Here is a 70,503-nt window from a genome sequence, read left to right as displayed (position 1 = left end):
ACTTCCTTCTAGACTTGTAACTCATAAGAAATAAAGTTCTAAAACCAACCTAGTACTAGTGAATTTTCCGAGTTATGAACCAGAAGTATCGTAGATTGGCGAGTAAGTTTATTTACTTGACTATTACATGGCCAGATATCACCTTTTTCGTGATTCGTGAGTGTACTTAGACAATTTATGAAATCTCCTCGAATGCCACATTGAAATATGGTCATTCATATCTTGAGATATCTGAAAGAAAAACTTGGCCGAGGAATTTTGTACAATTCAAATGGTTATCTACAACTGGAAAGATACATAGATGTTAATTGGGCAGGTTCTCCTACAGATAGAAGATCTACTACATACTACTATACTTTTTTGGGAGGAAATCTTGTTATGTGGAAAAGTAAGAAGCTAAATATTTCGACGGTCAAGTGCAGAAGCAGAGTATAGGGCTATAGCCCATATTACTAGTGAGCTGGTTTAGCTATGTTCCTTTTAAGGAAATGGGTTAAGTCTCCACGGAAGATATATTGTGACAATCAAGTAGCTTAACATATTGCAAATTATCATATTTTTCATGAGTGAATGAAGCACATCGAGATTAATTGTCATTTTGTGTGAGACAAGGTGATGAACAAAGGGGTGATTCCCTTTGTTCATTCCCAAAATCAGTTAGCATATTCTTTGACTCAAGCTGTAAGTCTCAATATGTTGCATTTCATTTGTTCCAAGCGGAGCATCCATGTTGTTTATGCTCCAGGCCGAGGGGGATTATTAAAGTCATCTTTATGTAAATAAAGGTAGTTAAGCATCCATGATGCTCCAGGCATATGGGTATTGTTAAAGTCATCTTTATGTAACTAAGGGTAGTTTAGGAGTTTATAAATCTCACATAATAAATAGGGAGGGGAGATCATGAAACACAACTGATGTTCTCTCTTCTCCCCGTTCTCCCCTACGAATTTTCTCCTCCTCATTTTCTTTTCTTCCTTTTTTCCCTAAATAGTAGCATAAAACTGAACTTACTGTCCTTAAATTTTATTGATTCATTTCATATATTAGTTTTTTATTTGCAGTATCAAATTGTATCCTCATATCTTTTGATTGCCACATTTAAATTGTATGCTGCAAATTAGTCATTAATCATCTTTATCCAAGTTTCTATCCCTTAGACTTCATTATTTTTTCATACCAAGTACGGTAAGATGTGGTTCATTAGTTATCTATAAATGAAATTAATGGAGAGAGATGGAGAGGAATTTACCAACCTCCCTGTTAAAATTATTTATGGAACTCATGTTAAAATCGTGAAGTCATATGATAAACCTAATGCCAGGGAAAAGCGCAAGGACTTGTTGCTGGTGTACAGTCTGTTGCAAGCTTCATATCACCACTCGCGATGAGTCCATTGACATGTAAGTTGGTTTGGAACACTTTTTGAATTCAAGGCCTTTAGCTCATCCAAATTATTACCATTCAGTCAAAATGCAACACCAGTAACAGATGTCTGTGTGGCCTGACACACACACACACACACGAGAGAGAGAGAGAGAGAGAGAGAGAGAGAGAGAGAGAGAGAGAGAGAGAGAGAGATCATATTTCTCTCCAGTATAATCCTTTAGGCTTTCACAAGTACTTAACAATCTCAGACAAGTACCCGGAAATTGTCGGAAATAATTCTATGTGTAGCATGGTATGAAACACTCATAATCAAGCCCACTAAGGTGATGCCAGCATGACTCAGACACGTTCATTTTGTTGGCTCTGTTATCTATATGTCATAGCTTTAAATCTCATAAACCTGGTGATCCTAAATGTATGACTGCCTGACTGGTGATCCACAAGTGGGATGGTTAAGAGAATTGAGCAATGGCCCGCATTGAAAGTCCTCGAATCAAATAGTTAGGATTGTCCTTTGTCTGATAATTAAGTTATGGTATCTGTAGAATGGTGCTCCCCAGATGAATGGTCTGGATCATAGTTAGCAAAACACGGTTAGGCAATAAAACGGGACGGCAAAGATTCGAGTTTAATACAGTTTTGGTTAAAAAAACGTAGTAAATAACGGAAACACAAAAAAATGCATTTAAAATTTTGTAATTTACAAAATATAGTCAGGTTAAAGTTGGCCAAAAAAAACTTCTTTAATATGTTTAAAAAAGCATTTTCCTAAAAAATGGTGTAAAAGTTTTAAACGGCACTTTTTGAAAAAAAAAAAAAAAAAAACACCGTTTTTCTAACTATGGTTTGCTGAGATAATTGTGGGAGGACTCACACACAGGTTATCCTATGAATGTTTCTTAGACTCTTACAGGTTCATCATACAGTATCATTTCCCTTAATTGTAATCTAGGTTCCTTTGGAATTTCTTGCTTACCCTCTGAAGTTTTTCAGCTCTGTTCCTGTCAACCAACGCACCATTCCATTGCAAAGGTTTCAGTATCGTGTGTGCATCTATTTCCATGGTACTCTCTCTCTCTCTCTCTCTCTCTCTCTCATCTGATCTTGATGTTGAATGCTTGACACTTGATCTTGATTGGATCCTCTCGGTCTGCAATTCAATATGTGCAGGTGATCTCCTTGTACCATGCCTGGCTACTAAAACCAGAACAGCTCTCAAACTATGATCCGCAAGAAGATGAACACATCGAAGCTCCCCTCCTCTCATGACCCTGACCAAGCTCCATGCCAACAGCTGACAATGGTCCTACTGGCCATGATTGGGCATCAAATTGACACCACCATTGTTGCAGATCCATGTATCTTTCTTGGTGAGTATCCCTATGTCAAATTATTCTACTACTACAGCCTTTTTTGTAATTGTATAGGACATTGAATGTAGAGGAGAATCATGTTCTTCAAATCATGTTCTCATTTCAAAGATCAAGATATAAAAGGTAGCAAAACGTCCAAATAAATTTGGATGTATATTGTATGGGACAGTACATTGATTGGCACCTTAACTTAAAATGATTTAAAGTATTTTCTAACGAGTCCCTCAATGCTTCTTGTTTTCACTGTCATATCAAATTCAGGGAAACAGAACATGAAAAATAGAAAGGAGGGGCAGTCAAGAGAGCACATGCAGCATACAGTCATGTGTTCACTGATTTGGGGCAATTAATGAGTTTGGCCCATTGCTACTCTTCTCACAATGATCAAGCGTTCTTAGCACCTTATATCAAGGTTAATAACGGCACTATGTTTAACCATTGATTATTTGCAGGCCTTAATCTCTGTATGAAATTTCAGTTTAGCGTGGACCCAGGCAGACACTTGCGTGGTGCCATGTATACTGTGGGCTATGATGGTCCATTTCTCAAGTAATACACAATCTCTCTTTTGGATTTAGGCTTGCAAACATTTTTCCACTTTACCAAATGCTTCACCCTCTACCCTTTCTTCCTCTTCCTTCCTCTTCCTTATAGGAACTCACATTGAAGCTCGTTATGCTTGGCCTCCGTTACTCCATCTTGAATAAAGACATGAAGTAGGATGGATGATGAAATCCCCACTCCTTTCGAGAACCCTTTAATTTGCCCAATCTCTTTGGCTCCTGTAATGATCTACTGAAAGATTCCAGTGTGAAGAGGAAGGGCATAATGAGTCAGCTTGTCTTAAGCCCCTCGAGCTCTTACAGAAGCTTGTGACTTTTTTCATTGATCAAGATAGAGACATAAGAAGATGAAATTCAACCCATCGTCCACTATTTCCAACGGTTTTCAAAACTCATTCTACCCACCAAATAATCCACTAAAGCATACGCCTTCTTCTTATCCACCTTGCAAATTACACGACCTCTCTTTTCCTAAAGTCAAGGCACTCATTTGCAATAAGGACCACTCAGACGTACTCAAACCTACACATAGGCACCTTGTTCGGTGACACAACTTCAACCACAACCCCTATCCATCTTGACAAGTTCCTTCTCGGGGACAAAAGAACTCCTAGAGCATAATAAGGACACTATCTTTCACCCTTTCCCAATTCTCTCAAAACTAAGGGGCAGTTTCGATATGCAGATTTTAGAATCTTGGATTTCCTCAAAATTCTGGATGGAAGAGGAAAGGATACCATCAGTCGTTTTCTTGGATTTCCTCAAAATTCTGGATGGAAGAGAAAAGGATACCATCAGTCGTTTTCTGAATTCTCGCCCATCTTTCCGTCGAGCAAGAGAGTAGGAGATTGACGTGTTTCCAAGTTTTAGAATTCTCAGGATGAGGGAGAGATCTGAGATTTCTAAAACCTGAATTTCTTGCTCAAAATCCGAGGACGTCCGTCGTTTTCTGCCCCTCTTTTACACAGATTTCAAACTAAAACCTGGATTCCAAAATCCACATATCGAAACAACCCATAAGGCAATGTAAAAAAGCCAGCCCATACACCACTTCTTCTACCTCTAGGCAAGAGGCATTCTTATCCCCTTGAGCAAATTGCGACAAAATTGCTCCAGAAAGTCGTCTCCAAGTTATTTCTTCCCATATCAGCACCTCTTCATACTCTTTCTTTAGTTCTGCCCTCTTTCCCGTTCCTCTTTCAACAATCTTACTCCAGCTTCTCTATCAGCCACAATTTGCGAAGCAACACTCCCGACTGCATTTTTTCTCCATTGATTTTGATCCTCTAAGTCTTGAATATTCAAGAAAGGCTCCCATCCTCCCTCTGGTTACCAATTGGAGAAAAGAAAAGGAAACTTGTTCTTAAATTACTTGGGCCCTGTCTGTTTTGGACTCGCAATCTATCCACAAAATTCAAATACAAACAAGGCCTCAAGAGGCCCGATTCTAAGGCCCTGCTCATTTTGGATTTTGATAATCAATTTTGTCCAAAACTGGTTACTGAAGTCAAAATTGCATTGAATTTTCAGTCCAATAATTAGTTTTAAACTCAAAAAAGAACAGGCCCTAAGGATGGTTTCGGATAAAAAGCATATGCTCAACTATTCTTTCACTGAGATAACAGCAGAGGAAATTGCATTCCTCTCTCTCTCTCTCTCTCTCTCTCTCTGTGCTGCATTCCTCAGGAATGTCTTGCCAGATCGGTCTGTTAGAATTAATTTTTGCCCATCTGATTTCAAAGGCTGTATTTTATAGAATAGTCGTTATTCACAAAGTCCAAAGTGTGAAGTGGCTAGAGCATAGCAACAGCATGAGAAACAAATGCAGAATTCAGCGAGTTATGGGGCCCTAAAGTTGCTACTGGGATGTTAAGCATCTATTTTCATTGCAACTAACATCTCCCTCAATGTGATCAGAAGGACAAGGTGAAGACTGAGATTCCCAGAGCTCTCAGTGCTGAAATTCCCAGAACAACCATATATTGCGCTTCATGGGATGATGAGGATAAGAAAATGAAAGTGTGTGAAGGTATTAGAATGATCTTTACCAACAAGATGGTTTGACTGAGCAATAGTGCCAGGCTTGAAAGAAATTTGATTTGTAAGAGATGGTGAAACTGGTATCTCATTATCCTCAGCAATCACTTTGCAACAGCTACAACATATGCATTCCATGCATCTTGTTGTTCGAAAGATGAAACCTCCTCGTATTTAACATCACGACCGACATCAAATTCCTCTGAGTTTTCGCTTTCTCGTGTATCCGGCATCTCTCGAATCCAAAAATGCACAGATCGGAATCCAGCCTCTTCCAAGCAATCCTTGATTTCTGGCAATGACCACCTTCATATGCAAAATTTGACTAAGGTTCAGATTCCACAATGACTAAGATTCAGATTCCACAACAGTATTTGTAAAGCAAGGAACATGTTATTTCAACCAGTGGACAAGTCTAAATGAAGAGAATAGAATTTATTTATCACTTTTGAGATACTGGGATTTCAATTTGTAGGAATAGGGAAAGAAACTAGCTAATTCCGCCCCAACTCAGTATGTTGAATCCAACCAAAATATGAGTAGGCTGATCTCTTAGCTAACAGATAAGCAATAAAAATAAGACCTAAGACTCAATCAATCTTCGAACCAAGTAATGGTTTCACCAATTAAATTCAAACATGTAATAGATTTGGTGATGCTAAGAATGCCTTCAAAAGAAATAAGACTACTTACAGCCTCCAATTATAGGAAAACGCATGGCGAAGTGTCTGCTGCTTCTTTCCAAGATGAAAGTGGAGGCTAATTCTTGTTGTGCGATTTATAATATCAAACTCAGCTTGCTCCCAGACATACTGTAAATGAAAGCAGGCAGCTTGTTAGCTGGCAGAATTATAAAGCTTTGGATGACAAATACTTTTAGTTATTCTATAAAACTTGCAGCTTAAAAAAAGCAAGAAATTAACAAGGTCACATGAAAGATGTCGATTGCTCTACAGAGACCAATAGTTGGTGTTAAAACTCCTTACTGTGAAACAAAATTTAGGATGCCTTCCAGACGCTATTCAGGAATCAAGTAGTTCAATTAAAAAGAGAAGCATAAAGGCTAAATACTGCATTTTAAAATGCGTGGTAACACGTGCACACGCCAAGTTCAAAATTAGAGGTAGTCGTAGAAGCTCTTCCATTATTTATTAAGCCTTTGGTGTCTCTAAAAAGTGATTTAAGCTAATGCAATTCCCAGAGGCTACCTTAGACCATACTCCGACTGCTGAGATCAGGGCATATCTGAATTAGTAAATGAAAAATGACCCACTCTATTACCTAAATGGAGCCAGAGTAACTTACTGTAAAACTTGAAAATCTCCTTTTAAGCCTTAGCTTGCACTCTGATGACGTGCCTCCGTATAAGTCCATGACGAATATACCACCTTTTCTAGACAAGGTGCCAAGAGTATGCTTAAAATACAAGATCAGGTCCTTACGCCTTTGGAGGCAGCAACAGCTGTAATTGAAAGCACATACAATGTCTCTAGCTGGCAGTGAGCAGCTTTTTTTCTTAACCTCATAATCAATAGAATTGCCAGTGCTCGCTTGATTAGTAGATTGGGATTCAATAACCTCCTCAGCAGTCTCTGCGCACCCTTCATGTCCATTCAAACTTATGTTTTCAACGAGATCTTGAAGTTTGTATCTCACAAGGCTGGCCTCAAGAGGTTGCAAAACATTTCCATGGAACAGGGATATTCTAGAATACCCATCAGGCCCGATCTTATTCACATTGTTTTCCAGACACCACGTAAGGGCCTCGAGGTCCAAATCAACTCCTACAGCAGTTCTTCTCGGATCAGTACAGAGCCATTCTGTACTGGCAAACATACAGAGAAATTGTTGCATTAGTTCCCTCAAGTTGATAATCTACAAATCTACACATGAAAGAAAAAAGAACACAGCAAGAACCTGGACTATATTGATAATACTCTACATATTAATTTCATTTTCATAAAAACTAGTTACTGGATGTGGCAATAAACATGGCAGGGAGCAGCAACTGAAAGGACTTGAATCGTCTAGGAAGCAAGAGTCGCAACAAAGAGCACATGTGCTAGAAGTTTTGTGCAACTATAATTGAACTAGAGTTTTAACCAAAATAGGAGACTTGAACGGGCTAAACTTCATACTTATTGAAAGGAATAGGAATGAGTTTTTACATTCTTCCCAGGAATAATATATGGCAAACAGATCATCTTCCCTCCCTGTTTCTCATTCCCACTGCTTTCTGTATGCTATTAGCATTAACTGACATCTTTATAACTATTTCATCCCATTCTAAAAAGAGAGTAAGTAGTGACAGTGAAATGGGTGCCTTTTGGTTTCACAAAATGGGAGCAAGAACAGAGTGGAAAAGAAGCAATCCAAAAATTCAAAAAGCCGGAGCCAGAGTAGGTGTGGGCAAGCATCTGGTCTTATAAACTAACAGAGGAAGCAGTAGTGCCTAGAAAGCATATCCATAAATAATAAAAATAACTGAAAACATGCATTCGTATTTAACAAGATACAGAATGTAGATTATTTACTGATTATGTTTATAGAGAACTGGAATAGATAATTTCAGAAAATAACAACAAAAAAGAAGAAGCAAATGATACAAAATCAATGAAGATTTTTATAAACTATGACAGCAGAAACTAGGGTTTTGAGGGTGGGTCTAAAATGCTCAGACAGCCTGATACATGAGAGGATAAAATGGGTGATTTCCTCAACACTATTTGTAGTGCAATCAAATGATCAATTGATCCAATATGTTTAGAGGATGGCTGCTCATGAGTATTTTGGGCTTGATTTCAGGCTTTGGGATACAGAAGCTAAAGCTTGGATTGTGGAACTGCCTCGTCATTATATTTGAGACTAGGTACTAAAACTAGATACTGAACAATGTTACAATGTAGAGAAATATAGTTCCAATAGAACTAGCTCCAACGAATCGAAAAATACTAGCAAGTTTCACAAGAGCCTATGTCACAAATAGTTCCAATATTTTCAAAATATAGAGATTTTATCGTGATCTTTTGATAAAACGAGAAAATCCCAAAACAATCCCAGGAATTTTAAAAAAGGGATTTGCTAGCGTCCATCGCAGATGGTCTGTTGCATGTCAGACCAGCCACACAGGCTCACATTACAGCAGCTTTTGTCTTCAGTCATGAGGTGGCTCATCTGACATGCAACAGACCATCTGCGATAGACGCTATGCGATGGACGCTAGCAAATCCCTTTAAAAAATGTAGCGATATTTTCATTTATCGCAATAATATCACGATATTTTTAAGATATTTTTTATTTTTTTTCTCAATTTATATATTTTTAAATAATTTTATTCTATCGTTTTCCCGATATAAACCTGAATAAATAAAATAAAAATAAAAATATCCAGCCATTTCCCTTGCTGAGAAATTCTGAGTACGATATTTGTGACATACATTGTTTTGAAAATCTTACGATTTACGGTTCAATTTACGATTCGATTTACGATTCTTAGGCAAAACGATTTGAATCCCATGATGAATCTTAATTTGTGTGAATCTTTCAATTTTTTATTGAATCTTACGATTCGATCGTAAATCGTACGATTCATACGATTTATGTGATTTATCCAAATTAAGTTTTGTACAAAAGAAAATATGTCTTTCTTTCAAAAGACCTCATTTCCTTTCTACATTACAATAAGCCTTTGAAATCCCTCTCATTAGAAGGAAGACGACAGAGGAGGATTAGGACATCGAACAAATCGAACCAATCGAGCACAGAGCATTTGTTGAGGGCATTACTCACATCGAGGTGGGAGTCGATGTGGGAGACTACCATAATAAGGACAACATCGATTCCCGTCTTTTATGATTGATATTTCTCATTTGATGTTTGAGACTTTGAGAATTGATATGATCATGTGTCTTTTTATAAAGATTATTAACCAAGATTCATGGTTTTGGATGAGGCTTAGATGATTAGTATGTGTCAAGTTTGTCAGCAAACAATTTGTATTACGATATTGAATGCTTATCATGGTAGTTTCTGTTTGAATTAATGAATAATTGGCTATTTTTATTCTTTAATTTATTTATAATTTTTATTATACATATTTTTTTATATTTTTGAATGAATCTTACAATTTACGATACGATTTACCATCCGATACGATTCGATTCCGAATTTCAAAACATTGGTGACATATACAAGAGCTCCATTGTTGTGCACAATTCAAACTTTACAATGATCCAAAGAATGAAATGGAAATTACAATTTTCCCAGATTGTTTCATGCACACTAACTCTAACTCCAGTATTCAACGCATTCCCTGAATTTTCTCTTTCAAGAATTACATCTGACTAACTGATCTTAACAGATGCTAATAAGGAAAAAGAACACGAAACAAGTTAATCAAGCCAAAACCAAAGCTAACCTTAAAAGAGCAGTTCCACAGAAATCTTCTTGTAAATGAAGAGGCAATCTCCCGCCAACATACAATAGAAAGAACTTCTGCAAATAGCTAATGTCTCCTTTCGGCGACTGCAAATTCATAAATTTTTATTTCCAGTAAAAAAAATCTAATAAAACCCCAGAAATGGATTTCCGAAAAAAGAAAATCGAATCAAAGAGGAAGTTTACACAATCACCTAAACCCTGTCATTCCCCAAAAACCCTAGGAGCAGATAATCCGTTCCTAGGTTTAGATTCATCCTCTCCTTTCTCAAATTCACCAACTTTTATTTTCGAAAAAAAAAAAAATCTAATAAAACCCTAAGAAATGGATTTCCGGAAAAGGAAAACAATTCAAAGAGGAAGTTTACACAATCATCTAAACCCTGTCATCCCCTAAAAACCCTAGGAGCTGATAATCTGTTCCTAGGGTTTAGATGTATCCAAACGGATTTCTAGGGTTTAGATGCATCTTTTCCTTTCTCAAATTCATTCTACTAAAACCCTAGAAATTAATTTCCTGAAAAGGAAAACGAATCAAAGAGGAAGTTAACACAATCGCACTAAACCCTAAGATCCTAGAGTTTCTAGGGTTTAGAAGCATCCTATCCTTTCTCAAATTCATTCTAGAAACCCTAGGAACGAGTTTTTGAAGAAGTGGAAAAGGAATTAAAAAAAGGAAGAGTTTCCGCATTTAACCTGGACGGATTTCTGATAGAGGAGGAATTTGGAAGGAATTGAATCGATTGGAATCAACTGATTTTCAGGGGCATTGTCGTCTTCTTGCTCGCTTTTTTCTTCTTCTTCATCTTGTGTTGAGATTGGGAGATTATATGCAGAGGAAGGCAAGGCATCACCTTCGTCTTCTTCTTTATGAGGAGGTTGTCTTCGACTGTTATTACCATTTTGCCTCTGCTTCTTCCCATGCTTTCCCATTTTGCCCTTTTCTTCTCCCCAGCACCACCAATAGAACCCTGGCCAAGAGGCAAGGCCTTGTGTTTATATGGTGTAAGCCCATGTACTCTTAGCATTTTATAAATATACTGTACGGCTTACAGCATTGGATGATCCAAACCGTCCATTTGATGGATCATCATATGGTGTAAGGTGTACAGTACTTTTGAGAAAAATGCTAGAGTATATGGGCTTACACCATATAAAATATGGTATTAATTAAACTTAATCAAGGGCGGATCCACCGCCCAGATTGGAATACATGCAGGTACGCGCAGACACTGTGTAATTTCTATTGTAACAAAATCAATGGTCTCCATCATGTTTGGGACCCTAGTTGGATCTTATGGTATCCACAAATCAAATGGTCTCTGACATGTGAGGGACCCACCTTTGATTTTATGGGCAGGACCCGTGTTCGATCTTACCGTGGATGTTTCCATGTGTGGGACCCAAGTATTTTGATATTTTGGAACCCAGAAATTAACTATCTCCATGGTCTCCATCTTATGTGTGAGGCCCATGCTTGATAATATTGGACCCAAAAATCAAACATCTATATCATGTGCCATTGTATAAGACCCATAAATCAACGGTGATCATCACAACATAGAGTTGGGATTGATGTAGCTTCCCACCCGTGGGTAGGACTATCAATCGGGCCGAGCTTGGGTGGGCCTGAGGTGCTCAAGCTCAGCTCATGTCTATACAACGGGCTTCGGGCCGAGTTCGGGCTTGCCCATCACCTCTTATTTTCTGCACGAGAAAAGACTAAGGCACGCACAGAAAAGCCAATTTCATAGAAAGCCATTAAACTTGTTGGCTTTGGCATGTGAGAAAAGCTACACTGATTGATTTTTTGCCATATTTTGTCTTATTCATTTAATAAATCGAGGTCGAACTATAGCCTATAGGATATGATGATCCAAACCGTTCATATGGAGTGGGCTGAAGAGGGGCTCAATTTGTATACTTCAAAGGTTTAGATCATCATGTTAAGTGGGCTGAAGAGGGGCAAAATAAAGAGAAAAAAAACCTATTTAATGTCGAACTATAGCCTATAGGATATTAATGTTTAAGTAACCTATTTAATTAATATCTACTGATTTTTAAGGGTATAAAAAATCTTAAAAAATTATATAGTAAATATATTATCGGGTCCGGGCCTATAACGGGCTGGACAACCCTTGATCAAGCTCAGCCCAAATTAGAGTTCGGGCTTCAACTTTTGACCAAACTTGGTTTGGCTTGTTCTCATTTTAATTATGGGCGGGCTTTTAGCGGGCCGAATGGGCGGGCTTCGAGCTTACTCATCCCGATTGACAGTCCTACCCATGGGCCATGGATGGGGCCACTTTTAGATTATTGGAAAGGGAAATGATATATTTGTTCCTTTTTCTTCCTCAAGCCACTCTTTGTATTGTAGAAAGAGTAGGAGTAACCGAATAAATGCACCAGAGGGGGTGTCCCGGGGAAGAAAAAGGGTGGGAATATATCACGTCCCTATTTAAAATTCCGAAATTCTCACACTTTGTACAATTGGAGTGGACCATTTCAACCGTCCATCTGTTAGCTATTAGTGCTTAATTAGATATCAACAAGTAGTTGTAGAAGTGGAGATTAATGAGTGGGCTGCCAATATCAAAACAAGGGAGTGGAGATATCATCTCCCACACAAGAATTAATTGTCAAGTTCTAATATTGTTAAGGCCCTGCTTTTGGATTTTGACAACTTGTGAGTTTAAAACTGATTACTGGACTATAATTAAGGTACTGTTCCTTTTGTATTTTGACAACATTGTGAGTCCAAAACGGATTATTGGTCTCAGAATTAAATTTGATTCCAATAATCAGTTTTGGACTCCAAATGGAAACCGAGTGAGAAGCGAGCTCTTAATGGTTGATTTGGTTTCCAATGGACAACCTTTAATTACTATGATTCAATGTTTAACACCCATTTTAACCTTAACCGCCCATCTACAAGCCACTAATCGGGCCCACATGATCTTGAAGATTGAGATTTTTTCGATTGTGACCCATTTCCAACGGCCCCACTAGATGATCGGCTGCTATGGCCTTATTCTCGCCAAGTCTACGGTGGAGATTGGCACACTCTTATCAATTGTGCAGTACGAAAACTACTAAATAAGGGAGTCAATTTTGGCTCGGGATCGGAAGCTCGCTCGAGCTCGGCTCGTTAAGGCTCGTTAAGAATTTAATATATTTAAATATATACATTATATATTAATATATACACTAAAAGGGTTGTCCAGGGAGTAAAAGGGGGAGGCAAAATATGCCACTTCATTTTTGGAACCCCATTTGTTACTTGGACAACCCCCCATAGTGTAAAAAAAGTAGTCAAATTACACTAGATAGGGCTGTCCAGGGAAGATGAGGGGTGTGAACTTAATATAACCCGAGCTCGGTAAGGCTCGCGAGCAGCTTGCGAGCCTGACCGAGCCGAGCCGAGCTTTTGAGCTTAACGAGCCGAGCCGAGCCGAGCCTGGCCAAGCTCGGCTCGACTCGTTTACACCCCTACTACTAAACCTAGTCCCTTGTCTCTATTAGTTTATTTTAATTGAAGGATCAAAATTCTCCATCATCCTCCAACTAAACAAAAGAAGGATTCCGTGTCTCTAAATGAGGATAAAAGAGTGATGGGGCTTCCATGCCTTTCTTAGATGCTCATTCAAATTCTCCAATGTGGAGCATAACGATCCCTTGTATCAAATTGATGAGAAACAAAGAAAAATCTTATATCTAATCCCACCTTAGACTCTTTTCTCTTTATCGAAAGCATCCTGACTCTTGAAAATACCAAAGAGACCCAAGAAACTTAGATATTATTTACACAAGGAAAAAAAAAAACAGTAAAGCTTTTAAAAGCTAGTATACATTCTTTAGGTCATGTTTTGTGACCATAATTTTTTTTTTTCACCATGGAATATTGTCTATCATGTGGTAAAGGAGAGTTAAGGAGGGTGGGATAAGAAGAGACTTGAGAAGGCATCAATGAGGAGAGGGTGAAAAGTGGCTAAAAACAGGGAAAAATAAATCGTATTTTTGGTCGAGTTTAAAACCTAAAGTTATTGAAATACGAAGAACTTTTTCAAAGAAGGTTGTATTCATTGATGAAAATGGTGACCATAAGTCCAGCCAAATGTCATTGAGAACACCTTCATCGGATGATCCTAGGCCCTGATCGATCAAGACTCATTTAGGGTTTCACTGAGAAAATCTAGACCGTTGATTTTTGTAGTCCTTTATCTTAGATGTTCGCTCATGGTTTAAAATTTCGGTTTCGGTAACCGTTTCGGACCCCACCGAAAACCAAAATTTCGGCGGAATCCCAAATTTGGTAATTTAGTTCGAAATGCCGGACCGAATTTCGAAATTTCTGCCGAAATTTTGTAACACTTTTAAAAAAATAAAATAATGGCATTTAATCAAAATTTCGGACCGAAATCAGGAGGGCAAAAAATGAAATTTTGGAAAATTTCGGTTTCGGTCCCCACCGAAATTGGATTTCGGTCGAAATTTAAAACCATGGTCCCGCCTAGTATGGGACCAAGGCTATGTTGGTTGCTGAATGGTCAACTGTCTTGATTTAGATATATGTCCCCGGTGAGACCCAAAAATTGCCTTTTAAAGGGAATATTTAGTAAGCATGAAAAAAAAACTTTTCTAGGAAAAATTATTTGTTAATAATTAGAAAATATTTAGCGCTTTTCTAGCAAAAATCCACAATCCATTCAGATTCCTTATCGAATCCATTTCAAAGTGCTTGTCGGATCTTACCTTTTGAGTCTAGGCCATGTCGGAGAGTCCGAGTTCCTACTTACATATGTTGTAGACATTTAGGACATAGGGTTAGGAAAGATTAATAATGAGGAAAGGGGGAAGAAAATCAAGAGAGGGAGACGAGAATCATTATTTAAACTTAAAGCGTGAGAATGAAATGTTGTTTGTTATTTTGAGTAGAGCTTCTAGATATTTTTTTGGTAGGCAAGCTGGCATTGAACCTTGAACCTCCGGGTCAAAGAACAAAGCCTTGACTATGGAGCTAGAGGCTCAATCCTGGCGTTTTAATGTTACAAAAATACCATTATGAATAGACATCAGTGAATTTAAATATGAATGGCATTTTCATACATCGGCACCCTACACACTCCAATATATAGGGGTGCAACTTGGGTAGGGCTCAACCCGAACCCGACAGGTTCAACCCAATTTAGCGGAACCCGAAACCAACCCGACTCAACCCTACCCAAATTCGGGTAAGATGGGTTTGGTTAGGTTTGAGAGATATAGAGGCGGATTGAATGAGGGTTGACCATCCTCAACTTGAGGCTCAGGTTGGGTTAGGTTAGGGTTGAGGGAATGCTATCTTGGGTTGGGTTAGAGTTGGCCTCAATCCGATCCAACCCAACCCGAGTTGCACCCTTACGCTCCATTGGATTCTGTGGTTACTTCAGAGTCACAATCCAAATTAAATTTTGAACCTTAGGATATGGGTCCAAGTCACGATTGGATCGATTTGTTACCACCAAGTCCCGTTCGTTAACGTTCATATCCTTTGGATACATCAGGCCGCCTGTGTCCATTGGCACCCCTTTGTTTCTAGAAACACATTCCAAACGTCAAAGTTCAAACCCATACATCATACACAAGAAGAGGGCATTTTGATTATTAATTTTATACCATAAGAGGCGTGTCTTTATTAGCAACCAAAGGATAATTAAAGAAAAGAATCATATCAAAGATGCAATTCCAAAGGGATAAGCGAGACCAAAGTGGGGATATATACTATACTCGGCTACATACCCCCCTCTTGCAATTAAAAAGTTTGTATCTTATAAATCTCCCCTCTCTCCTTCTCTCTGCTCATCAAATACAAAGACAACATCACCACAAAGAGAACCCCATAAAACAAAAAAATGTCCTCCAAATCCTTAAACAGTAACAGGCAGACTATGGAGACAGCGCCGCCACGCATTATTAAGATCGAAAGGAGGCCGAGTTTCGAGAAAAGGCTGGAAACCATTCATGAGGAAGGCGATTTGGGACGCAATTTAAAGGAAAGACCCTCTAATTTGGAGAATTCTGCGGTTGAATTCGCAAAGAGACGCCCTTCTACAGTTGTTGGGTGAGAGGAGTACCAAGTTTCTTTTTTCTTCCATGGCCGCTGATAAAAGCGGTTTTCTGTATTTGATTGTCTACTATGGCAAATATTTCTGGTAATGACTGCCTATTGTAATAACTTGCAAAAAGACATGATAATAAGATGTTTAAAAGTTAGGACTTGGCAAGGTAAAATTGAGGGACTGAGTCTGGTGTAAGTGAGTCAATGATTGACTCGCCCTGAGAATTTGTCCTCACCTTTTGTGAAGGGCTGAGATGAATGATGAATCTCTTCAAACAGTATATTTTTTTGGGATTTGCTAGCCACTTTTGCAGAAAGCCATTTCACGCTCTGCTTTTGCATGTGATGAGAGCCATCTTAGGTGAATTAAATGAGTAAGACAAAATCTGGCAAAAAAATCAACATGTGCGGCTGTCATCACATACAAAAGCTGGGCACGAAATGGCTTTCAGCGAAAGTGGGTAGAAACTCCTTACATTTGTAGGGACTTGCTAGGCAATTTCGAGGAAAGCCATTTGGCGGCTGACTTTTGCACGAGAGTAAAGCCACCTCATATGAATTAAATTAATAAGACAAAATCTACTGAAAAATGAGCCTATGTGGCTGTTCTCTCATGCAAAAGTCAGCCGTGAAATGGCTTTATGGAAAATTGCCTTGCAAGTCCCTTTTTTTTAATGGCAGCCCTTCACAAAGTGAACGGCGGCCGTAACTATAACGGTCCTAAGGTAGCGAAATTCCTTGTCGGGGTCCGCTATCCCGATCATGATTTTCCTACCCCCATAGGTAAAGGAAAGGTCCTTCCCCCGACACCGTGGTTCGTAGCCACGTGCTCTAATCCTCTGAGCTACAGGAGTGCTATTGGAGTAGTTGGATTCCGTCATTTCACAAAGTTGAAAGGCCGATACTTTTTTTTTGACAGCCATGCTGGACCCTACCAGATACAGATACTAGATAAAAAAAAGAAGAACATTAAAACCACATACAGGGCTCCATTCGAGTCCAAATTCGGAGGAAAGGCTGATGCTTGAGCGGCACACTTGGTCACGATTGCGGTGTAACTATTGGGACAAAAGGCTGATGCTTGAGCGTCACACTTGGTCACGATTGCTGTGTAACTATTGGGACAAAAGGCTGTCCTAATAGTAACCAAAGACTTACTATTGGGACAATACTATTAGGGCAAAAGTTGTACAAATTAATTAAGATAAGCACGTCATCATTTTAATATCCATGATTTCCAAAAAAGCTAGGTTTAAAGAAAGATTGATTATTAAATCTTGGTAGCGGATTTTGTCAAAATTCATTTAGGGCCCGTTTGGATACCTCCCATTTTGTATTTGGATTTGGAATTGAATTTTGAATGCAAAATGAATAGATCTGGCAGCTCATGCAGAGGGAGACAGAGAGGGAAAGGGGGTACTTCCTAGTGGAGGCTAGGGGAGAGGTTGAGAAGCAAAGAGGGTGAAGGAAACTCCAATCCAAATTACAATGCATAAGGGGCTGCAAATGTGAGAAATCCAAATTAAAATCTTCTCGGCATCCAAACGGGCCCTTAAATCATTTGAGGTGTTTGTTCTCCTGCAAAAGTGAGTGATGAAATGGCTTTTTACGAAATTGCCTAGACAGTCCCTTCAATGGATAACATTGTGTGATCTAGATTATAAGCTAAAATTTGAATTTTATAAGCCAAAACATGGATTGTACATTTTTAAGATCGTAAAATCCAGGCATTAGCTTATTAAATCTAGGTTTTAGTCTGTAAAATCCAGGATTTTACAATGAGGATTATAATATACATGCATCCAAATGGTGGCTAATCTAATAATTGGTTGCACCAAGTGACATAATTAGCTTAAGTTCAAAAAGGTTTTAGCTTGAAAAATCCAGGATTTTACAATTCAGGATTATAAAACCCATGCATCCAAACCGTGGCTGATCTAATAATTGGTTGCACCAAGTGACATAATTAGCCTAAGTTCGAAAAAAAAGAAGTTTAAGTTCAAATCTAAACTAAGTTCCAATCCATTAAACCCTGTTTGAATTGTAGGGAAAAAAATTGTGGTATAAATTTTGTTTTCCTTGGAAAATTCTTCCTTTCCACTATTTAGAGGAAACTGATGTGGTAATGGTTTCTTTAGAGGGATATCTTCATAATTTGAGGGTGCATCTAAATAAAACCTGAACCAAGCTTGTTTGAGTTATCTTTATACATGACTAACCAAACAGTTGAAAATTTTGGAAAAAAAATTCCTTATGTTACTTTTTCATGTGTAATCAAATAATCGAGGAAATTCTAGAAAAGTTTTTCTTTTCTAAACCTTTTTAGAAGATTCTTGGGTATCCAGACAGGGTCCTACAAAAATCAATTGTTTAGTTTTTTTTTTTTTTCAGAACCCTAAATCGGGCTTAAGGATCAAGGGCTTAGAATCATTCGATCAAGATGCTTTCAGCGATATATTTGGCAAGAAATCTATTTGAATCAACGGATCCGATCACGTAAAAAGAATCAGAAGTAGGGTCCAATATATCAGTGAATTTCTTTTAAGTATTGTGCTTGAAGTCAAATATTTTTCGAAAAGTCAAGTGCGGCCCACTTCAAGAATGATCCAAACCTTTCATTTGTAGGGCCACAAAATAATAAGCCGTATACCATGCATAGATCATTTCCATAGGACGATCCAGACCCTCCGATCTAGAGAGGGACTGCACATTATAAAAACCTCTATTGATCAGAGGGCTATGGAGATGATCTAGGGGTACCTACTATATATCTACACTGTAGCCCAACAAATGAATGATTTGGTGTTACGTGCTTATTTGGGTCTCACTTTGGCTGAAATAAATCGGTTGAGATATTTGTTATTTTGAGATTTGCTTTGTAGTTATTTAGTTAGTTAGGACTCTTAGAGATAAGGCTTATTTAGGTTATGGATTTTTAATAAGTAACTCGTACTCGCATTTCTTTGTTGAATGAGAATTTTATCCCCAAAATAGTGTGTTCTGTGCACAAAGAAGGACGACCCTTCCCTCGGGGTTAAGAGGTTGATCTTCCCTCTAAGAAGATCAAATCCGTTACGAACAGATTTAGGTTTGTAACAATTGGCATCAAAGCAGCCGGTCCTGCGCAATGGATTCATCATTGGAGATTTTGGATTCCCTACGCGATGATTTTTAGAAGATTAAAGTATCTGTTTCAAGAATGATAGAAGAGGAACAACGATTTGCGAAAGGCCTCAACAAAATCAGCATGCTGATCAAGGAAATGCGCAAAGATGAAAGAAAGCGAATTGAAGAAAAGAAAGTTCCAAAAAAGAAACGGCGAAATAGAAAAAGAGGAGAAAAGAAGAATAAAGAAAGAAAGCAGATATTAGAAAAGATGAAGAAGACACAAAAGAGAGGTCATCAATGAAGAGTCCACCATTCATCTTCCCCTCAATCTATCCTACGTAATCGAAAAGACTCTCATCCATGGCCATTCGTGTGTTATCATCTAAATCATTCCAAGAAGACGCACCAAAGGATCTTTGATTAACGACACGATGAGATCGGTTGGAAGATGAAGTTATTTCAACCATTGATTTCAATTATATTTTTTGTGAAGATGATGCCCACTAAGATTTGTGACCCCGGCAGAAGAAATTACCTTCTCCAATGATCCAACCTTGAGGACAAGGTTGATTTCAAGGAGCGAGGAATGTTACGTGCTTATTTGGGTCCCACCTTGGCTGAAATAAATAGGTTGAGATATTTGTTATTTTGAGATTTGCTTTATAGTTATTTAGTTAGTTAGGAGTCTTAGAAATAAGGCTTATCTAGGTCAGGGATTTTTAATAAATAACGTGTACTGGCATTTATTTGTTCAATGAGAATTTTATCCCAAAAATAGTGTGTTTTTTGCACAGAGGATAACGACCCTTCCCTCGAAGTGGGTCAAGAGGCTGATCTTTCCTCTAAGAAGATCAAATTAACATTTGGAACATCCTGTAAAGTGGGCTCCACTGGATTTCAAAAAATAATGGACTTCACGGTGAACACAGCCCCTGGCCCCCTTAAAAAAAAAAAAAAAAAAAAGGATAAAAACAAATGAACGATATTTGTTGCCACCATTATCTCGCATCAAAATCAAGAATATTCAAATTATCGAGAGAATTTCGAGAGTAGCAGTAAAAGAGTAAGGTCTAAGAAAGCATGAAAATCTCAACGTTCGACGACTAAGCCAAACTCACACTAGATCTATCAGCAGTAAAAGAGTAAAAGGTCTATGACCTATGAAGAAGGCACGAATATCTCAACCATCTACGACTCAGCCTACTTGACACTCTATTCGTACCCCACATCACTCAACACCTGAGTAGAAACTGAGTGAGAAAGCTCCATGAAGATATTAGAAAATTCTGCTGTTCTTTCCATATCCATTCTCCTAATTCTCTCACTGGGAATTGGATCCGTTCATGGCTCCAATGACAGTGAAAAAAAGGTAATTTATTTTGTAAATGACAAAATTTTAAATTATATTAAACACTTTTTTTTTGTTTTTATTTATTTGACTGTATTCTCTAAGTTTTTTTTTTAAAACCAATACCCCAGCTTTTTTTTGCCATATCACCTTTTGCTAAATATGTTACTCATTCATGCAATGAAATTGCACGAACTGATGGATTTCTATTGTGTTCAGATGTTAGGAGGGTATATTGGCACAGCCATATTTTGATAATGGCACTAATTACTATTTACAATTCTTTGATGGGCTGCCGAAAGCTTTTTGGAAACGGTAATAGCCTTTGACAAAGGGGTGTCAATGGACCTAGATGATCCGATGGATCCCAAGGATCTTAATGTTAATGGGAAGGATTTGGGCAAAACAGTTGGATCCGACCGTGTCCATTGGATCTATATCCTAAGTTCCAAAATTATTTCTCTCACTCTCTCTCTCTCTCTGTCTCTCTAACCCCACAGCGTATGTAAACCTAGCCACCTAGGACACTCCAGTAGGCGGTCCAAATCGAACTTAGACTCCCACAGTAAGATCCAAATGATAATCATGACCAAGACATATATGGATCCGATCCGATCAATTTTCAAACATTTTCTTTGCCAAATTATCCCCGGGACATCGACAAACTCATGTGATGCCACCTCTTATTGATTTTCTTCAGTGTTTTGAATAAATTATCTTTTTTACCACAAAGACTAAAATGCCCTTTTCATTCAAGCAGAATAACATTTTTACTATGCCTTTCTACTACAGGTTTTTTATTTTTTCTATATTTAGATGCTACAGTAACTTAACTAAACCTGTTGGGAATTAAACCGGGTAGAACTCACCCTTAAAAGCTAGCCATAAAGAGGAGGGTGCCCATTCTTTCATATCACATCCCCATCCATTTCACTTATCCGATGTGGGACTACTTGTTTTTGCGTGGAATCCCAACAAACCTAATAGTGAGAAAATGACGACCACTGACCTTATAATTTCAGAATGGACTGGTACAAGTTACCAGCATTACTGTAAAATGACCCATTTGTCCCTTTGTTTTTCCAACCATTAAACCAACTGCACCATTCGTTGCTTTTAAGCCCATATATCTGCAACATTTCTCTGATCTTTCTACATCCCTTTCCAATGAGGAGATTGCGAGAGACGCGTTGGTACATAGCTACCATAAGAGCTTCAATGCATTCGTGGCGAGGCTTCGGCCAGAGGATGGGGATGGGTTATAAGGGAATGGGCACCTTCCCTCTAAAGGCTAGCTTTTAGGGGTGAGTTCTACCCGGTTAGATTCCCTACAATGTGGCTTAAAATTTATTTCTTTAATTTCTTTTTGATGGGTAAGCTGGGGTTTGGTGGGGACCCCTACCGGTTTATTTGATAAAGAGAAAGATGATACAATAATAAGCACAAAATCATCCTAACTAAAGCCTGACTTTTTTGTAGCGAAAAGCTTTTCTTGGAAAACCCCTAGATTAGTCTTGATTGATCAAGAGGCTAAGATCATCAAATCAAGATGGGGCAGTGGCATTGGGGTGAACCATGTGCTCACCTGTTGAATCAATGGACCCGATCACGTCCACGTGGCAGCACGCATGAGACCTAAAAATTGGATATTAGCCAGCAAGGAAAAAGCTTGAAATTGAATGGCACTAATCTTTTAATTTTACCATTTTCTATAAATTTTATTGAAAGAAAAACATTACACTTGAGTGGGTGGTCATCTTATATAAATAGTCAGTGTATAAAAAAATAAAGAAAGAGAGAGACGAAAAGTGTGAATGCAGTCATTTTTCGGAAAGAGAAATCATAGGACGTGGAAAGGGTGGGAATTGGGAAATGGGTGGAAATATAATTTCACAAGAGGCAAAAAAGAGAGAGAAATTGAAGTTTTTTGCATGGGATGCTTTGCAGGAATCCTCAAGCTATTATATACAAGTCACGTACCATCCCCAACAAAGACGCCCCTTCTGTAGCTTCCTTCTCTTCTCGAGGCCCCAACCCGGATCCCTACATCCTAAGGGCATCTCTCTCTCTCTCTCTCTCTCTCTCTCTCTCTCTCTCTCTCTCATGCTAGAGTATGAAAATAGCTAGTTAGTTTGGCTTTTAAGTCATGTTTGGCAGCCATGAAAGTTATTTCCGTGGAATATTAGTTCACTAAGTGGGGAGAGCATAGTTAGCAAAACGCCATTTCTTTTAAAAAAAACACTTGGTTTATTCTTTTAATACTCCATTCAAAACTTTTACAGCAAAAAAAAAATCCATTTTTTTAGGAAAACGTTTTAAACATGCTTAAAAATGCATTTTTTTTTCGAACTTTCGAATTTTACCCCCTCTATATATTGTAAATGACAAAATTTTAAACACATTTTACCTTTTATTGAACCAATGTCGTATTAAACTCTGAATTTTTTGGGTTCCCTTTTTTTTGGCCGAATCACGTTTTGCTAACTATAGGTGGGAGAGGAGCATGGAAGGCGAGAGAGGGAGCAAATTGAGAGGGCTTGAGTGAGGAGAGGGTGAGAAGTGGCTGAAAACAGGGAAAAGAAAATCTCTACTCAAAATAGAGTTTTTTTTATTTTCCTTAACTTTTCAGCCACTTGGCATCATCTCCTCTCTTAGCCCAAATATTTCTCCATTCTCCCTACCCTTGTCTAGACATGCTAAGCTAATATGCCATGAAAAAAAAAAATCATGGTTGCCAAACACAGTCGTAGTGTATAAATTTTGTGACTAAGATATCCTTATTCTTGATATGTAGCCGGATATAGCTGCGTCGGGCGTGGACATCTTGGCTGCTTATACGCAGTTATCATCCGTGACCGGTGCGACGGATGACAATAGAGTTTTGAGTTACAACATAATCTCAGGGACATCTATGGCTTGCCCTCATGTGACCGGAGCCGCGGCCTATGTTAGGTCATTACATCCTGATTGGTCACAGAGCGCAATCAAATCGACCCTCATGACAACCGGTAGGAGACTGTAAAATTATCATTCACTACATTTCTCCAAACATTCAAAATCACATATCCTATGCAACTCATATACATGGTATTATGATGCTATGTCTAAGGCCATGTTTGGCTGTCGTGAAAGTTTTTTCCATGGAATATTGGTTTATCAAGTGGTGGGAGAGGGGCAAGGACGGTGGGAGAAGGGGAAAATTGAGTGGGCATGAGTGAAGAAAGGGGCTGAAAATTAGGGAAAAGAAAATTTCTATTCAAAATAGAGTTTTATTTTTCCTTATTTTTCTGCCACTTTGAAAATTTTGTGGTTAATTGCGAGACATGGCCTAAATGTAAAATTTGTCAACCATGAATAATTTTTCTTGATGGAGAGTTCTGTTACTTCAACAATATGTAGTAATCATTCATTATGTTTTTTTTTTTCCAGCTAAGAGTCACTTTAAAGACAAGATAAGCACGGGTGGGCCCTTTGGTTATGGCGCAGGCCAAATGGACCCTGCAAGGGCGGTGCACCCTGGTCTGGTCTACGACATGAACGGGGGGGGGGGGGGGGGGGGGGGGGGGGGGTAGAATGTTCCGACCTCCCTCCAGCTCTTGGCTATCCCTCCATGCAAGTCAAAGTGCCCGATGGCCAACACGGTGTCAAGACTGTTTTTCGGCGAAAGGTGACCAATGTAGGGACCCCTAATTCGGTCTACAAGGCGATCGTAAAATCTCAAAAGGGTCTTTCGATCACGGACACCCCCGATACATTGAGGTTCAAAAGATTAGGTCAGACGAAATCATTTAAGGTGGTGATCTAAGCTGAACCACTTGGAACGCAGAACAGGTGTTCGGGGTCGCTCGTTTGGAGTGACTCTAAATATAAGGTCAGGAGCCCCATTGTAGTCTATCAGCCACCTCACTTTGGCGATATATAGAACATTCAAGAGGAGGATCATGTGGTAGGACGAAGGAAGTGGTGTCTCTAGGCATCATGCCCATGTTAGACGATGATTAAAGCAGGGCCATAGATACAGACCATTCTGTTAGACTTCTGATGAACCCTTCCGACTTGATCACGTAGGGTTTAGCTTAGTCAAATAACCATCTTAACTATATGTAGTTGTCCTACACTAATCAATGAATATCACATTTAATTTAGGTGCACCAATCACCCAATTAGCCTTTTAATCACTCTCAGATCATGATCCACGATAAGTTTATAGTTGTCTTTTTATCAATCTAGACTGTTTAATGAGCCCATAATAATTGACCGTCCAAATAAGTCCTACTGGGCCATCTCCACCGTAGATGTGGAAGAAGATTTGTGATATTGTCCATCCTTAGTCCTTTATACCCACAAAAAGATCACATAATAGGTGATCTCGCCATTAGACCAATGCGCTTCCACATTTTTTGACTAAGACGGCCCATCTCTAAGTCAAAGTAGCCGAAGAGTTCGGATCCTAGCCATATCTAGCATTCTAGCTGTCCCAATATAGGATTTGCTAGGGTCCATTGCAAAAGGCATTTCGCAGCTGGTATGTTGCATGTCAGACCAGCCATCGCAAAAGACATATTCACGAGGTGGCTGGTGGTCTGACATGCAACAGACCAGCCGCGAAATGCCTTTTGGGATGGACCCTAGCAATTCCCTTATAACTATCATGGACAGGGAATATTTTTGGGGCAGGGCTCATCTACGTGGGTCCCAATAAATGAATGGTTTAGATCGGCCAGTTAGGTGGGCCTCACTATATCCTTTTACTGCACGTGCCTGCAGGGCCGTCCATCGAGAACTAATATACGACGAGCATCTGTACATGTGGCGGTGGGCCATACGATTGTCGAAAAAATCTAGCGAATTTCTTCCCTTTTCTTCGCGGGACCACCCTTATGAGTCACGACTCATGACCATTCCTTTTGCCGGTGGCCCAGGAAGAAAAGGGGGACACCGGACATATCGTTTCCCAAAAAATCTCTGCTTTTCTTGGAATATTCCCTGTTCATAGTAGGGGGCATCGACAAACGGAAAAAGACGAAATTAAGTGGCAAATCACATCTGGCCATTTGCATTACCAGGTTAATTAATGTCAACGACTCAACAGTCATTGAATTTGGCAAATGAAAACCAAATCTAAAGTTGTTTATTTATTTATTTACATTCAAGTTGACGCATCGAATAAATTAAAATATATTCACCATTGCCTTCTGTAGAAATAACGGACCTGCCATTGCTCCATATTTAACTTGAGATTTTATAGGGAAATGATTTCAGCCCTGTGATGTTTTGATAAACATGCGCTCCACTTGCTTGTAGTATAGTATTTAAAGGTCCTTAAGAGCTTTATGAGAACCGTAATATTCCTCTAACAGCACTTTAAATACTACACACGATAAAATTGGAGCGCCTGTTTATCAAAACATTGAAGTGCAGAAATCATTTCCCAATTTTATACGGTGTAAAGCCCTTATAGTCTCGTATTTTTCTAAAAGTACTGTATGGCCTGCACCATAGGACGATCCAAACTGTCCATTTGATGGGCCGTACTGTAAATAGGTTTTCCATAGAGTGATCATAGCCCTTCGATCTATTGAGGAAATGCATATTATGGAAACCTCTAAGCCCTTCCAAAAATTTATTGCATGAGAACAGCAGAATTACGTTACGACTTATGACTAAATTTTTATGGAATTTGCTAGGCTATTTCGTGGGAAGCCATTTGGGGGCTTATTTCTGCATGAGAGAACAGCCACTTCTAATGAATTTAATGAATAAGACAAAATCTGCTAAAAAGTGAGCCCATGTGGGTGTTCTCTCATGCAAAAGTGAGCTGCAAAATGGCTTTTGGCAAAATTGTCTAGTAAATCCCAATTTTTATAAGGTGAAAATATAGTGAGAGTTTAGAACTGTAATTTTGCAAGGCATTTAATTTGAGAAATTTACGACGGTAAGATATTTAATAACGGAGATTTTATATGCTGAATGCGCACGTATATTGGTGTAACGGTGCCGCCCTTGATTTTTTATTCAACAGCAGCGCACTTTTTAATATCAAGGGCGGTACTTCTGTCGTTCCGCATACACCGATCTACATGCGCATTCACCATATAATTTCTCTTTAATAACTATAGAGAAATTTATATGTGTATGATAATAAATTAACTCAAGAGCCATTCATGTTGTTCCATTATATAACTCACCTTGTCTTTTATTATTTAACCAGCTGTCAACTGTTATTTGTCATTAGCCTTTATATGTTGTAGGAGATTTTCCTTCGGTCAGGTAGTTGTGCTACTTATTACTTATTAGTTATTAGCATAGAAGGAAAATTAATGCTAAAATTAAGTATACTTATTAGGCTCCCTCCTAAAAGATACTTAAGATTTATCTAGAGGAGCTTTTGGGGAAAGCTCATGATTGTGGCTTTCGACTACTAAACTTTGGGCTTCTTAAAAACCAGGTTTCCCTCATAGGCCCATTTGGGAACCAATGAAACGAAAGCCAACTTACCAAAGGTCAAGGGAGGTGGAACCATCTTCGTTGAAAATTGGGTTCCTCCGAGAGGCTAAAATTGTAGGCTTCTTGTGTAGCTAGCTTCCTCCGAAAGCCTCTCAGGAATAGCTTTTTGCCGCAGAAGCAGTTATTGAGTCTTTATGAACTTGACAACAGGGTTATTGAGTCTCACAAGGGGTTATCAAGTCTTTATGAACTTGATAATCCTTGTTTACGTACCTGATAACCCCTAGGGACATTTTCGTCAGATTTTCCCGCAAATTCGACCCCCATTTATAATTTTTCAAAAGAGTGTCCCCCCATTGGCAATTCTCATATTTTGGTGTCCCCATTTGTAATTTTTCCTTTACTATGTGTTGTCCGAACTCCGAACTGACTTGGAAACCTTTTTCTTTTTCCGAATATTAATATAGGAAATGGTTTATGAGCTCAAGCTCATATAGCTTATCTGAGCTAGAGCTCACAAATAGGATGTGTGCCTATGTTGTTTTGGTTATGTTAGATATTGATTATATATGACTTAATATAGATAGGATGTCCCTAAGAAATCATCTCCTTAGGATCGTGCTAACCGTTGATTTGTGGAGGTTTAAAATGGACAGCAAGAAAATGGGTCCATTTTGTGCCTCTAAAGATCGAACGGTTAGGATGATTGTGTGGAGATGGTTTGTTAGGAACACCCTATCTATGTCAGGATCTATGGAATGAATGGGTTGGACGAGTCAAACAACATGGGAGATGGCGTATTTATAGTGGCTAGCTCATATAAGCTATTTGAGCTTGAGCTCAGATACCGCGCCCCCGTATTAATACTTTTATTTCTTAAATAATTAACTCATAAGCCATCTTTACTTACTCCAAAAATGGCGCTGGCAGCGAGATTAGATCCTCTTTACATGAAAATCAACACAGGTCATTGTGGGACCCAGTGGTCAGCTTGAAAAATAAATTCCATCTGGGTATTGTCCATTTGCAAGTAGATTAAGCTTTTTTAAAATCATGGGGCCCTTTGGAGCTCCCATGTGTTCTTAGGAAAATGAATTGGAATCTTAAAATAGTAATCTGTATGATTCATGTGTTAGCAATAATGAAAGAAAAAGAAGACAAAGCAACAGGCAGATAATACATTTTAATCTCTAACTACACTTATTGAGTTATATTTTATTCACAGTCTACCCTGATACTTCTTTTAAAAGTGACTGATTCAAATGGCCTTTGCTGTTTCTTCACTTCTGTCGTTATCAAAATGGGAGCACTCACATACCACAACACCCACAATGTATTAATTGTTACATTTTTTGGAAGCTCATCTTTTAATAAAATGACCAATATATCCCTAACCTGTCAATTTTTAGAGAGCCGTTCGGGACTTCTTTGACACGTCGGTGTCTTCTTATTGAATAAAAGTAAAGCTTTGTTATTTATCTTGAGAAATGTTATCAGCAATACTGTCTTTTGATGAGGGCACTCCTCACTTTATTAAAAGTACAGTATGGTCCGCACCATATGATGATCCAAACCGTCCATTAGATGGGCCACAGTCTAAATAGGTTGTGCCTCAAAAATCATTTCCATAGGTTGATACTAACCCTCCGATCTAAATGTTAGAGGGTTGATCCTAACCCTCTATAGATCCTAACCCTCTATAGATCGGAGGGTTAGTATCAACCTATGGAAATGATTTTTGAGGCACAACCTATTTAGGCTGTGGCCCATCTAATGGACGGTTTGGATCATCTTATGGTGCGGGCCTTACTGTTCTTTTAATAAAGTGAGGAGTGCCCTCGTCAAAATACGGCACCGCTGATGACATTTCCCTTTATCTTTCATATCATATTCGTTTTCCTGATTCTTTCATGTGTCTCTCAGCCCTCTCATGAAGTCTTATGTCAAGACCACGTGACTGGGCCCACCCATTTTAGGGTGATATTATTGAGGAATGATAGATTCACCCCCTTTTCTTCCCCGGGTCACCCCATTAATTAGGGGTGCAACTCGGGTTAGGTTGAGGCCAAACCGACCTGACCCGAGGAATTATTTACTCAACCTGAACCCGAGCCAAGGAACTCTTTTTTCCAACTCGGACCCAACCCGAGTCCAACCCAACCCAACCTGAGTTTTTAAGCTTACAAAAAAAAGGGAGATGATACCCCCCCCCCCATAAGGTGATTTGATGTCAACAATGTGCAACTTTAATGCTTTTTGACGTCAAATCACCTTATAAGCATAGCGCATGCGTAATGGGGAGTGAAAATATCATCGCCCAAAAAACATGATAAAAAAATGTCGAGTCGGGTTGCCCAAGTCGTCAACCTGAACCCAATCCAAACTCAACCCGACCAGACCCAACCTTGAGCGAGTTCCACCCCTACCCTTTATAGTATAAAAATAGAACCATAAATACACTGCCGGGCTGCCCCGGGGAAGAAAGGGGGCGAATTTATCACTTCCCATATTATTTAGACCATTAATTAAGTAGGTCACACACTTAATGCACCACCAAACCTTCGCCTTGGAGGAAAATGGAAGATACAACTGGACGAAAAAGTCACTACTGATCCGGGGTGGAATCAAAATTTCATTCGACATCGGCGAACGAGCAATGAAAATAGGAAGTGGCATCTTTGAAAAAAGCCAACTAAATGGGAGAAAAATAAAAAAAAAGGCTCACATAGGAAAGTCATCCCATTTTCCACCAATATCTGAGGGAGAGTGGTGCAACCAGACACGGGTGACGGTGGAAACTTGCCGTATCTCCTCCACCGTAATCATAACTCACATGAATGTGATGTGGAGTGCTTTCAGCGGGCCCCACAATAATAGTGATGATTAGAGTCTTTATTAGTGGGATATTAATCCTCGGTCATAAGTCATAAATCATAAGTTTCAATCTTCCTTTGAAGTCTTCCCACGTGCCCCGAGCGATAAAGCCATAAAAGCTGAAAAAATCAGGAAATAGATTTTGAGGGGGCACCACCACCATCAGAAAAATAGATGAGAACACCAAGAAGAGATAGTGATGATATGGGAAACACGTGGTCCTCACAAATGACTAAAATCCCCCTATAAAATGCTCACGTCGAATCGGATTGAACCGAGCACTCACAAAACTCAACTGTTAAAATACCCGTTTTCGTTAAAAAAATGAGACAGATGATTGGGACGCGTGTATAAGAAAGTGGACGGGGATGATTTTACTTTTAATAAAAATTACCAAAATACCCTCACACAAGAAAAATCGCACAGAATTTTTGACTTTTATGTTCGGGTCTATTTGGATGCTCTAATAATCCAAGAGCACTGGGATAAGTAGTCAACCTGAAGGACAAAAGCATTGGATTTGTTTAGAATTACTTAGGGCTGCAAATGAACTGAGTCGGCTCACGAACATGTTTGGATTCGGCACGTTATAAGCTCGGCTCGGGCTCGTCCGTTTACTAAACGAGCCGAACCCGAGCCCAAAACTTAGGCTCGCTAAAATAAACGAGCCGAACTTAAGCTCTTGAATTATGTTTATTTTTATATATAAAATAAAAGAATGTGGGTTATTTATTACAAATGAAGGTTTGGCCTAGTAGTTAAGGCACTGGATTTAGAGGGGTCTTGGGTTCAAATTCCACATATGTTTATTTTTATTATTCGTGAGACGAGCCGAGCCAAACACGAGCCTTCTTAAAAACTAAACGAGCCGAGCCCGAATACCCAAGGCTCGGCTCGGCTCATTTGCAGCCCTAGAATTACCCAGGTGAAGTGGTAAGTAGAGGAGTATTTAATTAATTTAGTTGTATGATTTTAAACTCACATGAGAATTTAACCAAGGTAAAAGTTGGTGAACTTAAAAGTTGGTGCAGGATATTCAATAGTAAGTCCTACTTTGGATGGTTAGTGATGGGGTGTGAAAACACCAGCCTCTCACAGGCTGCCACCTGTCCCAGGGTAGGTGAGACCCAGCCTCTCACAGGCTGCCACCTGTCCCAGAGTAGGTGAGACCCAGCCTCTCACAGGCTGCCACCTGTCCCAGAGTAGGTGAGACCCAGCCTCTCACAGGCTGCCACCTGTTCAGAGTAGGTGAGATCCAGCCTCTCACAGGCCGCCACCTGTCCTGGACACCTGTCCAGGACACCTCAACAGATTTTCCTTATAAATAGGGGACTAAAGCTCAGACTAATGGGTAATGAAAAAAAAAAAACCCTCTTCTCCCTAAACTCTCTGACATTTCCCTTCACTCTTGCTCATACTGACTTGAGTGTCGAAGGACCTGTCCGGAGTAAAATCCGGTCTGGTCTTCTGACCTCGTTTGCCTTGTGCAGGACTAAGCACTCAGGACTAAGCACTCAGGTCTCATACTCAATCTCCCTCATCACTCGCTCTCTGTTCTTACGCCACTGCTGTACCTGTTACCGATTTTTGGTCTAACAGATTGGCGCCATCCGTGGGACCAAGAACTAAAAGCTGTTCTTACATCTCACTTACAAAATGGCAGGGCGCAAGAGTGCGCGATTAGCTTCTGCGCAGAACGACCAAGCCGCGCTACCTCGCAGGACCCGGAGTGGTCGAATCGCCTCGATGGTAGTGGCCGCTTCTGCCGACCAAAGCCTTTCTCGCTCGGAGCATCACAATCCCGTGCCCACCTCGGAGCAAGTCCAAGCCCTCTTCCAGCAGATGACGGCCCTTGTTGGTCAGTACCAACAACTACTTCAAGCACCCCCTCCACCTCCTCCAGAGGCCCCGCGATCTGCCCAAGGAGTCCACAGGGGAGAGTCATCACGTCACGGAGAGGGCAGAACTCATCACTCCGCTAGACAAGTTTATCGCCCCATAGTGAGGCACGCCCAGACAGAACCTCATCACCGCGAAAGATCGCGGTCTCGCTCCACGCAGAGACGCCGGCCTCACGAAGATCGTTTGCCACCGGCAAAATCTCGACCTCGTCGTAGGAGTCCGGAAAGTCAGTCCGGTTCTGCGGCAAGCCCATTTGTGGGAAGAATCAGGTCCCCAGACCGCAGAACGGATCCGCTGCTACAGAGAATGGAGGAGATGAACCACCGGATAGAGGAATTGGCGAAGGATCAGAGCCGGCCCGCCTCTAGAGCGTTCTCAAGCAGAACGCCATTCACTAAGGATGTCCTGAGTGCTCCAGCACCCAGAGGATTTAAGATGCCTGCCGTCCCTCAGTACGACGGCACTACCGATCCCGTGGATCATCTGGAGACATTTAGAACAATGATGCTCCTCCACGGCGCCTCCGACGGCTTCATCTGCAGAGCCTTCCCAACGACGCTCACTGGCGCGGCAAGAGACTGGTACTCCAGGATCAAACCAAACTCCATCAACAATTTCGACGATTTTGGAGAGGACCTCGTCCGCCACTTCATGAGCAGCCGCAGGCCAAAGAAAACAACAGCTTACCTGATGGCCTTGCGACAGGAAGACAATGAGCCCCTGAAGGTGTTCGTCCGCCGCTTCAACAGGGAGGCACTACAGGTGCCCAATTTAGATCCCTCAGAGGCTATGAACGCACTCCTCACCGGTGCAAGATCTGATGATTTCCGTCGAGCGGTGGCTCGGCAAAATCCGCACTCACTGGCGGATCTCATGGCCGGGGCAGAAGAGTACATAACAGTGGAAGAAACACTGGCAGCTCTTAATTCAAACCGGAGGATAACCTCTGAAGAGAAGAATCTGCCTAAACAGCGTAGGGAGGATAAACCTCCCAGGAAAGAGAAGTCTCCACCCCCTCAGAGAAGAGAAGAGAACTTCACACCTCTCAATACCTCTAGAAAGCACATACTGGCAGCGATCAGTGAGGAGGAGTTTGTGAAGTGGCCGCCTAGAATGATCTCCAAAGGAAACAGAAGAGATCCTTCAAAGTACTGTCGGTTCCACAAGGACCACGGCCATGACACAGAGGATTGTTGGCAGCTCAAGGGAGAAATTGAGCAGCTGATCAGCCGGGGTTATTTGAAAAAATACATCCAGAATGACGGCCGCACCCAAGGGCGCAAAGGAAAGAGTCCCCAGGGCCGTAGCCCTCGAAGATCACCGCAGCCCCCTCCTCAGGATAAGACTTCTCAGGTCACCGACGCGCAGCCTGAGGCACCCCGATCTCAACCAAGGGGGGTTATCAATACAATCATGGGCGGACCAGCCGCCGGGGGCACCTCCTCTGCTGCTCGAAAAGCATATGCACGGCAAGTTAACGCCGTTCACACAACCAGCAAAAAGTCAAGAACGGAGAATGAGATCTCCTTCTCAGACGCAGATCTGGACAGCCTTATTTTGCCCCACGACGATGCATTGGTGTTAACCATGCTCGTTGCCAACTGGGAGGTAAAGAAAATTCTTGTGGACAACGGGAGCTCAGCGGATATTCTATACTACCATGCCTTCGAGAAAATGATGATAGGCGACGACCGTCTAAGGCCGGCGAACTCAGATTTGTTCGGCTTCTCCGGAGAGGTCGTAAAAGTGGTAGGACAGATCGAGCTCCCTGTTCTTGTCGGAGATTCACCATGTCAAGCGTTCGCCATGGTTAACTTCCTGGTAGTGAAGGCCACCTCGGTCTATAATGCTATCTTGGGACGGCCTGGCCAGAATCTGATCCGAGCAGTCGCCTCAGCCTACCACCAAAAAATAAAGTTCATAACCCCCAATGGTGTGGGTGAAGTTCGAGGAGATCAACCTCAGTCCAGGGAGTGCTATGCAATGGCACTCAAAAGCAAAAATGCAGTGGAATCACTGCTAATCGAACTACTCGATGTAAGGGACGAACTGGAAACCTGGTTCTTAAACTTGGGTACGCTCTGGAAACCCAGTTCACAAAACTTGGGTACTCACTAGAAACCCAGTTCACAAAACTTGGGTACTCACTGGAAACCCGGTTCTTAAACTTGGGTACGCACTGGAAACCCGGTTCTTAAACTTGGGTACGCACTGGAAACCCAGTTCACAAAACTTGGGTACTCACTGGAAACCCGGTTCTTAAACTTGGGTACGCACTGGAAACCCAGTTCACAAAACTTGGGTACTCACTGGAAACCCGGTTCTTAAACTTGGGTACGCACTGGAAACCCAGTTCACAAAACTTGGGTACTCACTGGAAACCCAGTTCACAAAACTTGGGTATTTATATCTGGAAACCCAGTTCTTAAACTTGGGTATTTATATCTGGAAACCCAGTTCTTAAACTTGGGTATTTATATCTGGAAACCCAGTTCACAAAACTTGGGTATTTATATCTGGAAACCCAGTTCACAAAACTTGGGTATTTATATCTGGAAATCCAGTTCGCTAAAACTGGGTACTCGCTACTTGGTTCGCCACGGCTCGCCTCCACAAAGATCGGAAGCGCACTTCTAGTCAGAAACGGGCCCGGGCAGAAAACCAAACCCTTGCAAAAACCCAAGTTCAATAAACTTGGTCATCTCCGGCCAGACTGATATAACGCGTGGGTAAAACTCAACCTGAAGAAGGTTCATCCGTTCCCCAAGCCGGACAGGATATCGCGCGACAAAAATAAGACCGGCCCAAGCCGGACAGGATATCGCGCGACAAAAATAAGACCGGCCCAAGCCGGACAGGATATAGCGCAGCAAAATCCAGCTCATCTCAAGCCGAACTGGAGCTCCATACACCGGACTGGATATGGCGCAAAGCGCTACAGGACAAAATCCAGTTCATCTCAAGCCGAACTGGATATGACGCAAAGCGCTACAGGACAAAATCCAGTTCATTTCAGGCCGACCAGGACTCGGTGAGATTCGCTACAAGACAAAATTCAATTTCGTCTTTTAGCTGATTGCGCTATATTCAGTTCATCAAAATCCGAACTGGATATAGCGCAAAGCGCTACAAGACAAAATTCAGTTCTTCTCAAGCCGAACTGGATATGGCGCAAAGCGCTACAGGACAAAATCCAGTTCATCTCAAGCCGAACTGGATATGGCGCAAAGCGCTACAGGACAAAATCCAGTTCATCTCAAGCCGAACTGGATATGGCGCAAAGCGCTACAGGACAAAATCCAGCTCATCTCAAGCCGAACTGGAGCTCCATACACCGGACTGGAGCTCCGTACTCCGAACTGGATATGGCGCAAAACGCTACAGGACAAAATCCAGTTCATCTCAAGCCGAACTGGATATGACGCAAAGCGCTACAGGACAAAATCCAGTTCATCTCAAGCCGAACTGGATATGGCGCAAAGCGCTACAGGACAAAATCCAGCTCATCTCAAGCCGAACTGGAGCTCCATACACCGGACTGGAGCTCCGTACTCCGAATTGGATATTGCGCAAAACGCTACAGGACAAAATCCAGTTCATCTCAAGCCGAACTGGATATGACGCAAAGCGCTACAGGACAAAATCCAGTTCATCTCAAGCCGAACTGGATATGGCGCAAAGCGCTACAGGACAAAATCCAGTTCATCTCAAGCCGAACTGGATATGACGCAAAGCGCTACAGGACAAAATCTAGTTCATTTCAGGCCGACCAGGACTCGGTGAGATTCGCTACAAGACAAAATTCAATTTCGTCTTTTAGCTGATTGCGCTATATTCAGTTCATCAAAATCCGAACTGGATATAGCGCAAAGCGCTACAAGACAAAATTCAGTTCATCAAAATCCGAACTGGATATAGCGCAAAGCGCTACAAGACAAAATTCAGTTCTTCTCAAGCCGAACTGGATATGGCGCAAAGCGCTACAGGACAAAATCCAGTTCATCTCAAGCCGAACTGGATATGGCGCAAAGCGCTACAGGACAAAATCCAGCTCATCTCAAGCCGAACTGGAGCTCCGTACTCCGGACTGGAGCTCCGTACTCCGGACTGGATATGACGCGTTCTACAAAACGACAAAAAGCAGTCCGGTCCGAGCCGGACTCCACTTCCAGTCGGACTCCACTTCCAGCCGAACTGGAACTCCGAACTGGAGCTCCGTACTCCGGACTGGATATGACGCGTTCTACAAAACTCCAGCTCATCTCAAGCCGAACTGGAGCTCCGTACTCCGGACTGGATATGACGCGTTCTACAAAACGACAAAAAGCAGTCCGGTCCGAACCAGACTCCACTTCCAGCCGGACTCCACTTCCAGCCGAACCGGACTCCACTTCCAGCCGGACTCCACTTCCAGCCGAACTGGAACTCCGAACTGGAGCTCCGTACTCCGGACCGGATATGACGCGTTCTACAAAACGACAAAAAGCAGCCCGGTCCGAACCGGACTCCACTTCCAGCCGAACTGGAACTCCGAACTGGAGCTCCGTACTCCGGACTGGATATGACGCGTTCTACAAAACGACAAAAAGCAGTCCGGTCCGAACCGGGCTCCACTTCCAGCCGAACTCCGGACTGGATATGGCGCATTCTGTAAAGCATCAGAACCCAGTCCGGTTGAAGCCGTACTCCGGACTCCGAACTCCGAACTCCGAACTCCGGACTCCGGATATTGAGCATTCTGTAAAGCATCAGAACCCAGTCCGGTTGAAGCCGTACTCCGGACTGCGAACTCCGGACTGCGGACTGCGAACTCCGAAATCCGGACTGCGAACTCCGGACTCCGAACTGCGAACTCCGGACTCCGGATATTGAGCATTCTGTAAAGCATCAGAACCCAGTCCGGTTGAAGCCGTACTCCGGGACTGCGAACTCCGGACTGCGGACTGCGAACTCCGAAATCCGGACTGCGAACTCCGGACTCCGAACTGCGAACTCCGGACTCCGAACTCCGAACTCCGGACTCCGGATATTGAGCATTCTGTAAAGCATCAGAACCCAGTCCGGTTGAAGCCGTACTCCGGACTGCGAACTCCGGACTGCGGACTGCGAACTCCGAAATCCGGACTGCGAACTCCGGACTCCGAACTGCGAACTCCGGACTCCGGATATTGAGCATTCTGTAAAGCATCAGAACCCAGTCCGGTTGAAGCCGTACTCCGGGACTGCGAACTCCGGACTGCGGACTGCGAACTCCGAAATCCGGACTGCGAACTCCGGACTCCGAACTGCGAACTCCGGACTCCGAACTCCGAACTCCGAACTCCGAAATCTGGACTGCGAACTCCGGACTCCGAACTGCGAACTCCGGACTCCGGATATTGAGCATTCTGTAAAGCATCAGAACCCAGTCCGGTTGAAGCCGTACTCCGGACTGCGAACTCCGGACTGCGGACTGCGAACTCCGAAATCCGGACTGCGAACTCCGGACTCCGAACTGCGAACTCCGGACTCCGAACTCCGAACTCCGAACTCCGAACTCCGGATATTGAGCATTCTGTAAAGCATCAGAACCCAGTCCGGTTGAAGCCGTACTCCGGACTGCGAACTCCGAACTCCGGACTGCGAAATCCGGACTCCGTGCTAAATTCTTCGATTCACCCCCGAACAACGTCTCCCCATCCAGAAAAATGAGTGATCACACTTTCCCAAGTCCTTCAATGACTTGGAAAACTGGGGGGCAACTGATGGGGTGTGAAAACACCAGCCTCTCACAGGCTGCCACCTGTCCCAGGGTAGGTGAGACCCAGCCTCTCACAGGCTGCCACCTGTCCCAGAGTAGGTGAGACCCAGCCTCTCACAGGCTGCCACCTGTCCCAGAGTAGGTGAGACCCAGCCTCTCACAGGCTGCCACCTGTTCAGAGTAGGTGAGATCCAGCCTCTCACAGGCCGCCACCTGTCCTGGACACCTGTCCAGGACACCTCAACAGATTTTCCTTATAAATAGGGGACTAAAGCTCAGACTAATGGGTAATGAAAAAAAAAAACCCTCTTCTCCCTAAACTCTCTGACATTTCCCTTCACTCTTGCTCATACTGACTTGAGTGTCGAAGGACCTGTCCGGAGTAAAATCCGGTCTGGTCTTCTGACCTCGTTTGCCTTGTGCAGGACTAAGCACTCAGGACTAAGCACTCAGGTCTCATACTCAATCTCCCTCATCACTCGCTCTCTGTTCTTACGCCACTGCTGTACCTGTTACCGATTTTTGGTCTAACAGTTAGACTTGATGAGTTGGTGCATAATTACTATAAATGACAAAGACTACATCATCAATGTAGGCTAGGTGGTAAAGGACACCTCTCTTTCTGACTAATAAATACAAACCAACCTACCGCCTTAAGCTGATCTGAACCGTTCATTTTAAAGGCCTTTGGATCACATACAATGCAAAACTCATGTCAATTATTTAATAAGGTGTCCAATAATAATTGTTTTTGTCATTCCAAAATATACATATTAGCAATGGGTTCATATTCAACTACAAGAAACACAAATTAGTTGACATTAGGATTACACGAGTGGCATTGATTTGGGGCCATAGGATATCCAAATGGGCTTTTCAGATCAATTTAAGATTGGGTCCACTAGCCTAAAAACAAATGGTAAAGACACTTGGAAGACGGTTGAGTCAAATTAGCACCCAATATTAGGGCACCGGGTTTGGTCGAGTTGAGGCCAACCCTATCCCAACTCTAGGTACAATTTTCTCAACCCTAACTCAAGCCCAGCCCTAGTCTTGGGTAGAGAAGGGTCAACTCAACCCAAACCGAACACGAGTCTCGGATGGAGAATGTTCGACCCTAACTCAAGCCGCATTTAAATCTCTCAACCCTAACCCAACTTATCTAACTCGATTTTTTAAATCACTCGGTTTTGGTTGGCAAGGATAAAAATATAAAATTATAAAAAAAAACAACTTTATGTTTTTAAAATCATGATAAAATACAGTAAGATTAGGATACTAATATTGACACTACCATGTTTTGATAATTGCGCTAAAGTACCTTGTCTTTTCTTTTTTGATCGGCTTATGAGAGTTTTTTTGAGAATTGTGATAACCCTGGTGAAATAGCACAAAGCGGGGTGAGTTAGTGCAATTATCAAAACAGGTAGAGACTAAGTGACCCTTACTTTTTTTTGCCAGCAATGCCAGTTGTTTTTTTTTTTTTAAAGGGGTAATAAAGTAATTAAGCCAAAGTCGGTGGTGGGCAGAGGTGGTCAAAAGTCCCCTCATAATATCTGCAAGTGGCTAGCAAATTGTCATAGCTTTTTAATTCCTCTCATAAAAGTCGTAATTGTCGTATACAAAAGTAGGTACGGCCCACACCATACCTAATACCAAAGGAAAATGTTATCAGCACTACTGTTTTTTTTATGAGGGCACTCTCACTTTATTAAAAGTACGGTATGGCCCACATCATAGGATGATCCAAACCGTCCATTAGATGGGCCATAGCCTAAATATGTTATGCCCCAAAAAAAATTTCCGTACGCTGATCCTAACCCTCTATAGATCGAAGGGTTAGAATCAACCTATGAAAATAATTTTAGGGCATAACCTGTTTAGGCTATGACCTATCTAATGGACGGTTTGGATCATCTTATGGTGCGGGCCATACCGTACTTTTAATAAAGTGAGAGTGCCATAATAAAAAAATAGTAGTGCTGATAACATTTCCCCAAAAAAATCTTAAAAAATACGGCAAAAAACCTCCTTCATATCTCCTAACGCAACCAAACAACGTCGGGGAGATTTGCTCTCAATCTCCCTGTTGATTGATTCCCTTTTGATTTGCTTTTAATCTCCCTTTGACTTCTTCTTCTCCAAATCCTCCCATCATCTATCAGCATCCAAACAGATCATAGGGAAAATTACATTTACACGCCCTCCAGTTTCTGACGCATCCACTTCTTACCCTATAGTTTAAAACGTGATAACTACATCCCATGTGGTTTCAATTTGTGTAAGGTAGACCCCCTCAGTTGATGGTCCATCCACAAATTGAAGGGTTAGGATGATCCGATTGAGCTGATTTTTTAGGCGCACACTATCTATGTCAGGGCCCATCAAATGAACGCTTTGGATCATCTAAACAATGTGAGCCCACTGTGTTTTTTGTAGTGTTTGGATTCGGGTATGGGTCCACATTGTTTGGATAATCCAAAGCATTCATTTGATGGGCCCAGACATAGATAGAGTGTGCTCAAAAAATCAGCTCCATCGGATCATCCTAATGGACCTAATCCTTCAGTTTGTGGATGAACAGTCAAGTGAGGGGCCTACTTTATACAAATTGAAACTACCGGGGTCTAGCTGTCACATTTTAAACTATAGGGGTAGAAGTGGATGTGTCAGAAACCAGAGGGGTTGTAAATGTTATTTTCCCTCGACGTGATTCTCCGTAATAAAGAGAAAGACCAATGGCATTTCCACCGCACGCCAACCTCATTCTCCGACCATTCCTTCTGTAATGCTAAGCTTAGTTGTCAAAAGTGGGTCCCACCAACGACGTCCTTTCTCCCTACCCTCTTAAAAACGCTGTCCTCTCTCTGCTCCTCTGCCTTCCTACGTCCTCTGCTCTGCTCTTTCCTCATCCACAAAATAATAATATAAAAATAACAAGCACAGCATCTCTCCACAGAGGACATTTTAAAAACCCTAACCCTAACCCTAGTTTTCTCCTTCTCCTCTCTGCAAGTCTCTTCCAAAAACGAATCACCTTCTTCTTCTTTACTTCATTAATGGAGGTCGAGCAATCTACAGTGCCGAGTTTCAATCACAAGTCTGGCTCAACATTTCAGTTCCCTCTGATGCTCGATCTCGATCTCGATCCGAATCCGGCAGCACTCGACGGAGCTCCGGCGCTCGAATCGACACCGTCGATCTTCGAATCTCCGAAATGCCCCGAATCAACGGCTGCCGTGAAGTTACAGAAGGTTTACAGGAGTTACCGAACCAGGCGTAGGTTAGCTGACTCCGCTGTTGTGGTGGAAGAGCTTTGGTAGGTTATTTCGTTTTTTTTGCTTGTTTTACTTCGAGATCTATCTTTTTCGTACGTTGTTTTGACATTATTCGTTTTTTTTTTTTTTTTTTTGGTTGTTTTGTTGTTGATACTACTATTTGAAGGTGGCAAGCAATCGATTTTGTCCGTTTGAATTATAGCACGATTTCTTTCTTTGATGACTTGAAACCAGAAACAGCAGCTTCCCGGTGGAGTCGAGTTACTTTGAATGCTTCAAAGGCATGTTCTTTCATTCTGTTTATAGGAAATTCCATTTCACTTTGGCCCTGTTTGGATTGCAAGAAAAACATTTCTGTTGGAATTTTTTTCTTTCCACAACTTAGAGAGAATTGATGTGATTTTCGTTAATTTAGAAGAATATTATCATAACTTGAATGTGTAATTATTGAATAAGGCTAGTTCAAGTTATCTTTTTCCTTGTGTAAAAAAAAAAGTAGGAAAATTTAAAAATGAGGAAAAGGATTGTACGCTCGCTAGTGCCCCAAATCACATGGGTCCCACTTTGTTAGGATGATCCAAAGCATTCATTTGAAAGGCCCTATCATAGATAGGGTGTGTACCAAAAATCAGCTCCATAGGATCATCCTAACCCATCTATTCACGGAGGGCAAAATGGACAGACCACAAATCTGCCCATTTTTCCCCTCCAATTTTGGAGGGTTTAGGATGATTCAATGGAGCTGATTTTTGGTACACACCCTATGATAAGGTCTTACAAATGAATGCTTTGGATCACCACAAAAAAATGTGGGTCCCATGTGATTGAGGCACTCGAGCGTACCATAAGCTTGGTAAGCTCGAGCGTACAATCCTTTTCCTCAAAATTTAAAATTATTTTTCCTTTCCAAAAAAAATCCTACAACACGAACAGGACCATTGTCCCAGTAGTTTTTTTTTTTCTTTTTTACTCAGTATAGAAATTTGTAGGTCTGATCCTTTCACGGAACTTGGTTTTAACAGGTTGGAAAGGGATTATCCAAAGATATAAAAGCAAAGGAGCTGGCTTTTCAGCATTGGATTGAGGCTGTAATATAAAAATATGAGATTTTGATTCTTCATGGTTTTTTCTGGAATTTAATTTGAATGATGTTTTCGATTTGATTCGGGCTTAAAGGCTTGAGTAATTGTAAGTTATTTTCAGGGTTGGGCCTGTTGCTCAATGGTTGAGCCTTTGTATCTCAACCTCGAGGTCGCAGGTTCGATCCCAGCTTACCTACCTAAAAAATTTGTAAGTTATTTTCATTTTTATTACTGTAGATTGATCCACGACACCGGTATGGACACAACTTGCATTTCTACTATGATGAATGGTGCAAAAGCAACGCAGGCCAGCCTTTCTTCTATTGGTGAGTAGAGTTGGTTCTCTACTTTTGCAATCCATCTTGCTCTTGCACAGAAAATGGCAATCCTTCTGGTCACATCTCGTGTTGTGGCTGCCATATATTTCTACAGATTAAGATGGTCGCCTAGATGCTACCAATTCTAGTTGCATCTAGAAGAAAATCAATCAAAAACAGTACTTGTCGAGAAAATATTGATTACGCGTTATGTGCGACATAACCCGTAATATTGGTCTTCCATAATATAATGATAGCTTCATTTAGAATCTTAAAAAGCCTGATTTATCCCTCTATCTGCAGGCTGGACATTGGAGATGGCAAAGATGTTGATCTTGATGATTGCCGGAGATCAATTCTTCGACTACAATGTGTTAAATATCTGGGTCCTGTAAGTTATTTCTTGTTTTGGGTATCAATTTTGTTGTTAAAACACATTGTTCCTAAAATCCTCTTGGTTTTGCTTAAAACTTTGCAAGCCAATACAAATTCTATGGAAGAGATTCATGATTCAACCTGAATCTCATTTGGCAATGATCATGCATGGATTTTATGATTCTCAATAGAATAAAGCAACATGGTTACAACCATTTTAAAAAAAGGCAACATGGTTACAGAAACCCCCTTGAATGTAATAAACCGATTAAAACTTGACCTGGAATGCCAAATATAATTGATTTGGTCATATTGTTGAATCTTATTAGAAACACCATGTGGTTTCATGTTTGATTTGATCCTTTGATTTTACAATACAATCCAATACACTTTTCAGAATATTGCTCAAATGTAGTAACATCGAATCATGTTCAATTTTCAGAAATTGGGAATTAGATTTGCCTGTTTTATCTTGTTTCATAGGATTATTAGGAATGCAAAATATCAGGAACAAAATATATACCACCAATAGCTGCAAGCCTGTTTCAAGATAATGGACAATTTAATATGCAGTGTTGGCGATTAAAGGCTGGAGTTTGGATTGTGCTACAACAATGGATTCTACTATTTGGATGTTGAAATGATGGATTTCCGAGTGATAAGGAATCGGTTAACTTAACATGCTTATGAGATTGTACCCTTTGTGAAAATTTCACCTGTATGAAATGGCAGTCAGACTTAACGTAGTTTCTAAGCTCATGACAAACTATCTTTAATTCATCTTTCAAATCAAATATCTTTAATAATTTCCCTGCATTTCGGATTGCAGCAATGGTAAATGGCAGACCAGGCTAGACAATGCTGATGTTCCCATTCATGACCATAATTGAATTGCTAGTTTCAGTGCTTGTCATCTTAGTGTGTTTGTCGTCCTGTTTACAATCATTTTTCTTGGTTTCAGCAAGAGAGAGAGTACTTTGAGTACATATTTATCGAGGGGAAAATTGTGCACAAACAAACTGGAGACCTTCTTCATACAAATAAAGGATCTGAAAAGGGAAAATGGATTTTTGTGATGAGCACCTCTAAAAAGCTTTACGCCGGTCAGGTAATTAATTACAAACAGAATCACCTCTAGTTTTGCAGTTTCTACTGTGCTGAAACTTGGATATGCAGCAAACCATTTAAGATTTAAACTATCTTATTTATTGTTCTGCTTGTGCTGCTTTCAGAAAAAGAAAGGGACATTTCATCATTCCAGCTTCCTTGCGGGAGGTGCTACGTTAGCAGCTGGACGATTCATTGCAGAGAATGGGGCACTTAAGGTAGTGTATGGGTGGTTGATTTACAGAAGAAAAGCTAATGGTTTTTGTTTCATTGCAATATTTTTTATTTTGACAAGGTGAAAGAAGAATTTATTCAGAAAAATAAATTACAAAAATAATGCAGAGGTTGCCCCACATGAAAGGATGACCTTCTAAACCCTCCCCTCACAAGGGCATCAGCAATTTCATTTGCACTCGAGGGATGTGCAAGAAAGAAATGGAGTTAAAGCAGCGTAGATTTAAAATCTGATCGATGATTCCTGCAAAATCTCCACTGGTACAGAAAAATATTCTTCTCTCACGATTTCATTTGCACTCGAGGGATGTGCAAGAAAGAAATGGAGTTAAAGCAGCGAAGATTTAAAATCTGATCGATGATTCCTGCAAAATCTCCACTGGTACAGAAAAATATTCTTCTCTCACGAGATGACATTGGATGAATCACCTTCCACAATGAGTCTACCATCCAGATTTCAGCTAAAAACTGTAACCCAATCAGCAATGTACATACTGCATCATTCAAACGCATTCTACCATCGGGCCAGAATAAGAAAGGACACTCTTTTACCCATATGGTCCCAAAAACTTCTCCGATACATGCTAGTCCCAGATTGGCAATTCGTACACAATTAAAATTCTTCTTAAGGGTACCATTAAAAAAAAAATCTGCTGAAGGGCTTTGGAAGGGGCTGTTTCCACATAGCCTTCTTCTTGGATATATACTTTATGATCTAATCCCATTTCCTACGGAGGTCTTGGACAAAATACCACTTGAATTCCTCTCTAACTATAGTCCTGATGACATATTATCTCCGAACATCTGATTATTACTTTCTACCAGATGGTGTAGGTCACTATAAATGGAGTTAAAGACCACAGAACACACCCTTTTTCTCTACATGACAGCAGTTATAGCCTTCCAAAAGGGCCGACAAGGCTGCGGGAAGATTCAAGGGATGTCAAACATATCCAAAATCTGGATCCACACTTTCCTCATGATAGTGAAGGAGGATATGATTACATGATCTTCCTCAAACACAAATCACAAACAAATCAGAGAGTACATGATCTTCCTCAAACACAAATCACAAACAAATCAGAGAGTATATGGTTACACCATTATCCTGAGCCCGGATACTTCCCAAAGCATCATAAAACACATGAGACTGCACACTTGCCCCACAAACTTCCAAGAGAAAAAGAATCATGTCATCTGGAACTATAAATGGGATATGGATATCCCACTCTTCCTAGTGGACAATCCCTTAATAAGTCCGAACTTTCTGGCTTTATAAATCAACCTGCTTAGAGCTTCACCAACTAAAGTAAATAAAAAATGGGGGGAAGTGAATCACCTTGCCTCAATCCTTAGAGCTATTGAAGAAACCAATTGTTTCGCCATTGACTAATGTGAAGAAGTGAGTAAAGGAGATACACATGATAATCCATGTTCCCCATCGACCACCAAAACCCATCATCTTCATTAGATAGTTGGCAAACTCCCTTTCTGCCAAATCACATGCTTTCTCCATGTCCACCTTGCAAATAAATCATGTTTGAGAATGCCCCCACAGTTTTCAGGTATGTTTACCGATAAGCTAATTGTGAGGCGGATTCTCTAAGCTCGTTCGCGGTGAGGAGGGGGTTGGAGACTTTTGGTCACCTCTCCCCTAAGGCTCCTTGTATTTTTTCCCTATTTCCCTATCCTTTCTTTTCCTTTTCATCGTGTTGTATGCTGAGTACTTAAGTAGTTCATTCTCAGTTTGTGATTCCTCTTTTAATAATACTTTCAACTTCAAAACTTATTCTCGTCCTCCCCTCTTTTTCTAGAGGCAAGACTTTCATTTGCAAGGACCCCCTACAAAATCTTCTGACCTTCCACAAAAGTCCCTTGGTCGTTGACATCACCTCCCCAATAACTCCTTTGATCTGCTTGGCAAGAGTTTCACAAGAATCTCATACAACTCTCACTAGACTAATGGGTCTATCATCTTTTATCTTCATCACCCCATCCGCCAGAACGCGAGTGATGAATGTGGCATCACAATCTTTGCCGATGTGACCATTTTAAAGAAACTCTTAAAGCATCTTACATATATCAGACTTCACAAGGTCCCGACACTCCTAATCAACAGTGAAACCATCTAGGCCTGGGGCTTCACAGGGTCCCAACTCTCCTAAAGGAAATCCAGGTCAAAGATCACCTCTCACTTCCTCCTCAAATGGGTTCCATTGCAATATAACATAAGGCACTATTGGTGGTACCCCTCTTGATGGTAGTGATATTGCACTTGAAACTGGTTCTGAGCTCGCCATTCAGGGAAAAAAAACTGGTTGTCAATTCCTGTTCTTAGCATGATGTATTTGTTGAAATATTGAACCATTCCTTTTGGAAAACTCATCGAATCTCTGGACTTAGTGTTTCTCCTTGGTGCGCAGTTTGCACGTGGCTAGTCATGGGTTTTGGTAGATACTTAATGCTAGCGAGTGGCCATGGTAATTTTTTAGAAAATGCCCATTATATTAACTTATCAAGTGAGCCTGGTGATGCCCATAGGAGGGATCCAGGGTCGTACCAATGCAGCACCGAGGTGACATGTCAAAGAAACCCTAATGGTAACTAGTTTTTAGCGTTGGTTTATTTGTGGCATTTCGGGGCAGACATTTAAGTGTACAAGGTCTCTTGGACGCACATACATAATACATTCATCTATACATACCGACATGCTTGAAACCTTACATGCATGCAGCTTCAAAAATTTCACGTTGAAGATTTTCGGATTGAAAAATTTATTGATGCATGCTAGCTGTTTTGTATTGAGTAAACAAATGTGATTCTCAATGTACTTGTAGTTTCTAAATGTCCAGATTGCAAAGATAAACTAAATTTTTTGAATCATTAATGACGTGGGTATCTGCTGTATTCCTCTTTGGGATGCGTTATCCCTACCGAGTGTGCTCTGCAGATGTGTTGTATATATTTCATAGCAAAAAAATTGTCATCTTTGAAAAAAAAAATTGGTTGCAGTCTCTCTGGGCAGCCTAGTAGATATTACTATCCGTGATATTGGCTTAGATCTTCAATTCATATATATCATCCACAAACAATTCCTTTGGTTGCAGTGTGTCTGGGCTTACAGTGGACATTACCGTCCAACCAATGAGAACCTCAAGATCTTCTCAGACTTCCTTGCACAGAATGGAATCAACCTTGACAAAGATCAGGTATGTAACTCTTTTACCTTTTACAACTGTAATCCATCACTTGTACTACAACTTCTACGCTCTTAGCTCTGATGGAAACACTCGGTTCTAATGACGGGTCTATAATTCTTGTGTTGATATAGATTCGTGCATCATCTAATGGAGACTATTATGAAGATGGCAAAACAAGTCCAGAGGAAAAGACGGCCAAAAGCCCAACAGATCCAGAACCTACCCAACATGAGATCCTTGATGAAGTTTCAAATTCTGTACCCTCAGAACCAATTAAAGATACCCAAACTGAAGCAACACCGGTTAATGAAGTTAGAGGCGGCTACAAAAGGACTTTATCTGGTGGTCTTCAAAGCCCAAGATCGGAGGTGCCTAAGAAAGCATTATTGCAGAGGATAAGTTCGAAGAAGGCATTGAGTTCATACCAGTTGGGGCATCAATTGTCCTCAAAATGGTCGACTGGAGCTGGTCCAAGAATTGGGTGTGTCAATGACTATCCGGTGGAACTAAGGGTGCAAGCCCTAGAGTTTGTAAACCTCTCACCAAGGACTCCTCCCACTCCTTCGGCGTTCCGGCAGTTCTCCCCTCGCATGATTCCTCCAAGTTCTCTGTCACCCACATGCAATCGTTCATCCAATCTCCGTTTTCCTGATGTGATCTCGGATGTGTAGATGAATTACTGTCAGTCATCTTACTTAGCATTTAGTTACTGCCTCATGGATGCTTTCTGTAGATTCCTTCTATTCTCTCTTTTCCCTTCTTCTTAGCCTTAAAGGGAATGTGCTTGTACTGCAATATCTCACTGAAAATTGAGAGAAAGTATCTTCTTCACTCTCAAAATGTGAAGTCATTTGAAAGCGCTTATTTGATTGCAATCCAGGGAATGCCTATTCTAAAGTGTCCCGATCATCCTAGTGTCCAAGTCAGAATGACAAACTGCCAAATATCTAACCATCTGAACTTGAGGTTCTGTCCTTCATTTACTGAATCAATATTTAAATTGTTGGAATGATTTGGAAGAAGAATCATGCAACAGTAAAGCTTCTGAAGTGGACATCTCTTAGAGCATGCTCTTCAATGCTTCTCCTTGTCCGTTTTTAGACCTGGCAAAATGGGCAGAAGAGAATCACTTTCATTCCAAAAATTCAATGCAAATTACTGCCAAATTCTGCTTGAAAGTTGGAAAATGCAGAAACTAGGCCGAACATCTTCTCATTTTTCCTCGCTCTTTTCAATGAAAAAAGCACAGAAGCACTGCCAGAGAAGGGTTAAAGAACAGGCCGTTAGTTACCAGCAGCAGCAAGAAGCACAACAAAAGTAGAGAATTTAGGTCTTCCCCGGTCCGAGTTGTATGGACCAATGTTTAAATTCTCACCAGGTCAGTCATTGACTCTCCATAGCCAACCCATTTTTGACCCTTATTGAGTCAATCAGAAGGTCTTTTGACTTGCTTGACATAATAGGAAAATTTTCAGGTTAATCCATTGATTCATTGTTCTGTCCCAGTTTTGCCTATGGTCGAGTTCATAATGGAGTACGAGTTTTTCAAATATTGTGCTCGACTACAGACTGGCGACATCAAGCATCAACCTGGTACATGAAATTAGGAAACTGTTTATACAAATCCCGTGTTTTATGCTTCAAACCATTGTTCAAACACTACGAGACAACCCATGAATTGCCTCCATTGATTCATTGTTCTGTCCCAGTTTTGCCTTTGGTCGAGTTCATGATGGAGTACGAGTTTTTCAAATATTGTGCTCAACTACAGACGGGCAACATCAAGCATCAACCTGGTATATGAAATTAGGAAACTGATTATACAAATCCTGTGTTTTATGCTTCAAACCATTGTTCAAACACTACGAGACAACCCATGAATTGCCTGAGTCAACTTGGTTTTACATTGAGCAAGTTCCGACTGAGTCCATACCAAGATAAAGAAATTATTCGGTGCGGTTGAATTATTGAAAATTGGACTTCACTCATTGACTCATCCATGTCAACTCAGTATTACCTTGGTTGAGTTCTCATTCGAGTTTGAGTTAACACTGCTTCAAATGTGCGATGTACAACCCAATATAAACTATTTAGAAAAGGGTTATTGATGCAGAGCACGGGAGACAAAAGGGAAGAAAGGGAAAGGGGAAGAAAAAAATAGGAGGGAAGAGAGCAATCCTAGGAGGAGAGGAAATGTGCACGCACCTCCGATCCCCATCAGTTATGTTCTAACTTAAATCATATTTGACAGTAGTTATGTGTGGATTTATGACTAGCCCCAGAAGAAAACAGCATGGAATTCTTGATTGTTTAGTTGTTTTACATTTAGTTTTTACTTTTTTTAATCTTACGAATGTGTGAGAGGAGATGGAATGGGATTGCAGTAAAATACAAAAGAAAATTTGATGGACTTAGCCATATCCTATTTGATCTGGAATGTAATAAGTCGATAGAATTTGATCTGGAATGCCAAATCTAATTTTACGATCCAGCTATTTATGGTTTTACAATGCAATTTGCTTTACAAGACATTGCTCAAACAAAACGATGGCAACTCATGTTCAATTTTCAGAGCTTGGCAACTAGATTTGTGCTTCTTTTATCTTGTTTCATAGGATGATGTATCTAAGCATCCTCACAAACCCATTTCCTCACTTCCACCTTTAAACATCATGAGGCCAAGACGCCAGAGTCGTGGACATCTCTCAAGTAAAAGAAGAAAAGACACACACGCAAACAGAACAGCTTGCCAAGAAGTATGAGCCCAACTCCGCTAATTGGAAGTAGTAACTTCGAAATTCTGAGCAATCAGTATACAACATTTGCACAACACCACTCATAGAGTGACGAAAACAATATTCACTGCTTATCACACATGAATGCGAGCTCCGTGAAGATCAAAAAAAAGTTTCAAATCACAGCAGAACTCCATAAAATTTCACATTGAAGATTTTTGGGTTACAAATTTTATTGATGTCTGGAATTACTTTCATATTGAGTGACAGGATGCAGTTCTCAATGTACTCAACCATATCTAATTGTCTGGATTACAATGATGAAATAAACTATGAATCTTCCTTTATCTGATCCCCAAACATTTATTTGTTTGCAGTCTAACTGGGATTATGGTGGACAATCCCATCCATGAATTTGTGTTGAATCCCATCCATGAATTTGTGTTGAATCTTCAATTCCTATATCTGATCCTCAATACCATCCATTCTAATCTACTACGATACAAATATAGCCATTTTTGTGATATATTGAATATTAACTTGAAGCTTGACATCTGAAATAGTAGTACATAATGCACCTCAGAATTTACTAGAAAAGTCACCTCATAGAATACAACTAATCCCCAATTATCCTAATTTTCAAATGTTTGAAATGAATATTCATCTGAGCAGAACAGCTTCTATCTTGAACTGTACATAACTCTATATTTACAGTTATTAAATTCTTCCATTTAACCTTCTACCATGCATCTCTGCAGCTACACTTCCCATCTCTGAAGTGGTGAAACGTGCAAGAATCCTTGATGACCATATCTCGACCTATAAATGTCGACATGAATTTGCAAGTAGAATGGCATCTTCCACACATCCTCACACTCTTAATTATTCGAATTGGTGTCCCCTGAGGTAACCAAACAAGCCCAAAAGCCAAGGCCATAATTTCAGTGTGGTGAAAGCCCATTCCTCCATATCCTTCTTCTGCATTGTGCAGCCAATGGATTTTGTCAGCCACATAACCCAACTCCTCCATGTTCCTTCTCATCTCTACCAATTTAGCAGAGACTTCTTCTGTTATAATCTGATCAGAAACAAACTCATATATCCTATTTCTTATTTCAATCCGGCTAGAACTTTCTCTCGCCGATTTATTCCTACCATTCACTGTCAATGCATTGTCCCATTTCCCCTCTGTTAGAAGGACCTGCTCGAGCAGTAGATTCGCAGTACAGTCACTTGGTTCCAGTTCCAGAAGCTTCTCAGCCGCATATTTTGCAAACCTCAGATTTCCATGTATCCTACATGAAGAAAGAAGGGCCCCCCAGATAAGACCCCCAGGTTCAAATGGGATCACATTATTGATGAACTCTTCTGCCTCATAGAACATTCCGGCACGACCCAAGACCTCAACCATGCAAGAATAGTGCTCAACTGATGGTTCTATGCAATAATTCTCACTCATTTTGGCAAACAAACGGAAGGCCTCATATACTAGTCCTGTATCAGCACATGCTTTCAGAACAAATATGAATGTATTGGAATCCGGTGATTTGTTCTTTCTGCACATATGCATAAACAGCTCTAGAGCTTTGGATGGTTGCCCATGATCCACATTTGCAGAGATTATTGATGTCCAGGAATCTGAGTTCTTATTAGGCATCCGGTCGAAAGCCTCAACGGCAGATGAAATCATGCCACTTCCTGAGTACATGTTTATGAGAGAATTGCTCATTTGGGGTTCAGATGTGAGACCTCTCTTGATAATGTAGGCTTGTGCTTGGGTTCCCGCGTTAGAAAGGACTGGATTTGCACAAGAATTAAGAGCACAACAGGCAGATATCTGATCAAGCTGCCCGCCTGAACGTTGTACTCTCTGGAAGAGATTGAGAGTCATTTTATGATCTTTGATTCTCACACAAGCTCGAAATAATGCGTCCCATGAAACTTCATTCTCCGGAATTAAAGAGCAGAGTTTCAGAGATTGCTGCAGACTCCCAAGTTCAGAGTAGAGGTTGATGAGGGCACTTATGACAGGAACATTTGATCCATAGCCACTTCTTAGTATGTTACAATGAAGCTCTTTTCCCCTTTTGAGATCTCCCAATGATATGCAAGCTAGAATAACAGAAGTATAAGTAAACTGATTAGCTTCAACACAATCAAGATACATCCTCTGGAAAAGTTGTAGAGCTTCTTCGAACCACCCATTCCGACAATGTCCAGCAATGATCGTGGACCAAGTAACCGTGCCCGGATCTTTGATTCTAGTAAACACCCTTAGAGCCGCCTCAATGAGACCCGACTTGGAGTACATATCAATTAGAGAGCTGATCACATATGGGTCAGCCTTCAACTCAAGTTTCACAATGCATGCATGGAGCATTACCCCTGTTTTGAGATCTGATCTCAAAGCACATGATTTCAAAAGGCTTGCAATGATAAATTCATCAAATTCCTGAATATGGTTAAAGAGTTTCAAAGGAATGTCATCATAGTGACAAGAGTTCTCATGGTGGATGCATTCAATGTACATATCTAGAAGAGCACTGATCGCATATATGTTTGATTCCAACCCAATTCTGATCACATACCCATGAATCTCTCTACCATGATCTAGAGCTCTTAAACCAGTAACTGCCTGAAGAATTCCAGTTAACGCGAACTCATCACATTTAGAAAACTCAATCATCAATAACCGAAAAATCCTCAATGCTTCATGGTTAAGGCGATTACGAACATGACCCGCGAGAATTGTGTTCCAAGAAATCAAATTTCTCTCAGGCATCTCATTGAAAACTCGTATCGATGCATCACAATCCCCACATTCTGCGTAAAAATCTATTAAACTGTTTGCCAAAAACATGCAAGAATCAAAACCCATCTTAATTGTACAACAATGAATCTGAGCCCCAAACTCTACGCAGCTCAAATTCGCAGAGGCGCCTGTAGCTATAGAGAAAGCAGAAACATCAGGCCTGATTCCAGCCCGAATCATCATGACAAAGAGCCTCAAAACTTCTTCCTCTTGCCCATTTTGCGCGTAACAACTCATCATTGAGCTCCAAGAAACCAAATCATGTTTTTGAATTCCATTGAAAACAGAGATTGAATCCTTGATGAAACCACAGTTTCCATACATGGTGATAAGTGCGTTATCCACAAACGAATCAATCCCAACATGGGTTTTAAGAATCTGGCAATGGATTTGCCGACCGGAATTGAGGTCTCCGGTGAGTGCGCAAGCTCGCAAGACAACAGCAAAAACAAAGCAATCCACTGATAAAGTGTTAGTAGAAATTTGCACCATCTTTTCAAAGAGTTTTAGGGTCTCTACTACGGGTCCGTGTTGGGTATAGCCAGACATGAGAATTGTCCATGCGACAAGAGTTCTTTGAGGCATTTTGTCGAACAGTTTGTGTGCTTCGTGCATGAGGCCTGCTCGCACGTAAAGCCGTAGTGAGAGATTGAAAAAGAGGAGGGTGGGATTGTTACGTGCATGGATTTCACGTGCATGGAATGCTTTAAGAGTTCGGATGTCATTGGTGGTAATGCAGTTTTTGTGAAGGAGGTGTTGGGGGTGAAAGGTTGGGGGTGTAAAGGACGGGTAGGCGCACGTTAGCATTGGGGGCATAAATTCTGTGACAGTTTAGATTTTTCTATTAAAATTTGGGGGGGGCAGATGGAGCTCGGGGAGTGGCTGAAAGAAAGTCGTTAGAAAGTAGAATTTAGGATTTTCATTCCAAGGGTAGGATGGTCATTTCACGAAAATGGATCAAATGAATGGCTCAGATTATCCAATTATATGAGCCACTTAATTGGACGTTGGGATTGTTTGATTGGAGTTATTTTTGGGGCCATGAAGATCTAAAGCTAGGGCCCACTATGGGCGCGCTTCATTGTATTACAATGAGGTAGTGAGAAGGGAAATGATATTTCCACCCTCTTATTCAGCCTTTCCACTCCCTTTTTGTTTGTTTTCATGAGAAATTATACGGTGCGTTAGCTTGAAGTCAGTGTATTTGATCCAACGGTTAAAAAGTGGACTGCCGTTGGGATCATCCTATGGAAATGAATTTTGAATTACATTGTGGCCCATCCCCTCAAATAGACGGTTTGGATCATCCATTGGTAGTTTTCGAAAGAATACTAGATTGTACGGGCCTACCATATAAAAAAGGAGATTACGCACTTTTTAGTCTACAACTCTATTTATTATTATTATTATTATTATTATTTGAGTGCTTTCTCTCTGTCTCTTATTCCTATCCTCACACTTGATTTTCTATTTTTTTATTCCAAATATATGATATTAATATTATGTGCTTGGAATAAGGTGGCAAACCAAAGTCTTTCAATTAAGCCTGTTTTTTCATATAAATTACAGAAAGCCCTTCTAAATATAATATTCTAATATCTTGATCCATTAGCTTCTACACAATTTATAAAAAATTTCATTATATTAGCCAAATCATTCTGATGACAAATAATCTTATTCATTTTTTTTATGAAAATTAAAATCTCATTAAATACTCTAATTAAATTTCTGCAAAAATAACGTTTGTCACCCAAAAAATATAATTTTTTTTAAAATTAAAATCTATGTCGAATAAATTCGGGAAATCATAAATGCGCCCCTTTTCATCACATGGGACACCCAATACGCGGCAATCAAATCCGTTGAATCCTTCCTACGTGAAGTGCAACAGCCCCTCTGCAGTCATTGATACACTGTTGATGGGTGTCCCAAGTGATGATAAGGGGTGCATTTATCATTTCCCATAAATTCAAGCCTGTGTAGTCCAGTATATTTTTAAAAAGTACTGTACGGCCCACACCGTAGAACGATCCAAACCATCCATTTGATTGGCCACAAGGTAAATAGGTTGTGCCCCTGAAATCATTTCCATAGTTTGATCCTAGCCCTCCGATCTATTGAAATGATGGAAACCTCTATAGATCGGAGGTCTAGGATCAAACCATAGAAATGATTTTTGGGAAAAATACTCTTAGACCCCCTGTGGTTTCAATTTGTGTAAGGTAGACCCCTCAGTTGACGGTTTGTCCACAGATTGAAGGGTTAGGATGATCCTAGACCTGGATTTTTTGTTACACCCTATCTATGTCAGGGCCCATCAAACGAACGCTTTGGATCATCCAAACAATGTGAGCCCACTACCAAAAACACAGTGGGCTCACATTGTTTGGATGATCCAAATTGTTCATTTGATGGGCCCTTACATAGATAAGGTGTGCCCAAAAAATCAGCTCCGTAGGATCATCCTAACCCTTCAATCTGTAGACGAACCATGAGGGGGTCTACCTTACACAAATTGAAGCCACAGGGGTCTACTGGTAACTTTTTAAACATTAGGGGTTAACTTGAATGTGTCAGAAACCACAGGGGTCTAAGTGTATTTTTCCCATGACTTTTTTTGCACAACCTATTTCTATTGTGGCCCATCAAATGGACGGTTTGGATCATCCTATGGTGTGAGCAGTACACTACTCTTTAAAAAATACTGCACCATACGGACTCACACCAAATAAAAAAGGGTGATGATATTTTCACCCCCTGCAGTACTTGCAGACACCCCTTATAACGTGATTTGACATAAAGTTGCCCACATTTCACGTCAAATCAGCTTATAAGGGGGGTGTGCACGTAATGCAGAGGGGGTGAAAATATCATCTCCCAATAAAAAAATCCTACATACCATACGATTTCCTGTACTTTTGCCTCTGCTCGTACGTACACTTTTGTGATGTGATTTCTCTTCAAAGCCAAGGAAAAACTGAAAAAGAAAACAATAGAAAAATAGAAATGGTAAATTCGCACCCCATGTAGGATTATCCGCTCCACTGAACGTTTAAAGTGGTGCGAACAATCCTAAATAGGGTGCAAATTTATTATATCGAAAGAAAAAAAGTGAAAAAATGGTTAGGTACAATCGTAATTATCTGGAAATCCATGGCCAGATCCGAAACCGACATCCAGTAGCGCCACGTCTCTAACGTGCACCATCGGTGCGTCTTCTAGGAATAGACTTCCCTTTTCCGCCATTATGTTTTTGGTTCTGAAATAAAAGCAAGAGGGTGCTCCTTCTCGTGATTTGCAATTTCGCTTTCTCGTGCCCTAATTTCTCTCTCCTTTATTGCCTTTTGTATTTCTACTCTATCGATTCTACTCATTTTGGATTCCCTTTCTGAAGAGCAGATTCTCAGATCGGATTCGGTGTCTTTCAATACAGGTAACTCTTTTTCAGGATTTATTTGGAATTTTTTTCTTTTGATTCTGTGCTGCTTATACTCTCACTTGATTTAGGTTGATTTTCTTTCTCTTTGAAGATTTTTTTTACTGGAAATTCTTTTTCATTTTTATTATATCAGGATTTAATTTGAATTTTTTCTTTTGAATTTGTACTGTAACTGCTTATACTCATGTGATGTAGCTTGCTTCTTTCTTTTTTTAATTGTCTTTGAAGTTTTTTTTTTTTTTTTTTTTTGAATGTTTCCTTTTCTGTTAATTTGTTCATTAGTTTCAGAAATTTTATTTTTTTCTCTAACTTCCCATCAAATTGGCTTGAGGATTTTGTAGTTTTGTGTAGTTGATCAGTCAGACTATGGAATTTGAGTTGAAATATTCTTATGAACCCTTTGAAATAAGTGGTTTGGGCTCTCCTTGATTCCAAGTTGAATTTTTAGTTTTGTTAAACCTTTGCTAGAACAAGCATCTACTGTTGTAACTAAATGCCAAGGTGTTTTTGCATTACTCTCACTTGATGTTTTGGATCAAATTACCTCTAGATTTTTTTTTTGAATGGCTACCACTAGAATTTGTTACTTTTTGCTCTGTTTGGTTGCCAGTAAAAATTTTGTCCTACGAAGTTTTTAGTAAATTTTTTGTCCCATCCCATGTTTGGCTGTCTTTTAGCACTAGAATATTTTTAATCCCACTCTTGTAATGATTGCTTCTGTGGTGACATTGACTCTTGTCCCCCGTTTTTCTTTCCTAAGGAATGATGTCGTCTCTCTTTCTCTCTCTTCTCCCTTCCCATATTTGGTAATGACACCCCTAAATTTTGGCGGGAATTTTAGGAATTGTAAGAAGAAAAAAAAAACCTAGCAAATCCCGTTGACTTCAAAGTTTAGATTAAAAACTCCCTAGGATAAAAAATTTACTGGCAACCAAACAGAGCTGCTGATTATTGTTTCTTTAAAGCCGGAGAGAGTGAGATGCTATCAGCATTTGGAATTCTGATACTTGTGCTTCTTGAAGCAATCACTTTTTCCATGTTTATCTGAACCTTGGTAGTTATGGCAGGATTTGGATATTGCAATTTGAAGAGTGTAGATATCCTTCAAATCCAGGAGTCAACATGCTTGAACAAAATTTTAAAGGACATCTTTGGTGTGTTTCAATTTGTGTGCACCGCTATCTCCTAATAGCTTCCTTGGAGATGGGATAGCTTAAACTGCAACCATATTCCCCTTTTGTTTTTTTGTTGGAATTAGATACAATTAGGCTGCAGACATTGTCAACCCTATGAATGGGTTCATTTTCTGGTACTTCCGAAATTGTTGAATCAAAGGGAGAACTGGGTTTGGTTCATCTGCTGCCAATGTCAGAACATCATTCCGTAGAAGAGGAACTTAATCATCTTATTGAGGCGATAGCTCTCGGAATTTCGTCCAGGCGTTTGGGTGCTTCACACCAATCAGGTGTGGGCACATTACATAAAAATGCCCAAAAACAACCAATTAGAGTCGGTATATCGCAAGCTTCGGGAATAGGAATTTCTGAATCTGTGACTTTGAAGCAGGCATTAAGAGGATTATGTATTTCTCAGGCATCAGAAATGGCTGCTACAAAGCGGTTATCAAAGCCAGTGGGCCTTTCGGGTGTCTCAGAAGCTGGAACCATTACAAGGTTGTATAGGACAGTAGTTGTGCAGGCCAATGAATCTGGTTTACCCCTCAATAAAGATAAGGGTAGTTTAGTAGAAATATCCCTTGTGCCAGATAAAAGCACCCCAATTTCATCTGAAGAGTCAAATGCAACCTTCCAAGTGTCCAAGTTGGAATCATTGAATAAAACCACTGTTTCCTCACCCCGTTGTGCTGCTGCAACCACATCAAATGCAATAAAAACCAAAAAATCTCCCCAAGTTGTGATTGCTTCTCCTTTATCAGATGTTATATGCAAAACAACAACTGCCAAGCCACGAATGAAAGCAAAGATGATTTCTGGTTCTGAAGTAAGCAATTCATATGCAAGTCCTCGTGTGATCAAGCCAGACTTCAGGAACAAGATCTTTGTTAAGAAGGGAAAGCTGGATTCAAACTCCAATGCTGGCAGTTCCAATACATGTGCCAAAGTTGATAGGGTTTCCATAGACCCTAGTACTGGTAAACTTGGTTGCCAGACTGATTGTAAAACAGATTTCAGTTCAAATATCTCTAAGGGAGATAGAACTGTTGGTGTGAAAATGAGCGAAAGCTCAAGATCAAGAGAAAAAGGAGAATGCTCCCAAAGCTCAAAAAGTAGCATGGGTGAATATAGCAGTGGCACTAGCATCAGTGAGGAAAGCAATCCAAGTGGTTCTAGTTGTAATGGCAATAGGCCACACATGTCGAAAGATGTGAGATGGGAAGCCATTCGCCACGTGAAGATGCACCATGGACGCTTAGGATTGAGACACTTCAAGCTTCTCAAAAGGCTCGGCTGTGGAGATATCGCGACTGTTTATCTTGCTGAGCTAACAGGAACGAGATGCCTATTTGCATTGAAAGTTATGGATAACGATTTTCTGGCAAGTAGAAAAAAGATGTTGAGGGCTGAAATGGAGAAAGAGATACTTCAAATGCTGGATCATCCTTTCCTACCAACGCTGTATACTCATTTCACGACGGATAAACTCTCTTGTTTAGTCATGGAGTATTGTCCCGGTGGGGATCTGCATGCTCTCCGACAGAGGCAGCCTAGCCAGAGTTTCTCCGAACAAGCAGCTCGGTATTTTTCTGGATCATCCTTTTATTAGTTTTATGCTCAAATCAATTCTCAATGAGTTGTTGCCCTATTACAGTTTGAAGCACTGGACTAATTTCATGCTGTATTTTTCTGCAGATTTTACGTTGCAGAAGTACTCCTTGCGTTAGAGTATCTACACATGTTGGGGGTGGTGTACCGAGATCTTAAACCAGAAAACATTCTAGTTCGGGAAGATGGTCACATCATGCTTTCTGACTTTGATCTTTCACTCAGATGTACAGTAAGCCCAACTCTTCTTAAATCTTCATCTCCATGCGAAGAACCTGCAAAAAGAGTATCGGGCCCTTGTGCTGAATCTACCTGCATTGACCCTCTCTGCCTCCAACCATCCTGGGTTCAAGTTTCGTGCTTCACACTGGGCCTTATATCCAAGACTAAAACTAAAACCCAGAAGCTGAAATGTGATCTGGCTAACCAAATCAGCCCATTGCCACAACTTGTGGTGGAACCCACCAATGCCCGATCGAACTCTTTTGTAGGGACCCACGAGTACTTGGCTCCAGAAATCATCAAAGGAGAAGGCCATGGGAGCGCTGTTGATTGGTGGATGTTTGGGATCTTTCTATATGAGCTTTTATTTGGTAAGACTCCTTTCAAGGGATTAGGGAATGAGGAGACCTTAGCCAATGTGGTGTCACAGAGTCTGAACTTCCCCGAAAGTCCGTGTGTCAGTTTTGCAGCGATGGACTTGATCGGAGGACTTCTGATCAAGGAGCCGGAGAACCGGTTGGCATCTGTTAGAGGGGCGGCCGAGATTAAGCAGCATCCATTTTTTGAAGGGTTGAATTGGGCACTGATTCGGTGTGCTGTGCCGCCTGAGATGCCAAAAGGTGATCCCAGGACTGTGCCAGTGGTGTTCCAGAATGAAGAGATTGAGACTCTGGATTTCAGGACCACCGAGGAGCATTTGGAGTTTGATCTGTACTAGCAACTCTGCTGTTTTTCTTGCCTGATCTCTTCTTGTAACTGATAGCTCTTAATGTAAAGGTGAGTAAAGGGTTTTTTTTATGTTGATAATATGAATAATGTGTGTATTTTTTTTTTTTAACAGTTTTCAAGAAAAAAAATAATATGAATATGTTATTCAGTTGAAAAACGGGAGCCTTTGTTTAACTGTTCTTCACAGTAAGTTTAAGGAGCAGTATGCTGTGTCAAACATGTTTTTTTTTCTTCCTTCTCGCTATTCAATTCCTTGCTAGGAAGTTTAGGCTTTGGGAAGCTACTTTTCTGTTAAATAAGTTTTAAGATTACAGAGTAGTGAAACTTGAGATGAATTGGGATCTTATACAGTGTCTACATCGTGCCTGATGGCAGAAACCTTTCTTAGCTCCTATTATTCATCGGATATGACAATGATTTCATGAACTTAGGAAAACCTCTGAAATATCTCTTCTTAGGAGTGACTCAAAATATTGTTTTTGGGAAAACTGTAGTTGACATCCGTTCTGGGCATTCATATGGTTTCTGACTCACAGATTCTTTAGGCAAAAAGGAGTAAAACTGCAGAAATCTACTGATAACAGGGGAAAATAGAGATCAATTTCCATAGAAATCTATTTACCCTCCTCTTGGCTCTTAATATAGTCTATTCCCTACCTTTTTTTTTCCAGCTCCTGCTTCTTGTCACTTTCAGGTTGTGTTTCTTTAAACCTTCTCGGCAGCCCTCTTCTTCCTCATCATGTCAGCACAACAGTTTGGAAAAATATAAATACATATTATACAGGATCGTGCCTCATGCACAATAAGGTCCAGCTAACACACCAACAGAAAATTTAACATCTATATACAAATAATACAACTTTGATTACCCAAGTAAGTGAAAGTGGCGAGAATTCAGAAGGACCGGAACCCTATTCCATTGAACTTTTAGGCTCACCTTGCCACGAGCGTGTGTGCACAATCTATTTAACACCAATTTAATTCTGGAATTTCCGATAATTCATACTATGTAGCTCACCTTTCGAATGCGTTTTCTCCTTGGATTTGAATCGATCGTGAAATAGAATGCATTGACGAGCTCTACGTCCTCTTCGTTCATGAGAATCTTAGCTGCATCCGGGTTGGCAAGGAGGAGCTTTGATAGGAGAAAGCCAGATATTGACCATGTCTGTAATAGGCGTGCTTCCTTGCCAATAAAATGTGCTCTTTTAGTGTCATAATATTCGGGCCACTTGTCTGGTGATAACCGCTTCTCTGCAACCTCAATGGCTTTTGCAGCTATGTCTGGTCTATTCATCTTTATGCATGCGACTGTGAGCTGTAACAAGACTCGTAAATACATTATAAAGATCAATCCATCTATAGTACCACGGAACAGAGTTTATAAGAACAAGATTGCAAAATTAAAGTTATGCGGCCTCTTTGAATACCTCTATAAATTTTGTTGAACCATTGTGCAATGGTGTGACAGTCTATTGGGTGATGGTGTTCTACTAATGGAAAATTCACTTGGGAGCTTAGGGAAATTCTATAAATATAAGTCTAATAGGTTATAACTGATCTATAAAGAGAAGTCTAATTTAACATTCATCTTTCAAAACAAAAAAAAAAGGTTATAACTGATCATAATTAGACCTCATGAGTCTAGGGTTCAGTTTATAGCTGCATCTAAGATTTTAGATTAGAACAATATAAGGTCCAGCCTAGTTCATATGAACGCCTAGTTGTTAAAAACTCTAGATTCCGATCATCCGACTTACGAAGCAGGATGAATTATTGCACAATTTTACTCTTTGGCCAACTTAAAGAGAACCTTTGTTGCGATTACAAATACCATTCCTCATAATATAATTAAGTTCACATGGATGTTACCAGATACATGGCAGCTAATTAAAATTCAAGGGAGAAGAAACTGGTGACTAACCTGCCAGAGCAAAGTAGGCCATGAGCCTCCATTGTGGTATGACCAAGGCCTGCATCATAAATTGTGATGAGAGAGAGAGAGAGAGAGAGAGAGAGAGAGAGAGATGATCTACATGCAAAGACATGAGATAATGATAATTATCAATTGTAGAGACTTAACGTGTTCTTTGGGTCACTCCCGGTGATAATTCGCCACTCCTGACCTTCGAGAGCGGGATAACATATCTTGAATGGCATATGTGCTACTAAATCGCTCCATTTGGCCTCGGTGAGATCCAGTATGGCATGTGATTGATCCCTCGTTGCAAGACTGCTAACTATAGACCACATGTTTCCAAGAGAGAAGAAACGGAAATCCATGTGAGCGGGCTGCAAATTTCCAATTAGATAGCCTCCTTTGTCAGGCATCCACTCTACGAGCCATTTAGGGATTTGATCCGGGCAGATGTTGAACTTGTTAACTGCATCATAAGAATATTCCTCTGTTTTGTATCGGTAGATCTCATTGAGTTTTCTCATATCAATCCAATAACATTCTCTAATGTGAAATGATAATGCAACCAGGCGATTGTTTAATGCCCTTATGAGGTCATCCGATCCATCCCCTGGAGTAAGCATCTCCCGAGAACAGAGTAGGGCTGAGTAAAATAGTGCCTGCATTATTGTTTACAAAAGAGAAGAAGATAAACTTCTACAATTGACACCGTTTTCAGTCTTAAAGAAAACCCATCTAATTGGAAGTGAAGTTGTATCCAAAGCTATGCAGATCACTTAATAAATTTAATTTACTTACCTGAATTTCCAGAGGGTGGCCATGAATGCCCATGCAACGATCTATCATGCATGAACCATCCGTCACCAATAATGTTGGGAACATGTCAAAACCATCAGCAAGACAGAGCTTTAAAATCATCTTAATTCCTGTTTGGACATCAACTCTCTGCTGAACTGAAAGATCTCCAGTGCATTTTCCATATGCTCTTAGCAGTATAATCCACCATAGTCCTTAAAAAGAAAGATGAAGACAGACACCAAAGTGGGAAAAACGTAAATGACATCTGAGCTACCTTCAACTTTTGTAGGAAAAAACTCTTAAGGGTAAATGAATGCCAGGATAAAAAAACATATTTATGGAAAAAAAGTGTTGGCATAATAACATTTAGTTACCAGAATCAACAGGAGCCACACGACCGATTGCTGCCCCTCCAAAGTCAGGATCTAACACATCTTCAGTTGCAGAATCATCACCATCAAGAGGAACAGTCCGCACCTTGAAGTTGGCAGGCATCAGCCCTTGGCCTGGGCTATGGCAATCCATTGTTTTCTCCCAGCTCTGTTCATAATGATCAAATAGTAGTTCACTAGAAAATTAACTTAGATTGAAAATGGCCACATGGCCACATAAGATTGAAAAAGGACACATGGCCACATAGCCAATCATTAAGAAATAATTTCTGAGCGTTGTGCATGCATCACGTCGTAATCTGTGTCGATTTTTGACTGACTAGTCATCATATAAGGACGTCAGATGTTCGTCAAGTGTTTAGTAGTGATGAAATGCTGGATGAAAAACTTAAGGATATCAAAATAGCATGCCTAAAGTGCTACAGGAAACATCAAATATAAGGTTGATAAGTTATCACATATGCTTCTGGTGAATGATGGATTCAGATTGTTTCAAACAACCAGGAAAGCTTCCAAATACAGTGAGTGTGTGCACATGCATACAGATTGTTTCGTTTCGATCGAGCAAGCGAAAACAGGGAATTGGTTAGATTGGGGTGTCCATATTGTTGTAACCAGGCTTGGAGCGAACACTCATTATGCAGCTTAATTGCAACGAGTTTCTACCACTCATCATATCCCGTTTACTGCTTGAAGGATCGTAGAAAACAGGAAAAAATTTCTATTTTGTAAAAACAATTCCATAGAAAATAAGTCTGCCAAGCGCTGGAAAATTCATTTCCCATAGAAAAATTTTAAAATAATATATATATATATATATATATATTGGCATCCAAACAGCCCCTAAAATTTAGACTTTGCTCAGGTCACAAATGCATGTGTTAAGTCAACTCAAGCAAGTGGCCAAGCTATCAACTCCACTTAGACTGTCATCTAGAAAAAAAATAACTTGTAAATCATGGAAAATACTACTTTATATAGGAAATCATATCCACACTCCCTTCTTTTAAGGTTTGTACACTTTACTAAGCAATTTTTTGATTCGCTGTTGTTAGCTTTTTTGAAGTTTTGACAAGCCTATAATAGCTGGACAGAAAAAGTGCAATATAAAAGAGTGGAGTGCGATTTCAAAACAAGTGCCTATATATAATATGTATATTAAGCATACAGAAACTATAGTACCTGTAACTGAAGTGTGTGAAGGATGAAGTTCCGAACGATATCATATTCCCCTTTCAAAAGAAAAGCAATCCCAGATGGTATGAAGTCGCGAATGAAGACTTGATCGTAGTTAAGAATGTTGCGACCTGATGGATCCCTGGCAGCAATTGTTCCAATAGGACTGCCACAATAGTAAACAATAGCTTCCTGTAGAAGATTCCATGCTTCATCTTCAATAGAGGTTCTACCATTCAAGTGTGAAACTTCTTTAGGTATAACATGATTGGTCATGAAACCTTCTTTTTCATGAATCGAGTGTGGGACCTCCTCCAAACCTAGAACCTTTTGGGCATTCACCTCACCATGGATTGAGCTTAATTTCTTGGACCCATCTTTAAGCCAAGCTCCATTTCCTTCCTCACCAATTGCCTCGTTGATACCGTCAACCCGTTGGCATTTACAATTCTGAATCTGAGACTGATAAATTGCAGCACTTCTATGATAAACTCCATATGCCCCCATGCAATCTAGGGGTGTCATTGAATAATTTAATGACAAAAACCCACTCTTATTCCTATAGTTTACATTGGATTTAAAAGGTAGTTTTGAGCTTGAACTACTCAAACATATATTGGGACAGAAATAGCTAGGTCCACTGCCTGACACAACTTGAAAACCTGCCTCTGAAATGCTCATTTTCGTATTTATATAAATGAGATCTCATTGATTGTGTTCAATTCAGTATCCTTCCAGATGGAGTGGATCACCTCAGTATTCAGCTCCAATAACTAAGAAGAAGACATGAAGTCAATTCAAGATAAGGAACAAAATGGGAACTACCAAAAGACATCATATCCTAGACCCTAAATTGATAATTTACAACCAAACCCCGTGCAAGATATGACATTAAGGCAGTACTATACCACTAAAAATCTATAGAGATCAGTCCTACTGTATTTGATTGTCTAATCTCATCTTCAAAATCCACTTCCCATAGAATGAATTTAACAGACAGATCCATGCAGGGCTAAAATTTATGGAATTGGCTTACCTTTTCATTTACAAAATACAATTTTCAACACAAAAATCAGTTTATATTAAGAGAAAATAACTGAAACATTCAAGGAATTACACAAAAACCTTACTGTTTCATCCAAAGAATCTAGGTCTTGCACAGTGATTTACAAAGAGAGCAGTAAAACCTACATAGAGGGGTAATTGCTACAAATAACTTTGATTCAATGACAGACTCAGACTAAGACTTGAACAGCACAGCCATGCTACTTACACTCACCATTTCATTAGCTTCTAAACTTCTTTTATATCAAATCAAAGAGCTAATTTAATAAAGATCTTCCGATCGAATAAGAGCCTCAGATAAACACAGGCATGAAAATTACAAAACTATGATTTCTAACAAGAAAACTCCAAAAACAAGGGCATGAAATTACAACAACAACAACAACAAAATCTCACCAGAAAATTTTGAAAATTCGTGATTTAGGTTTTCTATTTCTACGGAAAAAGCAGTATCATCATCAACATAAGGAAGAAAAATGAAACGGATCGACGGACTGAAACTTATGCACACTCCCTTATTTTAATAATAACACTCTTCTATTTTTCATGTTTCGTCGTTGTCTTTTTCTTCAGCCACACCACACCGCCCTAGAAAGTAGGAACTCGAAATGACAGCGGGGTCCCACGTTTTAAAGTGATTCATGAGTGGGTCCTTTCACCTTTGATTGATCCGAACCGTCCACTTGATAAGCTTTGCTTTAGATGGCCAAAAAATCAGACCAATTTCGAGTAATGCTAGGGAAACCGAGAGTGCCACCGAAAAGGGGACCCAACAAATTGATTATTGCCACATAGTCACAAGTGACGCAAGCAGTCCCTTAAATTTTGGAAAATCAACAGAAACGGAAATTTATTTGTACACATGGCGCATTCTCACTGTAGGTCCCGTGGTCGGTGGTACTCTGCATATCGTTTTCCTAATTAAATCTGAGCTCTTAGGGGCAGTTTGAATAAGCAGATTTTAGAATCCAGGTTTTAGTTTGAAAACAGGTAAAAAAGGAAATCCAAGATTCTAAAATCCGCGTATCCAAATGAGGTTTCCCATGGTTGAGGTGTATCCATGAATCATTGCTCAGGGTTGCCAAACATCCACTTACATGTTTGGCTCAGGTTGCCAAACATGCACAAACATGCACTTACATGGACCAGCCATCGTTTTTGACTCATTTTTTTACTTCTCGTCCTTCTTTCCGTCAGCAAGAGAGTAGCAGATCCTCCTATATTTCCAGGTTTTAGAAATCTCTAGATGCAAGAGAGATATTTAAAACCTGAATTTCTCACTTAAAATCCTAGAAACGATGTCAGGACAGCATACAACAGCTTGATCATGAACCCTCTTGTACACTGTTTTCAAACTAAAAACCCAGATTCTAAAATCCGCGTATCCATACGGCCCCAAGTTTTTTAAAGGCAAATAAAAACACTAAAGGGGGGTGAATTTATCCTCAAAGAGTGAACCATTCTCACAGAAACCGTTACGGAGGGATTTTTTATCATTTTGGGGAGGGGGGGGGGTATCATTCCCCTAAAAATATAGGAAAACATTTCTAAAACGGGGTTCCCGTTTAGAAAATAAAGAAGTTGGTGAACTTGACCTGATTTACTCAATTTCAAATTGATTTTTGGATTTCGTGGGGATTCGTGCCCCCTTCTTTGTCTTATTGCGTATTTTTCCCAAACGGGATTCCCCTCTCGCTAGCAACCCTCAAAATATATAAATATCCTTCTTAATGAAAAAAAATACTAACTCCACTTCTTTTTAGGTAAAATTTGTTTTAAGTTCATTTTTATAACATAAAACAAATTTTACGCCCATTTTTACGTCGAAAGAAACGGAGCCAATTAAGTAAAAGGGTAAAACAACCACAACAAAATAAATTACACCCTAATAAACATTACTTTCTTAAATTAAACTGTCGTTAGCCACAGTGACTTCACCATTAGTACTAAATAAGCTTTGGCTGCAACTGATACTTTCTACAACTAAACTGTAAGTTCCTCAAATTTTAGGTTTTTCCAAATTAAGGCACACATATCTTCTTACACATTGTATTCTATAAAAATATAACCATGTACAAGAGGTAGAGGGAAATGATAAATGCGCCCCTTTATATTACTTGGGACAACCAGTTGGATTGTCTCTATGACTGCAAAGATGCTGATGTACTTCGAATTTGAAGGAATGAAGTGACCTGATTGCCACGTACAATGCAGCTGGGTGTCCCAAGTAATGAAAAGGGGCACATTTATCATTTCCCATACGTACATCCCTGTAAAAATAAAAATCACTATTCCTATGTGCGAAAAAAAACTATCTACATAATATACTCATGCTGCTGAGCTCTCAACCAATTAAAAAAGAAAGTACATCGTGAGTTCGTGTTGTTATCAACACATGGTCGTGTGAATATCAGCGGCATATGCATATATTAAGTAGAAATATCAACATAAAAAAAGAAAAAAAAGGATACCGATTCCGATTGATCCCTGATTCCGGTAATCCAAACGCCCCCTAATACACATTTGTGAGCAAAGAGCCTAATAGGTATAAGGGTATATAGTTCAATTATCACGTTCAAGGATAATACCCAGAAAGAAACAAACAATGGCGCCCATATCAATTTCTTCCATTGTTATGAAGTGCCATTGAAGTATTCCTAAACAAGGGATTTCAGGAATCTGCTTATACAAAATACCTATGAAAGATAGGGCAAGCATTTAAGCACATATTCTCTTCATAGAATGACATGCTTGGAACTTTCATAGATTTCACAGGTTTAGCTGTTATAAATTCATCTTGTTTTGACGCATAGGAGAAGACAAATATTGTCGAGAATGAAGAGTTGAACGGATTCAAACCATCTGACACACATGGTGTAAAATGGGCGGTAGAGTATAAAAACTTGACAATTCAAAGGATTAAGATCATCCCATGGGGAAGATTTTTGGAGCACAGCTTATCTACGGAGGGTACATCAAATGAACGGTTTAGATTATCCAATCACACGAACTGCACTGTACTTTTTGGATGCAGGTGTACCCACATGCAGTGCCACCATATAAAATTATTATGAAATTACATCCATAAGGTTCAATAGTTACGAAAACTTCGAAAAATATAAGGTTTTAAATAACCTAGAGGACAACCCAAGAGGAAATGAGATAAGTGATTAAGAGACTTACATGGAGAACAACATCCATTCTCTTCTCTTATACATTGCTTGTTTTGTTCCCTTCTTCCTGTTTGAGAAGAGGGTAACTGGTTGGGTAGGAACCAGACGACTCAAGATGAGTGTAATCGGGGCATATTTGATGGCCTGAAATCCTAATCTGTGAGATATATGAGAAGCAAAATCTGGCAGTATAGATATCAGCTCCATAATGTAAACTATGTTATAACACTATAATCTTTCCTTCACAAACGTAGTCCTTTGCTCTTTGCTATTCCACTCCACAACAATGCTCTCTTTGTGCATTGACCTTCTACCTGACCCCAAGTTTTGGAGCTCAAATGCACATCTCTGAGACTGGCAGGACGCGATCTTCACGGTGCTCAAGAAGAACCTGCCAGCATTCTAAAAGATATAAACTAGTTAGCATCCTCCATCTTAGTTTTCATTACTCTTAATCAAATTTTAAATTATCAGTTGAATTTAAAAAATGGAGCCCGTAAGTCCACCTTTTCTTTTCTTATTAATTCTTCAAAAAGCAGGATAATTTTTTTAAAAGAATAAGCACAAAATTCAGAAGAATAACTGGGGGTGGATAAGAGGTAGAATTTGAGAGAATCCCATCATGAAGAGAAAATATGGATTCTTGGACTTGACAAAATCTAGTTTTTTGTCGGGCCAGCAAACAGTTTAGGTGAAGTTTACCACCTAGTGATCCAACCCATTCTCTTGGTGGGTTCCACCACCCATGCAAAAAAAAATAGCACCCATCTGAAAATAATTATGAATTAATCGGAGGGATGCAAATGGATAATTAAAAAATCAAATACAATACAAACGTCCACATCAAATGAGAACAAGTATTGCGGTAATATGGTTAGGATCCTCCAATGGGGGATCCAAAATGGATGACACCAAAATATGGATGCACATATGAATAAAGACACGAACACAGACACAAGGTGGAGATACGACTAACCATCTTACGAAATCTATGATACGAGTACAGGTACAAATATATCACATATCATAAGATAAGACACAAAACATGTATAAATAAAATACAAAAGGACAACTTAGAAGACAAAACTAATAATAGAATTGTAATTGCAAATATGTGACATTAACAATCAAAAGGTGTGATAGTTAACTCGAAGAGACTTACATATGTTTGAAACTTGATAGTTATTTTGACCAACAAAAGTATCCAGTACAAGTATCAACATTGTATGGTATTGGAGATGATACATTTTTCCCACACAAGTATCCAAGTATCCATTCATTGTTGAGCCTATAAGATAAATGACCTAAATCACCTATATAATTTTTAGCTGGGGCATAATGTCACTTTGCTCAAGCCGAGCATTATTGTTCCTCGAGTGAAAAAATAAGAAAATGGCAGGTAGGATTTTGGACCAGTTCCCTTCAGAAAGGTAAAGAGGCATGGATGAACTCGAATGAATTTAAGGCTCATTTTAGGCATTCGCCAGTATCTACCAGTCAATTATTTTACCTTTTATTCCAAAGAAATGATACTATGAGGAGCAATTATTGTTTGAAGGAAATGAGAAGCCCGAGCCAACACCATCCACATGTTGTCAGCATGATCCAAGAGGGATTCACCATGGAGATAATATAACCTGAAATCACTCTAATTGAACATTTTTAACCATTCGATTGAGGACTTGAAACTAGGGAGCAGATGCGTTGGAAAAATGAGCAATTTCCACATCCACCTCCTAGGTTCTGAATGGTAATGTTTGGTCAGAGTGATTTTCAAGTTACATGGTATATTGGTAACTAGCCGACCCAAACTAGTTTGGGACAACGGCTTAGTTGAGTCGAGTTGAGCATGGTATATTGGTAACTATGATTTGTCCCCATGGTGAAATTTTTGGATCATGCTTTAGATGATATGGTCGGGGCCTGCTCAGGCTTCTCATGTGCATCTCATAATCTTTCTCTTGGAAAACATTTTGAACTTTCAAAGAAAATAATAATTACTGATAATTATCTGTAACTTTTTTGTTTCTATCATATAGGCGAGTACAAATGAAGATATATTTGTTCTTCATAGAGAAAGGAACAACATCGTAAGTTCCATCACTCTGCTTGCTCATTCAATTTACTTATTGGCATCAATAGCATTCATGGTAATTGCTGATATATTGAACTATGCTTCAAATTGCCAGGAAATGTTACTTACATCTGGGCTTTCAAAACCACCTTCACTGGCATCACACAAATCCAATGCTACTGTCCGGAGCAGTGGCAACTGCAATTATCATTCTATGAGTATGGATCAACATTGAGCTTTTCGAGAAAGATCCCTCATCAAAGCTTACCTTTGAAGCAGCAT

The 70,503-nt window shown here is 40.1% G+C and overlaps 7 protein-coding genes across 15 annotated transcripts in view; 3 read left to right on the top strand and 4 right to left on the bottom strand.

Annotated features, from left to right (window-relative positions):
* The window catches only part of LOC143881831 (uncharacterized), a 14,112-nt gene extending 11,137 nt beyond the window's left edge, over positions 1 to 2,975 (top strand). For all 5 annotated transcript variants that reach the window (XM_077385128.1, XM_077385127.1, XM_077385131.1 and 2 more), the window contains 3 exons: positions 1,322 to 1,400; positions 2,380 to 2,450; positions 2,557 to 2,975. In XM_077385128.1, coding sequence (XP_077241243.1) covers positions 1,322 to 1,400; positions 2,380 to 2,450; positions 2,557 to 2,655 — 249 coding nt within the window. In that variant the 3' untranslated portion in view covers positions 2,656 to 2,975. The remainder of the gene's footprint in view (positions 1 to 1,321; positions 1,401 to 2,379; positions 2,451 to 2,556) is intronic.
* Positions 2,976 to 3,019: 44 nt separating this feature from the next.
* Positions 3,020 to 10,789, bottom strand: LOC143881833 (uncharacterized). The gene is made up of 5 exons (XM_077385132.1): positions 10,493 to 10,789; positions 9,777 to 9,883; positions 6,665 to 7,184; positions 6,053 to 6,171; positions 3,020 to 5,665 (listed from the first exon to the last, which is right to left on the bottom strand). Exons 1-5 carry the CDS (start codon positions 10,727 to 10,729, stop codon positions 5,464 to 5,466), a joined length of 1,185 nt encoding a protein of 394 aa, XP_077241247.1. The 5' UTR covers positions 10,730 to 10,789; the 3' UTR covers positions 3,020 to 5,463.
* A 29,392-nt stretch (positions 10,790 to 40,181) lies between these two features.
* LOC143881830 (IQ domain-containing protein IQM3-like) lies at positions 40,182 to 47,802 on the top strand. Its single transcript, XM_077385126.1, has 9 exons — positions 40,182 to 40,631; positions 40,757 to 40,871; positions 41,613 to 41,678; positions 41,910 to 41,998; positions 42,293 to 42,380; positions 43,326 to 43,472; positions 43,597 to 43,689; positions 46,813 to 46,914; positions 47,037 to 47,802. Exons 1-9 carry the CDS (start codon positions 40,372 to 40,374, stop codon positions 47,574 to 47,576), a joined length of 1,500 nt encoding a protein of 499 aa, XP_077241241.1. The 5' UTR covers positions 40,182 to 40,371; the 3' UTR covers positions 47,577 to 47,802.
* A 2,002-nt stretch (positions 47,803 to 49,804) lies between these two features.
* On the bottom strand, positions 49,805 to 53,554 carry LOC143881829 (pentatricopeptide repeat-containing protein At4g13650-like). Its single transcript, XM_077385125.1, has one exon. It carries the CDS (start codon positions 53,266 to 53,268, stop codon positions 50,380 to 50,382), a length of 2,889 nt encoding a protein of 962 aa, XP_077241240.1. The 5' UTR covers positions 53,269 to 53,554; the 3' UTR covers positions 49,805 to 50,379.
* A 2,137-nt stretch (positions 53,555 to 55,691) lies between these two features.
* Positions 55,692 to 59,857, top strand: LOC143881827 (serine/threonine-protein kinase D6PK-like). Its single transcript, XM_077385121.1, has 3 exons — positions 55,692 to 55,885; positions 56,959 to 58,647; positions 58,762 to 59,857. Exons 2-3 carry the CDS (start codon positions 57,185 to 57,187, stop codon positions 59,612 to 59,614), a joined length of 2,316 nt encoding a protein of 771 aa, XP_077241236.1. The 5' UTR covers positions 55,692 to 55,885; positions 56,959 to 57,184; the 3' UTR covers positions 59,615 to 59,857.
* A 522-nt stretch (positions 59,858 to 60,379) lies between these two features.
* LOC143881828 (neutral/alkaline invertase 3, chloroplastic-like) lies at positions 60,380 to 65,522 on the bottom strand. 3 transcript variants are annotated; one of them, XM_077385122.1, is made up of 7 exons: positions 65,371 to 65,522; positions 63,916 to 64,682; positions 62,716 to 62,881; positions 62,342 to 62,553; positions 61,709 to 62,202; positions 61,550 to 61,598; positions 60,380 to 60,943 (listed from the first exon to the last, which is right to left on the bottom strand). In XM_077385122.1, exons 2-7 carry the CDS (start codon positions 64,588 to 64,590, stop codon positions 60,626 to 60,628), a joined length of 1,914 nt encoding a protein of 637 aa, XP_077241237.1. In that variant the 5' UTR covers positions 64,591 to 64,682; positions 65,371 to 65,522; the 3' UTR covers positions 60,380 to 60,625. The 3 variants fall into 3 exon arrangements, with proteins under 3 accessions (XP_077241237.1, XP_077241238.1, XP_077241239.1); XM_077385123.1 differs by lacking the exon at positions 65,371 to 65,522 and adding an exon at positions 65,189 to 65,342; XM_077385124.1 differs by lacking the exon at positions 65,371 to 65,522 and having other exon boundaries at positions 60,794 to 60,936; positions 63,916 to 65,349.
* A 2,423-nt stretch (positions 65,523 to 67,945) lies between these two features.
* Positions 67,946 to 70,503, bottom strand: part of LOC143881825 (ubiquitin-protein ligase) — a 26,524-nt gene continuing 23,966 nt past the window's right edge. For all 3 annotated transcript variants that reach the window (XM_077385118.1, XM_077385119.1, XM_077385120.1), the window contains 3 exons: positions 70,490 to 70,503; positions 70,351 to 70,419; positions 67,946 to 68,549 (listed from right to left, as the gene is read on the bottom strand). The exon at positions 70,490 to 70,503 is cut by the window's right edge and continues 31 nt beyond it. In XM_077385118.1, coding sequence (XP_077241233.1) covers positions 68,376 to 68,549; positions 70,351 to 70,419; positions 70,490 to 70,503 — 257 coding nt within the window. In that variant the 3' untranslated portion in view covers positions 67,946 to 68,375. The remainder of the gene's footprint in view (positions 68,550 to 70,350; positions 70,420 to 70,489) is intronic.

This window comes from Tasmannia lanceolata, unplaced genomic scaffold (assembly GCF_043159265.1).
Source record: "Tasmannia lanceolata isolate RefF3 unplaced genomic scaffold, GAP_Taslan_0.1 ptg000007l, whole genome shotgun sequence".
Taxonomy (NCBI): Eukaryota; Viridiplantae; Streptophyta; class Magnoliopsida; order Canellales; family Winteraceae; genus Tasmannia; species Tasmannia lanceolata.
This window is presented reverse-complemented; position numbering and strand designations above follow the sequence as displayed.

Bases quoted from the DNA above. Each gene is read 5' to 3' on its own strand.
- LOC143881833 (XM_077385132.1), bottom strand. From the start codon at position 10,729: ATGGGAAAGCATGGGAAGAAGCAGAGGCAAAATGGTAATAACAGTCGA. The intron at 7,185-9,776 runs GTTAGCTTTGGT...TATGTTTGCCAG, and splicing joins TGTGGAACTGCTCTTTTAAG to TACAGAATGGCTCTGTACTG. The intron at 6,172-6,664 runs GTAAGTTACTCT...TTTCATTTACAG, and splicing joins GGAGATTTTCAAGTTTTACA to TATGTCTGGGAGCAAGCTGA.
- LOC143881830 (XM_077385126.1), top strand. From the start codon at position 40,372: ATGGAGGTCGAGCAATCTACAGTGCCGAGTTTCAATCACAAGTCTGGC. The intron at 40,872-41,612 runs GCATGTTCTTTC...TGGTTTTAACAG, and splicing joins TTACTTTGAATGCTTCAAAG to GTTGGAAAGGGATTATCCAA. The intron at 41,679-41,909 runs GTAATATAAAAA...TTATTACTGTAG, and splicing joins TTCAGCATTGGATTGAGGCT to ATTGATCCACGACACCGGTA.
- LOC143881829 (XM_077385125.1), bottom strand. From the start codon at position 53,268: ATGCCCCCAATGCTAACGTGCGCCTACCCGTCCTTTACACCCCCAACC.
- LOC143881827 (XM_077385121.1), top strand. From the start codon at position 57,185: ATGGGTTCATTTTCTGGTACTTCCGAAATTGTTGAATCAAAGGGAGAA. The intron at 58,648-58,761 runs GTATTTTTCTGG...ATTTTTCTGCAG, and splicing joins TTCTCCGAACAAGCAGCTCG to ATTTTACGTTGCAGAAGTAC.
- LOC143881828 (XM_077385122.1), bottom strand. From the start codon at position 64,590: ATGAGCATTTCAGAGGCAGGTTTTCAAGTTGTGTCAGGCAGTGGACCT. The intron at 62,203-62,341 runs GTAAGTAAATTA...ACAATAATGCAG, and splicing joins GCCACCCTCTGGAAATTCAG to GCACTATTTTACTCAGCCCT. The intron at 61,599-61,708 runs GTTAAGTCTCTA...TTTATGATGCAG, and splicing joins GGGAGTGACCCAAAGAACAC to GCCTTGGTCATACCACAATG.